The 72,089-nt window shown below is 42.0% G+C and overlaps 2 protein-coding genes across 8 annotated transcripts in view; one reads left to right on the forward strand and one right to left on the reverse strand.

Annotated features, from left to right (window-relative positions):
• Positions 1-17,164: 17,164 nt before the first annotated feature.
• On the reverse strand, positions 17,165-59,096 carry BRD1 (bromodomain containing 1). Of its 5 annotated transcripts, none has more exons than XM_053404516.1 (13): positions 58,702-59,094; positions 50,195-51,572; positions 46,976-47,132; positions 46,555-46,686; positions 45,194-45,322; positions 44,067-44,379; positions 41,493-41,750; positions 38,444-38,932; positions 28,458-28,593; positions 28,009-28,076; positions 24,246-24,355; positions 21,228-21,382; positions 17,165-19,011 (listed from the first exon to the last, which is right to left on the reverse strand). In XM_053404516.1, exons 2-13 carry the CDS (start codon positions 51,556-51,558, stop codon positions 18,828-18,830), a joined length of 3,495 nt encoding a protein of 1,164 aa, XP_053260491.1. In that variant the 5' UTR covers positions 51,559-51,572; positions 58,702-59,094; the 3' UTR covers positions 17,165-18,827. The 5 variants fall into 5 exon arrangements, with proteins under 5 accessions (XP_053260491.1, XP_053260490.1, XP_053260493.1 ...); XM_053404515.1 differs by having other exon boundaries at positions 27,949-28,076; positions 58,702-59,093; XM_053404518.1 differs by having other exon boundaries at positions 27,949-28,076; positions 38,444-38,548; positions 58,702-59,092.
• Positions 59,097-65,159: 6,063 nt separating this feature from the next.
• ZBED4 (zinc finger BED-type containing 4) overlaps positions 65,160-72,089 on the forward strand; it is an 18,971-nt gene continuing 12,041 nt past the window's right edge. The window contains exons 1-2 of one of the 3 annotated variants that reach the window (XM_053405155.1): positions 65,160-65,319; positions 70,826-70,877. The gene's annotated coding sequence lies outside the window, so the exon portion shown is untranslated. Of the gene's footprint in view, positions 65,320-69,278; positions 69,379-70,825; positions 70,878-72,089 lie in introns of those variants that run through there. The other 2 variants (XM_053405153.1, XM_053405154.1) reach the window with 2 other exon arrangements.

Here is a 72,089-nt window from a genome sequence, read left to right on the forward strand (position 1 = left end):
CCTTGGGCCACTCACACTTCTCTGAAGTCTCTCAGCCCCACTCACCTCACAGAGTGTTTGTTGTGGGGGAGGAAGGGAAAGGAGAATGTTAGCTGCTTTGAGATTCCTTCGGGTAGTGATAAAGCAGGATATCAAATCCAAACTCTTCTACTTCTTCTTCTTTCATATGCCTCCTTTGGTGTCCATTAGTTTGATTTCTCTGCTAATTTTGGGAGGTTGGTCAACTTTGGACCGAGACAGCTGATCTCATTCAGAATCTGAATTCTGAAGCCAGTGGTTCCCAACCTTTTTTGGCCCTGCCCCACCTAAAAGGTAAAGGTAAAGGTACCCCTGGCCATACGGGCCAGTCTTGACAGACTCTAGGGTTGTGCGCTCATCTCACTCTATAGGCCGGGAGCCAGTGCTGTCCGCAGACACTTCCGGGTCACGTGGCCAGCGTGACAAGCTGCATCTGGCGAGCCAGCGCAGCACACGGAACACCGTTTACCTTCCCGCTGGTAAGCGGTCCCTATTTATCTACTTGCACCCAGGGGTGCTTTCAAACTGCTAGGTTGGCAGGCGCTGGGACCGAATGACGGGAGCGCACCCCGACACGGGGATTCGAACCGCCGACCATGCGATCGGCAAGTCCTAGGCGCTGAGGTTTTACCCACAGCACCACCCGCGTCCCTATGCCCCACCTAAGCATCTCTAAAATCTTGATCCACCCCCCCCCCCCGCCCGGTGAAATAAAATTCTTATCATTCAAAAAGTGAACTCCTATTCATGTGGAGGAAGCCTAAAAGGCCATTAACTGTTAATAACTCATTCTTGAATTGCCCCCCTTAAAAATCAAATTGCCCCTCTGTGGGGCGTGTGCCCCACCTTGGGAACCACGGCCGTAAGCGGTCTACATGAAGCTAAATTGCTTAAGCAGTGTCCATATAGACACCTCAGTCTTTTGATCCAAACAGGGAACACTCGGTTTCCTGCTTGCATGGGTGATAGAAACACTGTTAAAAGGTAAAGGGACCCCTGACCATTAAGTCCAGTGCGGATGACTCTGGGGTTGTGGCGCTCATCTAGCTTTACTGGCTGAGGGAGCCGGCATTTGTCCGCAGACAGCTTTCTGGGTCACGTGGCCAGCATGACTAAGCCACTTCTGGCGAACCAGAGCAGCGCACAGAAACGTTGTTTACCTTCCCGCTAGAGCGGTACCTATTTATCTACTTGCACTTTGACGTGCTTTCAAACTGCTAGGTGGGCAGGAGCTGGGACCAAGCAATGGGAGCTTGCTTGGATTCAACCCACTGACCTTCTGATCAGCAAGCCCTAGGCTCAGTGGTTTACACCACAGTGCCACCTGCCTCCCTTAAGGCTAGAAGTTAAGTAACATATAATTCACCCTTATGAAGATGAGGATTCCCTAGATAAAGCTGGGGATCTTTTCCAAATGGATGTCTGTGTTGGTATTTTACAGCAAAACCAACACAGAGAGTTTTGCTGGCACCTTAACGGATCGCAAATGAATGATGGCACGAACTGACAGCAAAAACTATGTATGAATATGTGTCTGAGTGTGAGCTCCAAGATTTCATTTCTTTTAATGAGGAAGCACTTGAGATTTAAATTGTCTTCATAATATTTGCATTCTGGAGGCAGCCACACTCTTTGAATAGGTAGCACTGTCTCTAATCCTGCACCAGGCACCAGGAGATTGGCTCAAGGATGCTTCAAGTTCACAGCTCTTCCTACCTCTTTCGAAATTCTTTTTTCTTCTAGTTTTCATATTAATTTTTCCGCTTTGAGGCTTCTATATTGAGTTTTGGTTTTTGAACATTTCAGTATGCAAACGGTGTTCCAAAATGGATTACGTTTGAAAACCAAGGTTCTGCTGTAAAACATTAAACTTTTTAAAAAACACAAAAACTTCCTTATACAGTGGTACCTCAGGTTACATACACTTCAGGTTACATACGCTTCAGGTTACAGACTCCACTAACCCAGAAATAGTGCTTCAGGTTGAGAACAGAAATTGTGCGGCGGCAGCGGGAGGCCCCATTAGCTAAAGTGGTGCTTCAGGTTAAGAACAGTTTCAGGTTAAGAACAGACCTCCGGAATGAATTAAATACTTAACCCGAGGTACCATTGTACAAGATTGCCTTTAGACAGCTCGGGGGTTGGATAGCTCCATACCCTCTGACATTTCTCCAATTAAATCAGGGACATCCTAAGGAAAAGTGGGACATTCCAGGATCAAGTCAGAAACAGGGACGGCTTCTGAAAACCAGGGAGTGTCCCTGGGGGAAAAGGGACACTTAAAGGGTTCACATTATATGTTTCCATCATGCCTGAAACTAGTGACAACCTCATATTTATTCACCATCCTTGCAGGAGGTGATGCTCAGTGTATGGGTTGAAAGCTCAGAAGACCAGCACTTTGCTGAAGTTAAGAAGGTCCAGATCTGGTAGGTGCTTGGATGGGAGACCCCCTCACGTATGCCATCTTGAGTTCCATGATGGAAGGAAAGTGGGATATAAATGCAAGGAAATTAATAAAATTATTAATAAAATTAATAAAGATGTCCTTAGAGGAACGGAAAGAAGGTCCAAGCTGAGAGAGATTCTTTGTTGTTGTTGTTGTTTAGTCGTGTCCGACTCTTCGTGACCCCATGGACCAGAATATGCCAGGCACTCCTGTCTTCCACTGCCTCCCACAGTTTGGTCAAACTCATGCTGGTAGCTTTCAGAACACTGTCCAACCATCTCATTCTCTGTCGCCCCCTTCTCCTTGTGCCCTCCATCTTTCCCAACATCAGGGTCTTTTCCAGGGAGTCTTCTCTTCTCATGAGGTGGCCATTGGAGCCTCAGCTACAGGATCTGTCCTTCCAGTGAGCACTCAGGGCTTATTTCCTTCAGAATGGATAGGTTTGATCTTCTTGCAGTCCATGGGACTCTCAAGAGTCTCCTCCAGCACCACAATTCAAAAGTATCAATTCTTCGGCGATCAGCCTTCTTTATGGTCCAGCTCTCACTTCCATACATCACTACTGGGAAAACGATAGCTTTAACTATACAGACCTTTGTAGAGAGATTCTACTGATATATAAATTCTAGTAAATCTTCTGTTTCACAATTTAAAATATTCATTTTACATCCTTAAGATATCAGTGACTTCCCTTCTTCTCTTTCCATGGTTCATTTTACATATCATAAATCCCTGGCATATTTTACAAAAACTATACCATTTTGTATTCCGTTATTGCAGCCATCAAAATTTGTTTACACTGTTGAATCTATCTTAATGCTTCCAGCATTTTCAGCTGTATACAATTATTTCCCATATATTCAATAAACGTTTTCCAATAAACATATGTTCTTCTTGTTCTCTTATTCTATATGTTAAGTGTGCAAGTTGTGCAAATTCTGTCAACTTCAGTTGCCATTCTTCTTTGGTTGGGACCTCACTCGTTTTCCATTTTGGGACTAACAAAACACGGGCCGCTGTAGTGGCATACATAAATAACCTTTTTTTGACATCTGGGAATTTCATTCTGAATTATCCCCAACAGAAAGGACTCTGGTTTGGGGGGGGGGAGTACACTGAAAGAGATTCTATCCCAAAAACTGAGATTGTGCTTGCTACAATCTAAAGTCAAATATCTGACAAATTTCAAATATCTGACAAATTTCAGTATCCACATAAACAGCCATCAGACGTCTCAAATAAATGGACTGCTGTGTTCTGTCAATCTGATGCTGCCATCTAGTGGACATTCTTCATGCCATTCGTGAAATGATTTTATTCCTATGGCTTGGTGATAAAGAGACAAATCCTATACTACACTTTGTGTGTTGCGCTTGATTCAATTTAGGAATACGGGAGGCAGACTCACTTCCTTAATGAAGCCTTCAGAAAGGTGTAAGGATGCTGGGAACTCCCCAAACATCAGAGAAATCATAATACTTTACACCTTAAGCCCCCACCCCACCCCAAAATTAATAAAGCCTCTAATAAATATTTTACAGCTGCGATCATTCCCAGTCACAAGGAGCATTTTTATAGTTTAATTCAATTTAATGGTTTGTAAATTTGCACATAAAAATTTAATTAAATCTTTTCAGTATGAACTTGATTGGAGAAAGGGGGTGCTGTCTCAATAGACAACAACCCACTAATGCAGAGCAATAATTCTGGGGTGCTCCCCCCCATAGTAATGTACAGTTATTTGAAAGGCTGTAATGTGTTTTATTTTACGAAGAAGTTTATTTGGAAATCAAGTTAATGGGGATCGCCCGCAAGGAAGTTCTCCTCTGCAAGCCCCCATTGAAACCCTCTATGGGTAAGACGCCCCTGCCATTACCTTCAGTAGCTTAGGGCCTCATCAAACCTAAATCTGGCCCTGCTCATATATCTGAGTTTCTAAGACAGTGGGAATCCCTTTGCTGGCCAGATGTTTCGGACGGCATCTCCCATCGGCTGTGCTTGCTGGGGCAAATGGGAGCCATGGCATCTATAGGGTACCAGGCTGGCAAAGGCCTTCATTAGCATGGCACCTACGCAACCTCGCCTTCCTCCCTTTGCCACGGCGTTTCAAAAACTGCTCTGAAAGCTTCTCCTTCCTTTGGTCTGATCTCTGGGGCTTGGCTCCCTTCTCAGGCAATCAGATCTTCACCAGAGAAGGGCACATCTGGAGGATGCAGGTTCATTATGCAGACAGCTGCCTGAGCCGTACTCCCCGCTCTGTCATCAACTATCAAGAAGTCTATTTTATCTGCAAGATAAAAAGCCAGGAGTATTGTTTCATGTTTCCTCAGCCTGGGCAGCTCCTTCCTTGTACAATTAAGAACACAGCTTTCGAAGGAGACCTTGAGGATCACAAAGCACTCGAAGAAAGGGACCCTTAATCGCTATCGACATTATTAGCGCAGGTTACAGGAAAGGGGACACAAACATCACGGTTTGAAAGCTCTTCCACCCTGAAAGGCGCCAGATCTGTGAGCAAAACAACAGCTGTCCCACAGTACAAAAGAGCATCTTCTGCACCAAACAGGATGCGGTAACCTGGAAGAATAAGGCACCAGAATGCAAAGAGAAGGGAGGTGGGGTTGTATTTCTTCTTTGTGGCCATCAACAGAAATGAATGGAGAATTTTTAGGATGAACCCTCTGCCTACACAGACTTAGGCACTGTTGCATCATACATTTTTTATTTTTTATTTGTAAATTTTTTTTTATTTTTTTACCAACAACCAAAACATAAACCTCCCAGTCAACTGATACATTGGATGTACATAACCAATACAGTGGTACCTCGGGTTACATACGCTTCAGGTTACAGACTCCAATAACCCAGAAATAGTGCTTCAGGTTAAGAACTTTGCTTCAGGATGAGAAGAGAAATCGGACTCCGGCAGCACGGCAGCAGCAGGAGGCCCCATTAGCTAAAGTGGTGCTTCAGGTTAAGAACTGTTTCAGGTTAAGTACGGATCTCCGGAATGAATTAAGTACTTAACCTGAGGTACCACTGTAATAACATATTCAAATCAACCATATGTACAATTCTATACAAATTAAGACTCCTCCCTCCACAAGGTTTATTTAACTTTTAACATTTTAATTGCCTCAAATTGTTCAAAACTACCCAAATAATTCAATATCTTCTCAAACCAATCCTCCTCTTTCTCACTGACTGTTGCATCATACATTTAAAGCATATTTTGTCCTCCCTCAGGGTGCCATATTGCCCTGAGTCAGCTTGCTGCAGACCCTCCAAGTGTCCCTATTTTCCAGGGACAGTCCCAGATTTACAGAAGCTGCCCCGGTTTCTGAGTTGATCCCACAATGTCCTGCTTTTCATTAGAACATCCCTGAGAAATGTTGGAGGGTCTGGAGTTATGCAACCCCCAAGCCAAGGAGATAAGTAACTAGAGAACATTTAGAAGACATCTGAAGGCAGCCGTTTATAGGGAAGTTTTTAAATGTTTAATGTTTTATGATGTTTTTATATATGTTGGAAGCCACCCAGAGTGGCTGGCACAATCCAGTCAGACAGGCAGGATATCATCATCATCATCCCTATTTTTATTGGAGCAATGTTGGAGGGTATGGCACTGGTGACTCAATTCACACATCTAGCGTGACAAAAATAATTTGCCTCATCTTAATCTTCAAACAATAGCATGGAACATATTGAAATGTAAGTCAGCAGTTTCACACTACATTTCCTTTCTTCAGGCATGGCCATTTTAAGGTCACTTACAGAGTATCCTGGGTAGTTGAAGAGTTTTCCCACTCGTCTTTAGATATAGCCATTTCCAATGTTAGATTTGTGTCTATTTATTATTTTTCACGGAAACGGGCCATTTGCTGCCTGCGACATTCCTAAGGCAACATTCATGAGTTCATATCAATCCTCATTTCTTTCCTAGAATGCTATCTGTTTGTTTGTTTGCTTGCTTGCTTGCTTGCTTGCTTGTTTGTTTGCTTGTTTCTCACAGTTGTCATTGCCAATTGACAACTTGCTGCCGCCATCTTTCATTTCCTCATTCAGTCATGCATTCATTATAGAGAGCCATTGGTGTACAGGGAACTTTAGATAACAACCTAAGCAAAATAAGAAATAAAAAAATGACAGGTTCCTGTCCTCAGGAATGTGTTAGGGAAATGACAGGTAATTTCTCTAGAAAGACTTAGAGAAGGTTGGATGAGATCATAGAATCATAGAATCATAGAGTTGGAAGAGACCACAAGGGCCATCGAGTCCAACCCCCTGCCAAGCAGGAAACACCATCAGAGCACTCCTGACATATGGTTGTCAAGCCTCTGCTTAAAGACCTCCAAAGAAGGAGACTCCACCACACTCCTTGGCAGCAAATTCCACTGTCGAACAGCTCTTACTGTCAGGAAGTTCTTCCTAATGTTTAGGTGGAATCTTCTTTCCTGCAGTTTGGATCCATTGCTCCGTGTCCGCTTCTCTGGAGCAGCAGAAAACAACCTTTCTCCCTCCTCTATGTGACATCCTTTTATATATTTGAACATGGCTATCATATCACCCCTTAACCTCCTCTTCTCCAGGCTAAACATGCCCAGCTCCCTTAGCTGTTCCTCATAAGGCATCATTTCCAGACCTTTGACCATTTTGGTTGCCCTCCTCTGGACACGTTCCAGTTTCTCAGTGTCCTTCTTGAACTGTGGTGCCCAGAACTGGACACAGTACTCCAGGTGAGGTCTGACCAGAGCAGAATACAGTGGCACTATTACTTCCCTTGATCTAGATGCTATACTCCTATTGATGCAGCCCAGAATTGCATTGGCTTTTTTAGCTGCCGCGTCACACTGTTGGCTCATGTCAAGTTTGTGGTCAACCAAGACTCCTAGATCCTTTTCACATGTACTGCTCTCAAGCCAGGTGTCACCCATCTTGTATTTGTGCCTCTCATTTTTTTTTGCCCAAGTGCAATACTTTACATTTCTCCCTGTTAAAATTCATCTTGTTTGTTTTGGCCCAGTTCTCCAATCTGTCAAGGTCGTTTTGAAGTGTGATCCTGTCCTCTGGGGTGTTAGCCACCCCTCCCAGTTTGGTGTCATCTGCAAATTTGATCAGGATGCCCTTGAGTCCATCATCCAAGTCATTGATAAAGATGTTGAATAAGACCGGGCCCAAGACAGAACCCTGTGGCACCCCACTAGTCACTCTTCTCCAGGATGAAGAGGAACCATTGATGAGCACCCTTTGGGTTCGGTCAGTCAGCCAGTTACAAATCCACTGAGTGGTAGCAAAGTCAAGACCGCATTTTACCAGCTTCTTTACAAGAATATCATGGGGCACCTTGTCAAATGCCTTGCTGAAATCAAGGTAGGCTACATCCACTGCGTTCCCTTCATCTATGACTCGTCCTCATTTGCCCTCCTCCAGCCAACAAATATAGAAAATCCAGTTTGGGGCTATAAGGTTTTACGCCCTTTACCAAGAAAAATCAGAGTGACCTGAATCCATTGCTAAGGTATTGAAATAATTTAGAGAGAGCATCACTAAAAAGATGCAAAGCCCGTAAAAATGCAAGGTGGAAAACTTTATTATTTAGATTTCGCCTTGTTGATACATTACTTGGTATCTTCTGATCCTGTCTTGAAAATTCCTGAAGAAAGTCAATCTTGACTGACTGTGTTAAGTTGTGGGTGAACAGATCAGACGACACAGCGATTCTTCAAATAGCTCTTGTTTATTCACAGGCCAGAACAGAACTGAACTGAAGGGCTCAGCCAGCCTACTTATACAGAGCTCCAGTACAACGTAACTGTAACAACTTTCTGTAACTATCCAATCACTGAACGTCACTTTCGATCCCTTATTTGCATATGTGGACCTGAGTAAAAACTATCTACAGTATCCCCCTGCTGTCCCAGGGTGAGAACTTCAGTACATAACAGACTGGCAGAAAGCTCCAAGTAGTTTGTCACCAAAAGTTTGTCATTTGCTTATTTGTCTGTGTCCTGAATTCCAGTTTGGACCCACAGTAAGCCGAGTAGTTTGAAACCTGCACCTAGGCTGGGCAAAGTGTACGCAGGGGCAGATACCATACCCTCCAACATTTCTCCGATGAAAATAAGGAAGTTCCTGTTCCAAAATTGATAATTTTACTACTTATACCCCACAAATCTTACTGGGTTGTCCCAGCCACTCTGGGCAGCTTCCAACATGCATAAAAACATAATAAAATATTAAACATTTAAAAAACTTCCCTATGCAGTGGTACCTCTGGTTGCGAACAGGATCCGTTCACAACATGAAAAGAGCGCAACCCGCAGCGGCACATCTGCACACGCACGGGTTGTGATTTGCCGCTTCTGCACATGCACATGGCGACATTCTGCATGTCTGCGCATGCGCGAGCGGCAAAACCCGGAAGTAACCCTTTCCAGTACTTCCAGGTCACCGCGGGACGTATCCTGAAAGAACGTAACATGAAGCGGACATAACATGAGGTATGACTGTACAGGATTCCCTTTAGACGCCTCGGGGATTGGATAACTCCATACCCTCCAACATTTCTCTAATGAAAATAGAGACATCCTAAGGAAAAGTGGGACATTCTGGAATCAAATCAGAAACCAGGATGAGTTCTCTAAATCAGGGACGTCTCTGGAAAATAGGGACACTTGGAGGGTCTGCACTACTGCCTCTGCCCCAATATTTTGTGAGGGTGCCACATTTAAAACGTCTCCCCGTTGTTGTTTTTTACACTGCTAAACTTCAAAAACACAGATAAAATTCAGCTTGTTCATTCACTCCTGTCCTAGCCTCCCCCCTCACCTGCCGGAGGTGCACACGCAATAAATTCCACAATACCTGCCAAGTCCATAGTCATTTCTACGGGCAATGCTAAATGGGCAGTTTTTGTTTTGGCACTGCATGCTGTTTGTTAAAATAAATCTAAAAAGACATGAAGATCACACAGACCTAGTCCCGCAAGTGCGCTTAGACATATGCATAGCCAGGTGGTTAATGTTGCCTCCTGGCCAAAAACAAGACCTCAAGGATTTTCTCTTTAACTCCAGACAGGTGGCCCTGCTCATTGTTGAGATCCATAGTGTCTGTTTACCAAAAATACTGACATGCATTTCAGATGAAATGATGGACTTTTTGGCATGCAAGGTAACCAGTCTCGGACTGAAGGCAGTCTCATTTGCGTTTTAAAAAATGAAGGAGTGTGTAATAAGAATCTGGATGGAAGGTCCTGAGGACTAAAAAAAACTCATTTGGTTCCATAATATCTCCCACAAGAAATTCCGGTGGTGGTGGGATCTACACACGTATAGAAAACGCTGCGAAAATGATTTCTAAAAAACATTTTTAAAAACACATTGGATTTGGCGTGGCTCACTCTCGCTATCTAGTGTCCCCTGTGTACATTGCATTAAAAAAGTTTTATTTGCAGCTGTATAACTTGAGTTCCCTGTATGCTTTTACCACAGTGATGTGTGTATTACCAAAATGCTTGTTTATAAAGCTATTGTACTGCCAACCTTATTGTACGCTTGTGAAACATGGGCCACTTATAAACACCATCTCCAACTCCTTGAATGATTCCATCAACAGTGTCTTCAAAAAAATTTACACGTCACTTGGGAAGACAGGTGAACTAATGCCAGGGTACTGGAAGAAGCAAAGATCACCAGTGTCAAAGCAATGATTCTTCAACGTCAACTTTGTTGGACTGGTCATGTTGTGCGGATGCCTGATGACCATCTTCCAAAGCTACTACTCTATTCCGAACTTAAAAAAGGAAAGCGTCATGCTGGTGGTCAACAAGAGGTTTAAAGACTCTCTCAAGGCAAATCTTTTAAAAAATGTAGCATAAACACCGACAACTGGGAAACACTGGCCTGCGAGCGCTCCAATTGGAGAACAGCCTTTACCAAAGGTGTCATGGGCTTTGAAGACACTCAAACTCAGGACGAAAGGGAGAAAGGTGCTAAGAGGAAGGCACGCTTGGCAAACCCTCATCGTGATCAACTCCCGCCCGGAAACCTATGTCCCCACTGTGGAAGGACGTGTGGATCAGAACTGGCCTCCACATTTGCTTATGGACACGTCGTTAAGACCATATTCATGGAAGACAATCTTACTCGGCAACAAGTTTGCCAATGAAGAATATGCTTTCACCACAATGATATGTGTGCTTTTGTGTGTAGAGATTGGTGGGTGATACCTGACTAAGTCATACACAGAGTACACCCATTGAAAGCAATGGACTTATGTGACTGGAGCCTGAACTCACTCTGTATTCCAGGGATGGCCAACCCTGTAGGGGTTGTTGGACTACGGAATCAATTATGCCTGTCCATGGACCATGCCGCCTGGGGCTGATGGGAGTTGTAGTCCGATGATATCCTAAGGGTGATACATTGACTACCCCTGCAGCATTTGATGTGTGGTCAGTCCATATCTCAGAGAGGAGTGGAGGTTCAAGGGACAGCTCTTACTCAGGTGTGGTTCCCTCAGGAAGGAAACAAAACTGGGAACTGCCCTTTGTTATGGGTTCTGAGAATTGCTGGAAGACTCCTATTCCCCTCACAAAGCTACAATTCCCAGCCATTCCCACTTCCCAGTGACTCCTAACAACTCTTAGCTCATCTCTATTTTATGGCCATGGGGGCCAGCATTTGTTCACAGACAGCTTTCTGGGTCATCTGGCCAGCATGACGAAACCACTTCTGGAGCAATGGGCCATCGTGATAGAAACCAGAGCGCACGGAAACACTGTTTACCTTCCCGCCACAACGGTACCTATTTATCTACTTGAACTGGTGTGCTTTCTAACTGCTAGGTTGGCAGGAGTTGGGACAGAGCCACGGGAGCTCACCCCATCGTGGGGATTCAAACCGCCAATCTTCTGATCGGCAAGCCAAAGAGGCTCAGCGGTTTAGACCACAGTGGCACCCCTGCTCTCTCAGCCCTGCCCTGCACAGTAGATGAGGAGGCAGATAACTGTACCAGCGTAGAGTTGGCGTGATCAGGCCCGATGCTGTCAAATGACAGCAACTGGGCCAGCTGAAGATCCAATGGATCTTGGGACCAGCTCAATCCCACCCCTGGACAGAACCAGTTCTCCTCCTCCCTGCCCCCAATTGAGTAGCTATAAGGAAGAGCTTCACACCTGTTGTATGATCTCTCATGCTGCTGGAGAGAGATGTCTGTCCAATTCGACTGGCAGTCCATCACAGAAGGGGCTTGGATTGCTCTCTTAAAGGTAAAGGTAGCCCTGACCATTAGGTCCAGTCGTGGCCGACTCTGGGGTTGCAGCGCTCATCTCGCTTTATTGGCCGAGGGAGCTGGCGTACAGCTTCCGGGTCATGTGGCCAGCATGACTAAGCCACTTCTGGCAAACCAGAGCAGTGCACGGAAACGCCGTTTACTTTCCCTATTTATCTACTTGCACTTTGATGTGCTTTCGAACTGCTAGGTTGGCAGGAGCAGGGACCAAGCAATGGGAGCTCACCCCGGCGCAGGGATTCGAACCGCCGACCTTCTGATCGGCAAGTCCTAGGCTCTGTGGTTTAACCCACAGCACCACCCTCTGGATTGCTCTCTTGACATGCTTTAATTACTACTTTGGCAGCAGGAAGAAGAAAACACTTTTTAAAAAAGCTATTATTCACGGTAGGCAGGCAGAACATATCAGATCTACTCACGGCGGTTAAATGAACTGCCTATTTTGAAGAAAACCAGTTTGAAAAGCTGATGGCAAAATCACATTGCCGGCACAACTGACAGAAACGATGGCTTTTACTATCCTATCCAGATATTGTCTCATGTCTATGAACCATTTATAAGAAATATTTTCAACGTGTTAATAGAAAAATAACAGAAAAAGCCATCATTGATAAGTGGGGAAATGATTTTAAACTTCTGTGCCCCAGTCCTCAAGGGGCAGCTGAACCCTGGTGCTAAGCACAAAAAGTGGAAAGAGATTAAATTTTAGTAAAAATTGATGGGAAAGCTGCCATTGTAAATGGAAATTCCGACTCTCTCCTGTAGGGATTTTTAAATAATAATAATAATAATAATAATAATAATAATAATAATAATAATAATAATAATTTATTTATTCATTCATTCATTCCCCAGCCACTCTGGGCAGCTTCCAAAAAAAAAATTAAAAAACTGTAATACATCAAACATTAAAAGCTTCCCTAAACAGGGCTGCCTTCAGATGTCTTCTAAAAGTCTGGTAGTTGTTGTTCTCTTTGACATCTGGTGGGAGGGTGTTCCACTGCGGGTGCCACTACAGAGAAGGCCCTCTGCCTGGTTCCCTTCAACTTGGCTTCTCGCGAGGGAACCGCCAGAAGGCCCTCGGTGCTGGACCTCAGTGTCCGGGTAGAACGATGGGGGTGGAGACGCTTATTATTATTATTATTATTATTATTATTATTATTATTTGTCTTAGCATCCAAGTTGGTCTTTTCCTGTGCGCAGAATGTGTATGTTTATTGCGTTAAAAGTTCACTAAGCAGACTGTAAAAATGATCCACTGCCAAACCCCTTGTTTCATCATGTTAAAAAGTAGTAACGCTCTCTTATTTCCCCCCAACCATTTTTTTCTTTTTCATTTTTGAGCTTCTGCTGTTTTAGACCAAGGGATTAATCAAGCGACAGCATTAAATTAGCATAATGGTCTTTAAGGGGTTTTAGCACTTCACATTGATGGATTACGTGTTCATTTAGTGCAAATACCCAGATGCCTAAGGAGAATTATGACAGGTTTATTTTCTTGCAGGGGGGGGAAAACTTCCCCTTTTTAACAGGAGCTCAACTGTCCAGTGCAAATTGTGTTGTTGGCTTTTTTTTAAAAAAAGGATATCCAACGTTAAGAACTACCTTTTACTGTGGCAGAATGACATTAAATGGATGTAAAACCTTGAAGTTAAAAGGCTTAGATTTACTTTGGAAGCATTACAGTAGGTGAATATATTGCTTTAGAAAGTAGAATTCCTGGGAGACCCCAGTTCTGTAGTGCTAGCCTTCCTTTCAGTGGGGAGAAAGGAGGGCAAGTCCCAGCTACAAGATAATAGCTAGGGACTGAGAATCGTGTAGGATTGTCTGCATCCCCACTTAACTTTCAAATCCATTGTCTGAGCGCATCTCTGATCTTTTGCCTTATGTCGTAAAGCAGATTGTGTGTGTCTGGGTGTGTACGCACATGTACAAAACATACAGGTGTTAAAATTTTCAAGCTGCTAGATCTCAGCAAGTAGGATGTTCCTTACACTTCTAGTCTACCCCCCTCGCTCCCTGTTTTATCAAGCATGGAATTCTCACCCCTATCAAATTAAAAAACAAGCAATGTTTGGGTAGCCTGTTTCCTTTTTAAAAAAATAGTTTTTATTAAATTTTCTATTTTACCATTTAGAGTATTCATTTATACAACCTTAAAATATCAATGTCTTACTTTCTTCTCTTTCCATAGTTCTTTTTACATAGCGTAAATCCCTGCATATTTTATATAAACTAAACCATTCAGTAATTGATTATTGCTTCCATCAAAACTTAGACATGTTGGATTTATCTTAATGCTGCCCACGTTTTCAAGTGTACACAATTTCCCCCCATATATTCAATAAACATTTTCCAATCTTCTTTAAACGAATGTTCTTCTTGTTCTCTTATTCTATACGTTAGATCCGCAAGCTATGCATATTCCATCAGTTTAAGCTGCCATTCTTCTTTAGTTGGGACCTCGCTCGTTTTCCATTTTTGGGCTAACAAAACACAGGCCGCCGTAGTGGCATACATAAATAACCTTTTTTGACACCTGGGAATTTCCATCTGAATTGTTCCCAGCTAAAAGGACTCTGGGTTTTTTTGGGGAAAGGTGCTTTTAAACATTTTTTCCAATTCATTATACATTATTTCCCAATACAGTGGTACCTCGGGTTACATACGCTTCAGGTTACATACGCTTCAGGTTACATACTCCGCTAACCCAGAAATATTACCTCAGGTTAAGAACTTTGCTTCAGGATGAGAACAGAAATCGTGCTTCGGCGGCGTGGCAGCAGCGGGAGGCCTGATTAGCTAAAGTGGTGCTTCAGGTTAAGAACAGTTTCAGGTTAATAACGGACCTCCGGAACGAATTAAGTACTTAACCCGAGGTACCACTTTACTCTTTTACCCTTTTTCAGGTCCACCACATATGAAAGAACATATCCTTGACCTCATTGCATCTCCAGCACTTCTCTGATTCAGTCTTAGTAGTATAAGTTTCAATGGGTAGCTTGTTCTCACTGAGGCAATGGAGTCTTGTACTTCTAGTTGTGGACACGATCCATTCCGGGGTGCCGTTCGCACCCTGAAAAGTCTGCAACTAGAGTGGTGCTTCTGAGCAAGAGAGCGCTTCTGCGCATGCACGAAGCATGCAGAATGCTTCTGCGCATGCGACGCAACCCGGAAGTATACACTTCCGGGTTTGCCATGTCCACAACCGGAAAAGCCTCAACGTGAAGCAAATGCAACAAGAGGTATGACTGTATTCTCTCAGCTATGGTCCCAAAATTTCCATCTGTATGACCCTTCAGATCAGGCATCCCCAAACTCAGCCCTCCATGTGTTTTGGGACTACAATTCCCATCACCCCTGACCACTGGACCTGTTAGCTAGGGATGATGGGAGTTGTAGTCCCAAAACATCTGGAGGGCTGAGTTTGGGGGTGCCTGCTTCAGGTGGTTCTTGGACTCCAGCTTCCCTCAATCCCAGCCAATCTGCCTAATGGAGTTGAAGTCCTCACCTAGAATTGCAACCCTATTTTCACCCCGACACTGTGGCCACCCTCAGCTGCATGGCCTTTCAACTAATCCTCTCCATACTGATGTGCTCGCAGATGCATAATTATGAGATATCTCAAGGTTTGGTGCCACGTTGGGAGCCTCAAAGAGGTTCCCTCCTTTAGACAAACACCCTCCAATGAGTGGAGAGCAGAACTACTGTGCTCCTCCCTGCCTGTGAGCCCTCTTCAGGTACTTGAGGATCTCCTTAGTTTCTTGAGATTTTTATGAACCAAGACAAGGTGCATCTCATATGAAGCCTTTGCGCTGCATTTATACCAGGGGTCAGCAAACTTTTTCAGCAGGGGGCTGGTCCACTGTCCCTCAGACCTTGTGTGGGGCCAGACTATATTTTTTGGGGGAGAAATGAACGGATTCCTATGCATCTGGGAAGCATTCTTGGATGAGTCATGTGACCCGAGCCTTGCTTTCGCCCAGGAAAAAGCACTTTTTTGGGTGGGGGGGCCAACAGCATTAGAGATCACAGCACCCAAAATGGCCGCCAAGGTCCCACGTGAAAAAGCGGGGCGTCGCTTTTTACCCCAAGGAACTTGGAAGGCATGTTACTAGTGGCAAGGGCTTGAGGTGGAAAAAGAGGGTCTGAAAGTTAGAGAGGGTCTAGTGCAGGGGTCAGCAACCTTTTTCAGCCATGGGCCAGTCCACCATCCCTTAGACCATTTGGTGGGCCGGACTACTTTTTGGGGGGAAAATATGAACCAATTCCTGTGCCCCACAAAAAAACCCAGAGATGCATTTTAAATAAAAGCACGCATTCTAGTCATGTAAAAACACCAGGCAGGCCCCACAAATAACCCAGAGATGCATTCTAAATAAAAGGACACATCCTAATCATGTAAAAACATGCTGATTCCCGGACCGTCCATGGGCCAGATTGAGAAGACGATTGGGCCGGATCTGGCCCCCAGGCCTTAGTTTGCAACCCCATGATTTATACCCTGCCTTTTTCCAATGGAGCTTACAGGGCTCATGTCCACTGGACTTCCCAGTAAGCCTTAACCTTACTGCAAGACCACCACATATGATAAAAGGAACCTTCCTTCTCTTTACATTTCCAACACTTATTTGATTTGGATTTATACATTTCTGCCAGTTTACTCGGTGTCAAGAGAAAAGCACCCTAACTTTCTAGGAGGTCTTGTAGTCTCTTTGCTGACAGGTCAAAGGGATCAACTCTCACCTTTGTGACCCACGTTTCTGTTGCTTAAGCCACATTCCATTATCTCCAGCACTTTCAACAAACTCTCGAATGTTCCAATCTTATTGGAACTCCTGCAAATGGCAACACAAAAATTATACAAGGTTCTTACAGATCTTGAAGATGCACAATGAAGGAACTATTGGTGTGAAGATACATTTCCAGTGCAGACCTCTTTTGGTTATGTGACCTGCCCTATGCCCTACTGCCATTTATAGCATGCCTAGTGAAAAATCAACTGGGCAAAAGCACAGGGGCTATTTTTTCAATCAGCCCCATATGCACATCCTTTCGTCCAGCGGTGACATCAGAGTTTACGTAGTTTTGCAGTCCTCACATTTAAGCTACCGCAACTTCAATTTTCTTTGGGCTGCTCAGACATTATGTTAAGTGCCCCTGCAGAGTTCTTCTTGTAACGCAAACACAGAGAAGCTAATCTTTCGAGATCCTAGAAGTGTTCCTTAGCGATCACAAATATTGCTGCATATGAGATCTGTGAGCGGTTAGGTGGCTCAAAATGCAGCTCGGTGCAAAACCGAATCCTTTGTATAGCATTTGTAGTGATCTCCGTTATGAGAAAGTGGTTAGGCGATTCTGGCTCTCATGTAGACATTCTAAGGGGCCAAATGCATGACAAAAGTATCACTTGAGAAAGGAAGTTTATTTCAAGCTTCTAAGGGGGTATTACAAACCATAGATAATAAAAAACATTAGAAACTATTCCAAAATTGGTTGTAGCTTTAAAATAAAAATCCAAGCAGGTTTTACAATGAAGAACGCTATTCAATGAAATTGTTTAAAAAGACTTTAAAAGTATTGGCTTTGCCATCTTTGCTAACCCATTTTAAAAAAAAGAAGCTGGGCATAAATATTTCGTGCATTCATATGCATTATTTGGTGTTGCATATTATATATCTCGGTACAGCATTTAAGTTATCACTGAAGAGTCCACCGCAGTGCACTTATAAATAGTGTAATCATTATAAATCACATTGAAAACATACTTGCCATTTCCATTGTTACAAATTCAGTATTCCAGTGAACATAGAAATAAAGTAGCTACAACAATCAATAGTTTTACTTTATTTTTTTAATATAAAAGTTATTACTCGAAACCCACCCTATCATTTTCCTTCCCTAAATGTAATGCTTTAATTCTTCGAAATAAAAATAAAGTACTAATTCTATATACATCACATGTACCATACAAAAATGTATCCAAAGTTTCTATTGCTACCAAAGTGTTCTAAAATTAAAAGTTACATAAATCCCCTTTGAAAGAAAGATTACAAGTTACAAAAAAAGGTCAAATGACACACAGCCCATCAAGTTATTTTGTACAACCATTTCCAAGACAACTTTTTCTCCCAAAGCAAATTGTCTTATGTGCCTATATAAAAATGTATATCAATATACTTTCTCATTTATTTCTCTTTATAAAGCAAAGTAATACATTTTCTACAATAAATATAACACAGGGAGGCACATAAAATCCAGGGGAGATAGATGAGATATGGTTTGCAAGAAATAATGTACTCACAGGCTTTAAGCCGGTTGTGTGTAAAACACAAATAATTTCTAAAGTGATATTTTGGGCAACAATGGAGTGTTTTTGGTGATTTTTCAAGTGATGTACATAGCATAATTTTTTTTTACTTCTGTTGTCTTTCTCACAAAGTACCCTCCAAAATAATGTAATTTCTTCTCTTAAAATACACATTTGCTGTTGTAAATTTACATCTTAACTATGTGGTACTTTGTGCAAAGATTAATTGATTTATGCAAAATCAAACATTCAGAGGTCTTGTTAAAAAGCTACAGATCACATACAAGTTTCATAAGCAGCACCATAATATATGATTTAGCCAAATCTATCTGATGTTATTTACTTCAAGAAACACCTAGCACCTTAAGCTGGAAGGTGGTGCTGAAGTTTTGTTTTTTTAATTAAAAAAAATGCGGAAAGAAATGGAAATGACAATCTATCCCTTTCCCAGCCAAAATAAAAGAAATAAAAAGGTACATCTAAAATCAGAATAAGTTAAGAGTTGAATATACATATATGTACACTTTATGAACACTATGAACAAGATATTTTAGTGGAAAAATCCTCCAAACAGCAACACAATGATAAAAAAAATCTTTAAATCAATATGGCAATGGTGATTCAGAGGATCTGCTGCAGAACCCTGCCACTGGATCAATGATTACGAAGTTGTGTCTTCAATACATTCTTGTAGACGAAGAAGTTAATTTGTAGATCTCTATACAGGGTGGTTTTTTGTGTGCCTTGGCTGCACCTATGTTAGTCAATATCACTGAAGTCACTGACTGGTTCTCCGTGGACTCTACTGAGATGGTTCATAGCACGATCAAAAGCAACCCTTACGGCTTTGCGAATACTTGAGTTCCGACCTTCCATCATTTTTAACTTGTCTATTGTTTCATCAATCCCAAGCGGAATCATTTTGGATTTTGGAAGCCATTGCCTGGAAGAGGATAAGTCAACATCTCAGATACTTATCACCATTTTGGAAAATCAAAAAATACCCTGGTTCTCATGCAAATTTTGTTTTGTTTTAAGTCCTCCTTTCCGCTCGAAACCAATGCTCACAGCAGTTTACAACAGACAATTAAAACCAACTTCCATTGCAAGGATTAAAAATTTCAAGGATAACTTTTGGAAATAGAAGAAACCTACATTTACAGATTAATCGGAATAATGAAAAGCTAAAAAGGCATGGTGGAATAAAAATGTTTGAGTCCAATGTTTAAAACCATACATTACCACCAGCCCCAAGTGGTCTTCAAACAGGGAAGTAAACCAAAATTTCATACAAATCTCATAATGGACAAATTCTCTAAGGAAGCGATTTTAAAACTGTGGTCCATGGAAAAGATGTGCAGCAGTCAAGAACATCGGTATTATTCCTGCACTTTATTTTTCAGACAACCAAGGCCATTTCAATGAGGACCATATTATCAAGCAGGCTAACAAGATTACTTCTTAAAAACGCGGCACTGGTATGAGATGGCACTTTCATCATTTCTCAGCCGAAGGTCTAAATACACAATCAGGATGGATACTGAACAGGATCAGAGGCTAACAATGACAAACATTACACCAGAGTCTGCAAAGGATAAATTCATATGCAACGCTAAGCCAAGTTATGGCTACACGTGAATGATAAGAGGCAGATTTGCTCCTGCCACATTGCCACATGGTTGTTGTTGTAATAATAATAATTTATACCTCACCCATCTGGCTGGGTTTCCCCAGCCACTCTGGGCGGCTCCCAACAGGATATTAAAAACACGATGAAACATCAAACATTAAGAACTTCCCTAAACAGGGCTGCCTTCAGATGTCTTCTAAAAGTCAGTTGTTTATTTCCTTGACATCTGGTGGAAGGGAAGCGCCACTACCGAGAAGGTTCCCTGTAACCTCACTTCTCACAGTGAGGGAACCACCAGAAAGCCCTCGGAGCTGGACCTCAGTGTCCAGGCTGAACGATGGGGGTGGAGACGCTCCTTCAGGTATACTGGACCAAGGCTGTTTAGGGCTTTAAAGGTCAGCACCAACACTTTGAATTGTGCTCAGAAACGTACTGGGAGCCAATATAGAACTTTCAAGACCGGTGTTATACGGTCTTGGCGGCCACTCCCAGTCACCAGTCTAGCTGCCGCATTCTGGATTAGTTGTAGTTTCCAGGTCACCTTCAAAGGTAGCTCCACGTAGAGCGCATTGCAGTAGTCCAAGTGGGAGATGACTAGAGCATGCACCACTCTGGCAAGACAGTTTGTGGGCAGGTAGGGTCTCAGCTTGTGTGAGACCCTACAGCAGATGTAGTGTTAACACTACACCAGATGTAGTGTTAAAGCTGAACCCGAGCTTGTGGTTTATCTGCCCCAGATATGCCATGACTGGTAAAGCAATGAAATGATCCTTGGCCACAGGACATGCTTTGCTCAGAGGGACAAAAGCCCAGATAATGCTAAGTCAAACTATGGCTTTAACTCACAGCAGGACCAGAGCAAAACGGTTGCAATTTTCACTCCATGCACTCAGTGCGTACTTGTTCAAACATGGCTTGGCTTTGTGGTATGTGCAAATAAGGCCTTTGATTATGACTGGACGTCACAATAAAACATAGTTCATCATGGCAGGAACGTGCCTGCACAAATCTTGTGCTTGCATGCTCCAAATTTTCCACTGGTGCTGCTATTGAGAAGTTCTGAAGCTTTCAATTAAGTTTCTGGTTCACTGTAGCTGATCATTACATCTGAACCTGAAAAAACCATGGTTTCTCTTAAGTATGGTTTAAAACAAGCCAACTTCAAACCATGAATCATGAAGGTGGCTCGTTTCAAATAAAGTTCAAGTTAAGCTTCACTTTTGCGCTGGAAGAGAGAAAGGGGAAGCCTTTAAGCCCAAGGCTAGCACAGCCTTATTCCTTTCAAAATAAACTATGGTTTATCATGATGTCTAAACACAGTTGCTATAGGAGGGATCAGGTTTTTCAGAAGCTAGAGCTTTTATGCTTCCTAAAATAATTTGGATCACACAAGTAACGTTTTTCTCTCCTTCTGCAAAATTCCATTTCTGAGCAAATAAGGAGCTGTGGAACCCAATTTATCACATTTTCAGCTGCCCTTACAGTTAAAATATACAGGACTTTTTCATTTGAGAAAGAAGTTTACATACCAGCTCCTTTTATTGTCAAAAAATAAAACCAAGAAAAGCTTCTCATCTGATTTGGTCTGCATTTGTTCTCCAATTTTCAACACATCAAGGGGTGGCACTGGTATTGTAACACCATTGTGATGACCAGCAACACGAGGCATTTTAGGGTCAATTATCTATAAAATGGAGGGGAAAGGAAAATAATTTAGTAACTGTTCTTAAAGATTTTATTGTATATTAGGCAGCTATCTACTAACATAAATCTCAAACCAATGTACACAACATTAAACTCAATTCACAGGAGACATGCTCTTAATAATGTGGTAACTTCCCATTCGGTTCCCACATGATCAAGCCCCAGGCTGCTACAGCAAGGATAACTAACTTGTGGTCCTCCAGAGGTTGCTGAATTCCAACTCCTGTCAATTCCAACCAGCCTAATCAACAATCATGGATGATGCGAGTTTGAATCCAGATATCTCTGAAGGACCACAGGCGAGCCAGCCCTGTGCTACAGTAACCTCTTTGAAATATCCAACTATTTACCCATTAAGTACACTTTGGTATCCAATGCTTAAGACTTTAATCTGTTAAGATATTGTGGTTATTATGGTTATTTATTAAATTCATATACCACCCATTAACCGAATATCACAGGCCGGTTCATAGCACAACACTACAGAATGCAAACACAAAATACATACAACAACCACCATCACCAACAACTCCCTCTCATAAATACAACTGAAAGTCCAGATTGTTTAATTAGTCAAAGGCCTGGTTATAGAGGAACATTTTTGCCTGGAGCATAAAGATATGTAGCGAAGGCACCAGGAGAGCATTCCACAGAGAGCCATGGCAGAAAAGGTCCATTTTCGTGTTGCCACCCTCTAGACCTCTTGTGGAAGAAGCACATGAAGAAGGACCTTGGATGATGATTTGAAGGCCTGGCTCAGACCTTCAGGTAAAAGATAAAAAGGTAAAGGACCCCTGGTCCAGTCAAAGGCGACTATGGGTTTGCGGCACTCATCTTGCTTTTCAGGCCGAGGGAGCAGGCGTTTGTCCACAGACAGCTTTCCGGGTCACATGGCCAGCATGACTAAGCCGCTTCTGGAGCAATAGAACACCGTGACAGAAACCAGAGTGCACGGAAATGCCGTTTATCTTCCCGCTGTAGCGGTACCTATTTATCTACTTGCACTGGTGTGCTTTCGAACTGCTAGGTTGGCAGGAGCCTGGAGAGAGCAATGGGAGCTCACCCTGTCAGGGGGATTCACACCGCCAACCTTCTGATTGGCAAGCCCAAGAGGCCCAGTGGTTTGGACCACAGAGCAGTACTGAGCCATTTAAGGCTTTATAGGTCCAAACCAGCACTTTGAATTGGGCCTGGCAACTAACTGAGCAATGTGGCCGCCAATTGCTACACCAGCTGAAGTTTCCAAATCACCTTCAGAAGCAGCCACATGTACAATGCATTGTAGTAATCTACACTGGAGATTGCCAAAGCACAGGCAACAGAAGCGAAGCTATCCCTGTCCAGATAGGGGCACAGCTGGGCCACCAGTCAAAGCTGAGGGAAGGAACTCTGCACCAACGAGGCCACCTGAGCCTCAAGTGAAAGCAATGGATCCAGGAGTACCCCCAAGCTATGTACCCACTCCTTCAGAGGGAATGTGATCCCGTCAAGAACAGGCAACTTCCCATTCATTCGCTCTAGGGAACCACTCATTAACAGTGGCTTAGTCTTATCTGGATTGAGTTCCAGTTTGCTGGCTCTCATCCAGTCCCATCACCAGGCAAGGCACTGGTTCAGCACTTCAACTGCCTCACCTGCAGATGCAAAGGAGAAGTAGAGCTGTGTGTCATCAGCATATTGCTGACAACATAGTCCCAAATTGTGGATAGCCCAACTTGGTGGTTTCATGTCGATACTAAACAGCATGGGGGATAAAACTTAACCCACACTGACGACTCTACAGAGCTGAAGAGCACTCCCCAAGCATCACTCTCTTGGAAACGGCTAAGGAAGACCAAGCAGTGCTGCCCACCCCTGACTCGGACAGCTGCTCCAGAAGGAAAGCGTGATCGATGGTATCAAAAGCCGCTGAGAAGTCAAGGAGAAGTAACTGGAACGCATTTCCCCACTCTCCCGACAGAGGTCATCATAATGGGAGACCACAACCATTTCTGTACCAAAACCAGGCATAAACTGTTATTGAGATGGATCTATTAATATTTCCATTATCAATTTATTCCAACTTGGTACAGAAAACCAGGTTTGCTTGTTGTTGTTGTTTTTTAAAAATGTATTGGAGAGTCGACATGGATACGAAGGGACATATATACATAAACATATATATATATATATGTATGTGTGTATATATATGTCCCTTCATATCCATGTTTGGAGACGTCGACTCTCCAATATGTTTTAAAAAAACAACAACAACAAGCAAACCTGGTTTTCTGTACCAAGTTGGAATAAATTGATATTGGGAAACTAATTAATGGGTATGCTTCCAAAATTGGGCTAACATGACACTTACATGGAAACTGACTCTGAAAGAGTCAGAATATGACAACTACCACTTGCCATTTCATGAACTGAGATGCACCCATAATAAATTGTGCAACTGGAATAAAAAAAAGGTACCATATTTTTTTGCTCTATAAGACTCACTTTTTCCCTCCTAAATAGTAAGGGGAAATGTGTGTGCGTCTTATGGAGCGAATGCAGGCTGTGCAGCTATCACAGAAGCCAGAACAGCAAGAGGGATTGCTGCTTTCACTGTGCAGCGATCCCTCTTGATGTTCTGGCTTCTGAGATTCAGATTATTATTTTTTATTATAATTTATTATTATATTATATATTATTATATTATATATTATATATATATTTTTATTTTTATTTTTATTATTATTTCTTGTTTTCCTCCTCTAGGTGGACTAGGTGCGTCTTGTGGTCTGGTGTGTCTTATAGAGCGAAAAATACGGCATGTTACTTCTAGTCACCTCTAATATAAATGACAAATAACTCACCAGTGCTGGATAGGAAGGATACCCACTGCATTTGGCCCACACAACTTTTAGAGGCTCAAGGACAGAATTGGAAGCATCTGTTGAAATCCACATGCTGCTGTGCCCAACTTCTAAAGGGGAAAAAAGAGAGAGTAAATCAATAACGGCTACAGTTGATGCAATGGTTGACACACTGAAAAGGTAAACTTTGTGTGTGCCCTTTGAGTAGGGCATTAGCATGAAGCAGCTCCTAAGTTGTTTGGGCAATTTTAACCAGCTGTTAATCTTTGCTCTTCTACTTGCTCAAGTCTTTGGTGTGGTGAAAACCAGTCCATACCACATAGGTTTCGGAACAAAACATTCCATGCAGAAAAGCGGCTACATCAAGGTTGGAGGTGGCTCAATATATTGCTACACATAGTTCATTGGCTGACTGGGAGAACAGAGTAACATATTGACCAGTTTAACCAGTTAATATTATGCATGCAAGAACCACAGATACGTTGAGCTAAGAGAATTTGTTGGCTGTGGCCTTTTAAGACTCTTGAGTGATCATTTCCACAAATTGAAACTGGCAGTCCTGTGATTCTGTTCTCCTGTTGTTTAGTGTAGATGTGAAGAAGAAAAATCTTTTAGTCACAGTAGACCCACTGAAATTAAGTTTGAGCCATGAACTTCAGTGGGTCGACTTTGAGTAAAAGTTAGTTGAATAATGATGATGCTTATGACTAGGAAACTCCTATAGCCTGTTCACAAGAATCAGCATTCCTGCAAAGGATAGTAATTAGTTTTACATGGCATGGAAACAAGTAGGACTGAAATAATTGATCACATTAGTTATTAAGGCCACAGTCATGATCCCACGTTAAGCCGGTTGACTCACATTCTGGAACTATAATAAGGAATCTGGAAGTGGGGATGCAAGTTCTATGGCTTGATTTGGAACTTGACAGGGTAGAAGAGTTAGGTCCATACTGAATTTGAGGTCGAAATGCTATAAAATGACTTGTTTTGAATGAGAAAAATGTTTGATGAGCGACTAGCACTTTTAAACCATTTTTTTTCCCTTCCCAAAGACATTGATGGTTTGGTTTTATTTATGTACGGCATTTATTCCCCAACCCTTTTGCCAAAAAGACTCTTAAGAGCAGCTTACAAAAAATCATAATTAGATGGTCCTTGCCCTCAGACTTGCAATTAAGAAAAAGGAGAGTGGGAGTGGGTGGACTTTTTGGAAAGGTTTTTGTTTTTACTGCATCTTTTGCAAAACATTTTATTGCAATAGATCAAGGGGAATGTCTAACTCGTGCCATTACCCAGGAGTTGCCTTTTTTTAAAAAAGCATTTTCTGGTCCAAAGTTTGCCTAAGCTCCCATGAATGAGGAAATTTATGCACGTGCTCAGTATGAACCGGCGTTGCCCAGCAACAGTTTGAAAGGCAGCCCATTTTACGAGTCAGAGAAGTTTGCAAGTAAGAAAGGTTCTTCCACCACCCTGCCATTCTGTGCACACAGCAAACCCAATGTTCAAGAGAAAATCAATACGAAGTGCGAGTGAAATTTAGTCAAATTATACCCTACCTCAGTTACATTCTGTATGCCAGATTCCACATTGACACAACACATGGTTTTAATTTTCCAAAAGAATAGTTTATAAAGTGAACCAATGTAGGGTAAGGGTTAGTTTGGTGGATAAGGAATCCTCATCAGCCATGAGGGCTAAGGTACCACAGGGTTTTTGCGAGGATGAAATGGAAGAGGCAGAACTATGTACACTACCTCGAGCTCCTTGGAGGAAAGGAAGCATAGAAAATTATTTCAGGTTTATACGATGGAACCTTGGTTCTCGAACGCCTTGCTGCTTGAACATTTCGGCTCCCAAACGCCAAAAATCCAGAAGTAAGTGTTCCAGTTTTAAAATGTTTTTTTGGAAGCCAAACGTCCGATGCGGCTTTCAGCTATTGTTTCTGGGGTGCCAGTGCCATTCAGAAGCCGTGCCTTGGCTTTCGAACATTTCGGAAGTCGAAAGGACTTCCAGAACAGATTATGTTCAAGAACCAAGGTACCACTGTAATTTTAAATTACCAATACACAGTTCCGCTTCCCACTGCTATAACTAGAAATGGACGCAGATGTGTGTTGTGTTTTAATCGTATCAAATCACTAGACTTCTCGACAACTCAGTTTTCCACAGGCTCTTCAGGAGCATCTCAGCTACGTCTAACAGACTTGAGGCACGTACAGACTGAACTCCAGAAAAGCTGAAATATGGTTCAGGTATAATGATGGTATAAGTTTATGCCCAGGATCTCGTTCCACACAGTGTTGTCAATTATACATACAGTTTCTGAGCAGGTAATTTATTAAGAGGCCCCAGCACTCAAATACAGTACCATACCTATAAACAGAAGTGTAATGGTGAAAGGCAAACCCTGGTTGTGTGTGTCTGTGTGCGTGTCAACTCCTCCCCCTCCCCTCTTAAACAGTCCCTTCCAACTCTTATCATTTGTGCCAGTTGTGTAGTTGCAACATGGAAGGGTAACTTCAGTTGCATGTTAGCTTCAGCTGCATAGACCCCACATGTCTATTCCAGTGAACAGACAAATCCGGGAATAAGGCTGATCCCTCTGCAACGGAAAGCCTTTGAAGAGAGAGGTTATTACCCCTCAAATGCTATCTATACCAGGTCGCTCAACCTTTGCTACTGTGTCCTTTCTTCTAGCAGATCAAGATAATCGGGCAACAGCAAAAACTGCAGAAAATTTAGCAGGGGCAATTAGAATAAGATCTATTATTTGATCATTGATGTAAACCTCCAGAATGTATTTTGTAGAGTTAAGTTTTTACCTCTATCTTCAGTACACTGTATTTTATTTTATTGCTACGGCTAGTGGCTGGTGCAAATAAAGGTTCTTCTGATTCTGAACTGCAAGCCATTCTGCTCCAAGGTGGCGGCGAAGCTTGAACTAACCACAGCATGGATCCCGTACCATACTGCCTCAATAATGTGTCTTGTTCTCAGCTGCGATTTCCTGGCATTTTGGAGCAGAGTCAACATGGAAAGCCCTGAACACAACATGCAAACTAAGAGTTCTTTGTTAATTGAAATTTATTTGTTTAGTGACACCAGTGTGTTAAGGCAATATATAGAACAGGGAAAATATAGTGCTCAAAGGGCTTACAGTTTATATTAGATGGACAAAAGAAGTAACGAGGGCGTGAACAAGAGACAACAGATGAGGTGAAGCAAGGGTGGTGCAGGAAAGGCAATGCTAACAAGGCCTCCAGGTGGAGATGTGCTAAAGGGAATGGTTAAATAGTCATAAGGGACCAACTGCTGTAATCACAAAGAGCAGAACGCAAGACAAGGAAAGAGGAGTTTAAAGGTGTAACGGGTGTTCAAAGCAGATCAATCTTAACGCTGAGTTTAGAAAAGGGTGCATAGGAGGGAAATATGGGTGGGAGAAGGTTTGTGTTTGTTATGTTCAACCTCAAAATGTCTGAGGCAGAGGAAATAAGAGATCGATTAGAAGGAGGCACATCGGGGGCAAGTTGGAAAACCTAACGGGTATCTTCAAGAGGTAGACACAAATAGGCAAAGTCTCACATTCATCTGGCCACAGAGTAAGATGTCCTGGGAAGGCCTCACCCTTCATTTCTAGAGAGCAGGCAGGAAGAAACGCCAGATACTTTTTATAAATACATAGCGTAAATATATCAGTTACCAGCCGCAATTCTTGCTGCTTTTGCGTAGTTTCCATTTTCAATGCATGATATCAACTCACTTCGGTCTTCTAACGTGTGTCTTCGTATAAGCGCTGGTTTGCCTTTCCCACATTTTGGCAGGCTAAAACTAGAAACATTTGAAGTGTCAGAAAACATAACAACAACGATAACAATAGCTTGCAGAAACACGTGAATTGTTATACTTCTTTACAAGGTTTCATGGACATGGCCATTTATATGCCAGAAGTCTCTCACCCCAGTAATTAATATTACTGTTGGGCTGCCCACTTCTGAAATCCAGTGAAGATTCTTGCTTGAGGAAGGGAAATGGGGATTTTTACCACTCCCCTCACTTTTCCAGAGGGTCTTGCAACCCTCCAGAGAATATTTTCAAGAGGCACAGGGCAAATGACAAACTGGAGTACCTCTGCTTATGGGAAGTCTAGATTCAAATAATTATATTTTGAACATACTTTAACTTTGGGCTAATAACACCACATTTTTTTACCTTGAATTACACAACAGGCTGTTACTTGAGGATATACTAGACTCTGATGCACAACGGCGACGAGGTTCAACTTTTCTCCCTGGAGTATCATTTAACTCCGACTCTTTACTGCCATCTCCAAAACCATTCGAAAGACCTGGCAGGTTAACAAAAGAAAAATACACATAATGTCGAAGTGGATTGTATTTTCATACATGTTTCAATATATACTTATGTGCATGTTTTAGTACCTCTGTTAATAGAGCTGTAACATGTGCAAGAAGAATGAGATTAAACGTTAAATAGTTAAGTGAAACATGCAGAAAGTGTAGACATCAGTGAAGATAGAGGAGGTAAAATCAAGGGACTGATACTTGTTGCAAGATATATCAAACTGTGCCGCTCCTAAAGCAATGCATGCAGAACGAAGTCTAGGCAAACATACAAAAGACAGGTCTACATTTTCATTAAATATCTAAAATTAAAAAGACTGTGAGTTAATACAGTACTTAAAGCATCTGAGTTGCAAGTGACAGCAAACTCATTCTATTTCTCAAATCGTCAGAAGAAAATGGAGAATGGCTGTCTCCAATCTCCCAGCAGTGTAAGGACCAGTCTGGTATCAAATAGGCGACTGCTAACTTTCAACAGAGCTCTAGAAAATGCTAACACTGTCTGCACATATTCAGTTTAGGATTCAGAACCTATGTACAGAAGCCTAATACAGCACTAGTCTAAAAGTCCACAACCCAAACAGCTTATCTGCCAACTTTGAAATTTGATCTCTTATTTTAGAAACAGGAATGGTAGTGTCTCATATCGTAATAATAAATAAAACTGAAAGATGCTTCAATTGACCATGAATGAAAATTGCACGTAAGATTCAACAGGTGCATAAAATACGTTGAGGACACGCAGGTGACTCACAACTTACGTACATTTTTACACTGCTGAAAACTGATTGGTTGAAATCCCATAAATTAAGAGCATGGAAGGCAGAGAGCTTTTTGTGCAGGGTTTTCACAGGGCAAAAAGAGCTTTTAAGCTCTCTGCCTGGCTCTGGGAGCCTCTTGCGAGATCTCAGAAGACGCCTGTGAGCCCAGTAAGCAAGTCTGAGAGCTTAAAAGCTCTCTGCCTCGCTTGGGGGGGGGGTAAGATCTGCTTGGCACACCAGCTGCAGAAGGTAAGATGGCTTATATGGAGGCATGGTTCCGCCAGTATACAAACACTTGCGGTGAACACAGCAACGCTAAAATTATGTTTCCTTAGAGTGTTTTAAATAACATGTTTCCAATCTTTCATTTTTCAAAAAGAAAAAAAGATAAAAAGAAACCTGCTTTAAGAAATAACTTTTCCTAAAACTGGTACCGTGTGATGAACAAGTCAGACACTAGTTCACAAGATATGAGCCTGTGGCAATACAAGCTGAAGACAACCAACTACAATACAGAATGCAGGCAAATTGACATTACAATTTCCCTATACCCCCATACGCTCCTTCTTGTCGTTCAGTTAGTCACTCTGCATTTTTACACCAGAATATACCGGGTACAGAGAAATCAAAATGAGAAGCAGTCAACAATAGCTTGTGTTGTATCAGCTTTGAAGGTTTCATGAAGCTTCCTTGTTTCATATTTGTTTTATATTCTCATTTTACAAGGTGGTGGTGCATAGGCAAAGATTACTGCATTACTGACATTGTGCACAAATCTTACTGAAAAACTACTGTTAGAAAGAGCAGTTATAGGGCTGAAGCCCCACGCAGGTAAGATCTTCATCCTCTTCCAAAACAGGACAACATGAATTGGGGGGAGGAATGCTAAATATAAGCTAAATGTAAATGCAATAATATTTGCAAAGTGAACATTTTCAAGTAGTATGTACACACAGCAGGGCTTGAAAGGGCCAGCATCATTATTTCTAAGAGACCAGAGGATCAAATGCTTAGAATTGAAACCAGTGTAATACTGCGTGCTGATCTGTTTTGTGAGCCAAACAGCAAAATATTTCAGGCAAACTGGAAAGACAATTTAAAACTTTTGTACACAGACTTCTATATGAGCAGTTCAAGCACAGAAGTTCAAATACCATATCCAACCGAAGTCCGCTCCTTACATCCCCAAACTATTCCACAACTAGTGCTAATAAATTGCAGAAATATGTGTAAAACATACAGGGCTGGTTCAAGAATGACACAAAAATGTAGTTTAGCATTACAAAAATGAGCTGCAGCATGTCTTGCAGATGTAAGCTAAACTATAGTTAATATTATTATTTTTTTAAAGAGCTTCCAGACTTCTCTTAGCCACTCTAGTAGAGAAAGGCAAGGGGGAAGCACTCCAAGGTCTGTTTGTGTAATGCTGAACCATAATTCACCATTAAATCCAAACACAGCCATAGAAGTATACAAAAACATAAATGATAATTTAGCAATAACAGGGTGGAATCTACACGTATATAAAAATGCTGTGAAAATGCTTTTCTTTAAAAAAAAGTTTTTGAAAAATATATTGAATTTGCCATATCTCACCATTGTCATCCAGTGCCACATTTGTATATTTCACTTTACAACACACACCAAACGTTTTATTTGCAGCAGTATAGCTGAGTCCCAGGTGTTGCCAGAAACAGATACAGTCGCATAAAACATTTTGGCTTGGCCTAACACAAGTAACCAAAAATAGAGAGTAACGAGGAAGAAGCACTTGGTAGCCGGATACTATCAATATCTCAAGCAATTTTAGAGACTCTGTTGGAGCAATGGTAAAATAGCTGAATCTGTTTTCATTTTCTTCTGCATTTGAGATGCTCTGTCAGATCCACACTGAAGTTTTCTGGAACCATTAGTACTCCATGGGAAGTTAACAGACCTTTACAATGATCTTTCTGTGTTTCTAAGTTTTCATTAGTTGTCCAAGCAACATTTCCCTAAGAACACACCATTCTTTGCTACAGCTATTTTGAGTACATTCAGAAGAAAAGCCATGTTAGTCTGTTTCAACAGGGAAGAGTGTGGCATTCTAGATGTTAACCACCTATGAAATGTCATTGTTCATAGTCCATTTCAGATCCTTTGCGCTTCTGATGAACAAGCTCTTGCCTACTCCAGCTCATACTGCAAGAAGCTAGTTAAGGGACAACAGAACACTTTCTAAGTAGTAAAGAACTATTTGACTACTATTAATGAAGATATTCTATGTAACAACATGTACTTAAGATTTTCATACTGTGGAAAGAAAACCTTCCTTGCAAAAAATATTATTTGTAATAGGTGAAGAGAGAGCGAGCCTAGGGCTTGCCGATCAGAAGGTCGGCGGTTCGAATCTCCGCGACGGGGTGAGCTCCCGTTGCTCAGTCCCAGCTCCTGCCCACCTAGCAGTTCGAAAGCACGCAGTGCAAGTAAATGGGTACCGCTCCAGCGGGAAGGTAAACAGTGTTTCCGTGCGCTGCTCTGGTTCGACAAAAGCAGCTTAGTCATGCTGGCCACATGACCTGGAAGTTGTACTCCAGCTCCCTCGGCCAGTAAAGCGAGATGAGCGCCGCAACCCCAGAGTCGGTCACGACTGGACCTAACGGTCAGAGGTCCCTTTACCTTTACCTTGAGTGTAAGTTGAAGCAGATATGCAACTGTCACAGTAGAAGCTACAACTAAAACTACTCCTTGCTGTAACACAACTAATCATTTCATGGAAACACAGGATACACAAAACAATTTTAAAAATCTATTTCAATATTTTGGAACTGAAGTTATACCCAATCTGTAAATATGGAGTCGAACTTATTGTGTCAAGAGTGTTTAAAATTTATGTAAAAAAGAAGCAGACCTGCGTCTACCAGATAAGAATTCTCGACTAGACTCTGAAAACAATCAATGCAGTAGAAAGCAATCAGTTATGAAGAAATAGAAGAAAAAGGGAAGGATTTTTTTAAAAAAAATGAGGAATACTAAAAGTTTGGAAGTAAACATAAGATACTGCATTTAGGAATTCAAAATCCCTCTGGCTTAGGAAGTTAGAAAACCCTTGCCTAAATCCCTCTCTGTATAACGCAGGATTGGGTTTTCTGAACTAGGCAGTAATTGAGGGTGTCGGCTGGCAAGTATTTTCAATAATCAATGAATGGCACCACTATATAGACCCTTTTTGCTGCCCAGTGCTAGTGCAAAATCATGTTCAATTCCTATAGAGCCCTGCATTTTCTGAAACAAAATAAAGATGGAGAGAAATGTAGTTATTATATTTGGTGAATGTATTATGGAGTCTATATCCTGGCCAAGGGAAGATTAGATTGGCTTGCAGAGGAATGGCGATGGAAAGGAACATTCTTAACCAATCAACCCACAAGGAGCACGTTTGAGGTAAGACTTCTGGGGATTGGTAAAACTGCGACCAATTTATGTCACATAAGATTGCAACATACAACTTCATAACTTACGGAGATGGGGAAATATACTGAATGAAGAGCATAGGTTCATATATATCAAAGACTTCCTCCAACAGGGTTCAAGATATTGATTTTGTTTTAAGGATGGCTGGTGTCTCCAACATGATCCAAAATAATTACTTGAAATGTAATTGTCTTTCTGCGTTCCAAAATGATCATTACATTGAATTCCAGTCCGTGTTCAGGATAATAGAAAATAATTAGGATCCAAATAGATAAATACTCAGCATATTAGTTAATATGAGAACCTGGAAGACAGTGAAAAAGCCATTTAGTCTCACTGAAAGGGAAAAGAGCTTTAATTAAATAAGCCCTCCTCCCAGCAGTATTCAGAGCAAGATTAGCAAAAACTATGCAAACTATCAATGTCTTCTACTAGTCATATTTAATGTAATATCTGAAAGTGGAAGACTGAAATATTCTCCACTTTGAATCAACAGCTCATTACTGAGAGATGTAGCAGCAGAGAGCTTAGGGGCATTTTTCATAAGAGATACCATGAACAGGGACTGCATTTTTGCAGAAATTCATTCCAATGAAAGAAGATGACAGATTAATTTATCCACCTATTTCTATATTTGGCGCATCAGTACCTCTAAAGATGCTTCAGCAGTACAGTAAGACATTAGCAGACAAAGCCCAAGGAAGTATCTTGCACATGTGAATTTAGAAGGTGTATTGTGAGTTAGCAGAAGCATGTGCTAAGGGTCACAAGATGCTACTGAACTGGTTTTCAGCACACAGAATTTTTTAAAAAGGAAATCGTAGGCTTAGGGTGAAGGAACTACTAAATTGTTTATTCCAAATTTTGCTTTTACCATGTACAATAGTTAAGTAGTTCAAAGAAAACAATATACGCTGCAGTTAATTGCTGGATCCTAAGATTTCTATGCAGCGCTTTAGAAATGTTTCCAGCTACTGTCAATTGCTCCACAAATAAGAAAACAGACTAGAGGGCATCAAGTTCCACAATTTCAGAAGTAAACTGAGCTTATTCTTTCCAAAACACTCTCACAGTATTTCCTTAATAATTACATAACACACACAATTAAAGAAAGAATTTTACTTTTCCACATTAGAGATATAGCTATAGAATTGTCCTGCTTACATTTTCAGTAAAGTACTGGAAACATTATCATTTCAATATTTCTAACAAAAACCGGGTAAGATACTCTAGTATAGTTGATAGTCTATTAGTTTTTTCCTGCCAATTTTATACTTAAGTTAAACTTGTGTTTTGATCAACAGTCATGAGAAGACTTAGAAAGAGCTTTTTTTCTGCTAAGAGATATCAAAGATTGCATGAACACTAGGGATCTAGAAAGACAGCTTTATGGAAGTTTTCTTAATAAGGCCAGCAGCAAGTCATTTGCATCCACATTATACATTAGAAGAGTCTTGTAAGATGATTATTTGAAATAGTGTTGACACTCTGAAACAGCTTTATTTGACAAAAAAATACTGCACTATGCCATCCTTCTACTCAAAGCACAACAGTATTTACAAAAGGTCTATTTAAGTGCAAAGAAGAAACATCTGCCAATTAACTAATACTGCCTGAATATTTTATGGGTTTATGAAGCTGGTTTAAAAAGAAGTTCTATATAAGAGAGATGGGACGGAAACACACACAAATAAAAAAAAGCTTTACAGCATTTTCTTCTTTTTTCCCTCAGAAGGGAATATTCAGTTGATACCATCAGGGAAAAACTTATTTCTGTGTTAGGATTATAAACTCACCCTGCTTTCTAGATTTTGTAGCTATTTAAAATAGGTGATATAAAACATTTGCCACATTTACCTATACAGTGGTACCTCAAGTTACATACGCTTCAGGTTACACACTCCAGAAATAGTACCTTGGGTTAAGAACTTTGCTTCAGGATGAGAACAGAAATCGTGTTCCAGTGGCGCGGCGGCAGTGGGAGGCCCCATTAGCTAAAGTGGTGCTTCAGGTTAAGAACAGTTTCAGGTTAAGAACAGACCTCCGGAACGAATTAAGTACTTAACCCGAGGTACCACTGTACAGTCATACCTCAGGTTACAGATGCTTTGAGTTGTGTGATTTCGGGTTGCGCACCGCACCGAACCCAGAAGTACCGGAATGGGTTACTTCTGGGTTACGGCACTTGCGCAGCAACGCCAAATCGCAACCCACGCGTGTGCAAACGCGGCACTGCGGGTTGCAAACGTGCTTCCCACACGGCTCACGTTTGCAACCTGAGCGTCCACTGTACATTTTTTTAATTAAAAAAAATCAACAGTAAAAATTGGAGTTCTGAAAAAAGGGGGACACCAACACTTCTCTCCCCTGCTGCTTCTCAACTTTCGGGGCACTTTTGCTCTTTCATGTGTAGTAGTGAGGTGGGCCGCGGGGAGGAGAAAAAAGACTACGTGTCGTCACGTGTTCATTGTGAAACCGGAACGGCACAATTGGAACTTCTCAGGAAAGTGTGAGGAGGTTGGGCCGAGAAGAGGAAGGAAGAGAGAAACACACCGTTCCAATGGTAGGAAGGAAAGTGCATGATTCCTTGGATGTTGTCCTCGCAACCCAAGTTCCAGGCAACTGATCAAAAAGGGATCAAAAGGGATCAACAAGGCCACTCACCAGCAAGTGGCAAGAGACTCTAGAGAACAGGACACTGATCGCTACTCTCAAGTCTAATTTCCATTGCAGTTTTTGAGCAGGTAAGAAACAGCAGAAGTTCCTACCAAGCAAATGGTGACACTTCCACTATTTCTTACTGCCGGATCCCTTACCTCCACACAAATGCCTACCCTCCCAGGTATTCTGTGAATGCCAGATGATGCAGGAGAGGCGATTGGTAGCAATTACATATGATAGCCGGCAAGTAAGCCAAGGAACGTTTGTGAACCACTGACGGTCTTGTGCACTTCTGGACCTTTGCTATAACCTCAGCAAAAAAGAGAAAACGTGTTCAGTAGGAAGATTCTGACAAATATGGAGAAAGTGTGGGGGGGGGCTCTGCTATTAGTTCATAATGAGCTGCAAGAAACAAACTAGCAAGTGGCATACTCTTGCATTAGAGGTTCCGTAGGCGTGTAGAGGCATACTTAAACACAAAGGCACAGGTAAACTTTGTTCAGATGGCATTCTAGACACAAGGAAAAATGAGTTCCACTTGTAAAATATTGACTTTAAAGCTAAATCAAGCAGCTACTAGATCAGGCTTCCTCAACCTCGGCCCTCCAGATGTTTTTGGACTACAACTCCCATGATCCCTAGCTAGCAGGACCAGTGGTCAGGGATGCTGGGAATTGTAGTCTCAAAAATATCTGGAGGGCCGAGGTTGAGGAAGCCTGTACTAGATGCTACTATTTGCTAAAACTTGTCAGGTTAATAACATGCTTCTGATGGATATTCAGGTAAATGGGGTTTGTATCTATGTATATGTGTGTGTATATATAAATGAAAAAATGACTAAGTAAATAAACACACATGGAAACGTACAGAGGCACCAACTACAAATGACATTTCTCTCTCTGCACCAAATGCTAGTCAATACTGTTTGATTTGGCATTTCTAGAAATTGCAATGAGAAATGGTGGGGGTGGAAACTCAAAAAGAGACTTTGTGGGTAAAAACAGTGCATTCTATAGTGTGTGATAGTTGGGGCAGCCCATTAAACAGTTGTTCCTGTGACACATTCCCCATCGAGATGCAGAACAGAACTGTATGCATCCAGAACTAGTTAGCTGCACGTAAGTTGCACCGAGTTCAATGGGATCTAAGTTCCATTTCCTTCAACAGGACCCAAGTAAGACTAACTTGCTCTGGATTTAAACCCGTATTTGATACCTGAAGTATTCTCCAAACAATTAATACTTGAAAACGTATGCCAACCGCAGCCTCTTCAACTGAACTCCTGGCCACAGAAAAGAAAAACATGAAAGCAGAACACTAGAGAGGAAAGCAATCTTGTTAGCTAATTTAAAGAGATAATTAGCTGGAGTCAACAAGTTTACTGAATATGCATCTTGAAGGGTAACATCCTGAAAATCTGGTTTGCTACTGTTACTGGTTTGCTCAATTACTGGTTTGTTCAACAGAACAGCTCTTTGCTGTGAATCAGGTCTGATGGCTTGAACCACTAAAACGAACACCGTTTGCCAAGCTACTTTCTGCTTTTGCCGTTTCACACAAAAGTAAAAGTGTAAATCACCACTATTTTCTACATTGCAAACAAATAAACCTGCTTAACACAACAAGTATACGAAAGATGAATGTCAGACCATTATGCTTAAAACAAGCTGCTCAAGTGCTTGAAAAGCTGACATTAACAGCAGCACGTCATCATCAAGCGTGTGCATTTTGTATCGCCAAACTGATCCTTTAAAAATGATACACGTTTTCAATGACACAATGCAGATATAACATTCCCTCTGGTCTGACCACGGTTAAGAGACCGGCTGTGTGTTACAGACTCAAAATCTCCTTTCCTGCTCCCACGCAATCTTCGTCACAGGAAGAAAGGAGATGGACAGGAAAACCTTATGGTTTGTTACGCCAGGCTGGCACAGCAAACAGGTCCAGATCCGCAACTTACCACCAGCAAGGCTACCTTTTTAATTCAGTTAACCCTTTGCTGGTTCAGCTCCACCTCTGCCTTCCCAGACACCCCTTGGGGGGGGGGCTTTATACTAGATACCACCAGCAACAGCTTCCATATAACCACCGTTCAGGCAGGTGAATAAAGGAGAGCTCCACAAGGGCTCCGCTTCCTGCTAGCAAAGCCCAGGCACAGTTGAATAGGGGGGACACCACTTCTTCATCCAAGCCCTGGCCAGAGTGGCAGAGTAGGGATTTGGTTTGCTTTGTAAGAGCCTATCACTAAAAAAAAATAATTAAAAATTCATAACACTAATAAAACTTCTTTTCCAGATAAATCTCATTCATAACTTTGAAGATTTTCTTTGAAAACACACACACACACACACACACACACAAACAAAGTGTAATATAGGATTGGATCCAAAGGGGCACTCCGTGCTAGAGCACTAAGGAAAACTGTGTGACGCTTAATCCCGGCAAGCAACGTTCACAGCTGCTTGGATCCAACGCATAAAACTTTGGGGAAACTACATTTTATACTCAACAGAGGGTTGCTTCTGGGAATGGCACAACAGAACTGGTCCAAACCTTTTTGGGTTTGAATGTAAATCCTAAAGTTGACCTTTAACAGAATCCATGTATATTATTCTCATGATTAGACACAAAGATAGCCCATATAAAAGATAGCTAACTAGGCTGCAAGCATTCAGATTCATTAGTGGAGAAGGTTTGAAGAAAGGTTTAACATTCAATTTAATTTAAAAGAAGAGCAGATCACAGCAGCAAAGAAAAAAGAAAAAACAACCATCCCTGAGTATGAAGTTAGACAACATGGATAAAACAAATTAATCAGATGTCAGAAGATATCAGGCTTCTACAAATATAAAGTTCTACATTTATATTGTCAATTTAATGTGGGCTTTTTAAAAAACGGATTCAATAACTATTTATCCATGTTATCTTTAAAAAGAATATGGAAGCAAATGTTTACCTGTATCCAAACGCTTTACAGGGGACTCATCATCCACCTCAGAATCTCCACAAGCACTCCTTGATCTTTTCCTGGGCTGCAGTAGTGTCTCCAACCTTGGAAGGACTACAGACAAAAAGGTTTTGGTCCCTAGCTGTGGAGAAGTTGGCTGGGTTTCAGTGTTCTTTGCAGACTTTGGGGGGCTTACACTTTTCGATTTGCAGAAGAGAACAGAAGTACGTCTGTTTACATCAGTTGATGACTCAGCTACAGCAGAAACGGTCGACTCACTGAGATTACTGTCAAGTAAGTGTTCTGGAGTGTGTCCATTTATTTCTTTCTGAATGGAAGTACTATACAATTCATTGTCAAATTTTACTCTTTTGTAAAGTTTATTCTGCTCTGGATTGAGTTCTACAGGTTTGAGGGTTGGTGGCTCTGAATTAGTCTCCGAGTTTGAAGGAAGAGGTAATGCATCTGATGGTTCAAGTTTAGGGGGAGATTTATCTCCTGAAAAAATTAATAAAGTTGGGTTTTTGAAAACTGATAGTTATAAGAGCTACTACATAAAACTTAGTATCAAATATGTAGCCCGCAATAATTATTGTTGTTTGATACAAAGTATAACACATAAACTTTAAACCAACTGTCCTAGTTAGTGCCTGGGTTTAGGGGAATATGGTAAGTGTGGAAAAGATTGGCTCTAATCTTCAATGTATTTATTTCATAGCGAGTCCCACTGGAACCAAAGAACTCACTCTTGCATTGTGGATTGAATCTTAAGAGTTCCAATTTGTGCCAAAGTTTTAAGCCTCTAAAATACTATTAGCTTTCAAATTGCATAGCGTTTCATGACGTAAGCTGTTTATAAAAGTACTTAAAATACAGTAAGCTGAGTAATATATCCACCTTACCTGTTTAAACTTTTTCAGTTAGTTTTTTTTTTTAACACTTTTGGAGCCTGAAACTGTTGAGAATTAATAGGGGGCTTTGAAAGCGTTGCTAAATTAATATATTATTGAGAATTGCAAAACAGCTTAGAGTTACGGTTACCAGTTTCAATTCAGTAAAACTTACACTTCGATCTTAATGGCAAAAACCCGACAGGAAATATCATAGCTTGGCTGCAGACTTAAGTCATGCTTGCAATGAACCCAACCCTAAGGATGACATTCTGTAGTGTACCTGACTGATCAGTGGACTGCTTACATGACATTGAATTTCACCCACTATTTGGAGTATGTATGTATATGTGTGTGTGTGTGTGTGTGTGTGTGTGTACACACACACACACACACACACACACACACACACCATTCCTTCTACCAATTCATCTTTCCCCCCACTATTTAGTTAAGCATCATTCTGACATTCTTTACAGGAATTATTTACCTGGGAGAATGCCTGCTATTTGGGTCAATAAAGTCTACCACCTTTGTTTTCAAGCACAAGAGCTTCTCTCACTTAACAATCCATACATATTATCTACAAACTCCATGCAGAATGAAAGAGAACATAGAAAAAACAGCTATTTCTACCGAAATATTTTGTCAGTATCTTACACCAACAGTACTGAGGGGGTGCTTTTGTGACTTTGAGGATACTTAACGCTTCCCACAGGTTTCTCCTCTCGTGCAATTTGCTTCTACACACAATGAAAATACTAAGCAGCTCCCCATTTACCGTATTTTTCGCCCTATAGGGCGCACCGCCCCATAGGAGGCACCTAGGTTTTTTTTGGGGGGGGGGAATAAAGAAAAAAATTTTATTTCCCCCCCAGGCGCGGGGGAAGCCCGAGCTTCCCCCAATCCCAGCCCCGAGAACAGCCTGCTATCCGCAAGCCTAGGGAGGCCAGCGGTAAGTCGCACAGGTCTCCCCAGGCTTCGGAATGCAGGCAGCTCTGCGCAGCCATCGGGAGGCGGGCACGACTTCGCCCCCCGCTCCGGATGGCTGTGCAGAGCTGCACTCGCCCCGGGACAGCAGGCAGCTCTGCGCAGCCATCGGGAGGCGGGCGCGAAGTGGCGCCGGTCTCCCGAGGGTTGCGCAGAGCTTCCTGAAGCCTGGAGAGCGAGAGGGGTCGGTGCGCACCGACCCCTCTCGCTCTCCAGGCTTCAGCGAAAGCCTGCACTCGCCCCATAGGATGCACACACATTTCCCCTTCATTTTTGGAGGGGAAAAAGTGTGTCCTATAGGGCGAAAAATACGGTAAACTTGCTTTGGATTTTAACCTTTTCCATATTTTTGAATTAAAAAAGGATTCAGCATACATTCTTTATTCACATCTCAACCTTTTTATTTTTTCCCTTTTTTCCCTTCTTCTTTTTTGCAGTTCACCTATAAAACTTGCATGGCCACGACTGTGAAGACAGTAGACATAGCAAACATGTGCACCTGAGATATAAACAACTGCCTTATCGGGTGTATCGGGAGCAATTTCCAATGCGACAGCAGGGAAAGAAACTAGCCGCTAATGAAAATATGAAGGCCCACTGCAACAAATGCAACTTTCTATGTAATGTAAAAACTGGATAATCACTTGGAAACAGATAGGTGCAACAGTAAGCTTCTTTAGGCACATTAGATTATTCTCACCTCTTCAATCTACTCTTAAATTTTTCCCATTCCTACATGCTCCCTTTTAATCTGGATTATAGCGATTTCTAGCTTATCTGGAAAACAACTTATTTTACTGCTGCAAGAAACTGAGCAAGGATGCACAAATATGGATTTTCTGACATCTCTTAATCCCTGTGCAATCCTGCCAGCATCACTCTTGATATTATACATGTTTACTCAGAAGCAATTATTTGTAATTCATTCATTGTAGGATTAAGGTACTCTTGGAATCTGGGCAGGGAACATAAGAGAATAAAACATTTTTTAAAAATACCCACCTCTGATTATATACTAAACAAATTAGATTCCTAAATTTGTATTTAGAACCTACAAAAGTGTACAGAAGTGCAGGGGTTTTGATAACACTAAGTAATTTCTTATCCCCTTCCACTCTTGGATTGTGGCAATTTCTATCAACTTTTTATTAATACTTGCTTAAATTAACAGATCTTACCTTCTTCGCCTTCTTGTTCTAATACTGCATTTTCTTCTTCAAAACTTCCAATACCTGATTCAATCTGAGAGGGCTGATGCTGTTGCTGGCTTATCTTGAGGCGAATCAAGTTAATTTCTTTCTTTAAAAGCTTTGCTCGCTTACTCCTAGAACCACTGGATTTCATTGCACAGGTGAGATCAAGTTTTTCTAGTAACTCTTTCAGCTGTTCTTCCAAAGACATGTGCACTCGGTTAGCAGGATTCAGTAACCTATCCACTGAAGTTAAAAACATAGGCATTTGAACAATGTTTTTCACCCTATAGCATTAAGAGCACAGCTAAAACACGGGTGCAGCAGAAACACTTGATAAATTGTAGGATTCTGTTCTCCCACTGCAGCTGGTATTGTCCCAACAGCAGTTTTCACTAAAATCATTAAAACATACCTAGGAAATCTCTAGGATTTCAGACAGCGGTCTCTTGTGCAGTGGACGTTCCTCATGCAAAGCAGATGTTCCAAAGTACAGTTGAGCCTTGGTTCTTGAACAGATTCTGGAAGTCCGTTCAACTTCGAAAACCAAGGGGCGGCTTCCGATTGAGCTGCAGGAGCTTCCTGCACTCAATTGGAAGCCGCAGAAGCAGCAGTCGGATGTTCGGGTTCCAAAGAACGTTCGCAAACCGGAACACTCACTTCCTGGTTTGCGACGTTCGGGTGCCAAAACGTACGAGTACCAAGGCGTTCAACAACCAAGGAGCGACAGTACTAACTTTGTATGCCAAAGCACCCACTCACTGGCATCTCCACTTGAAAGGACCCTCAATAGCAGGGCTGGGCAAAACCAATGCCGGAAATCCGAGAGCTACATCTAATCACAATGAACAATACTGAGCAAAATGAGCCAATGGTATGATTCAAGATGGCAGTGTCAAATATTCAATGCTAAGACTGTCCTGGCAGCTCCACAAGCTCTATCGATGATCTCATTCACTTTCCACATCCAGCCCCTCTGCAACATGAACTGAACATGAATTTTATGTTCCAAAGGGCACAAAAATGCCTTTATGAGTTATTGTATCAAACCTACTAATGTAGGTTTGGCCATCCAATCTGAAACAAATTCTATGTGTAAGCCTGGATGCAGAATTTCCCTCCCTGTGAATTTCTCCACAGATTTAGCGACTCAAATTTACCTTGCACAGGTCATGAAACAGCACTGATACATTTGCTTTCTGCTATTCTTCCACTCTACATTCCAGGGACTTCTGCACTGGGAGTATGTGTTTTTGAATTGCTATAAAAACTCCTTTGCCATTCCCGAAATCTCATATGAATGTATGAGAAGTGCTTTTTCTCAAATCTCACGGCATAATAACAAATGGATTACTATTGCACTGCTGCTAGTTTACATGCATGCTTTTGAAGGAAGAAAGCCCACCACAGGTTTAATTAACTCTCTCGACATATACATTAAAAATTGCTTCTGTATATGCAGAAGCTGAAATCAAGATTCCTTTCTTTTCCTAGGAGGCCAGAAAGATAATTATGATACAGGCAGGAATATAAATCACATCGGGGTAAGAGTGAGTAGATGGGGAAATTATGCAAATAAATGGTAGAAACAGGAAGCTGTGGCAAAAGCAAATAGTACATGTTCTAGAAATTCACTATAAACTGGAAGACAAACATAACAGGCACTGTCAGTTAATTTGTGGAAGGAATCCAGAATGAAATGAGGAAAGTCCATTCACCCCTAGTTTAACCTCCCATGTTAAAATATCTTGCCATCTTTCTAAAAAAAAGTGATTTTTTATTTTGCTTTATTATGTTCTTATAAGTTTTTTTTTTACTGTCCAACACTTTTTTCCTATTGCAACACCTACATTCCAGAAGCAGAGTCCACAAAACATGCAAATAAACAATAGGATTTCAGTATTTACTTTCCTAAGAGCAGTCTTCCTGCTTCATATCACAAAATGATCTTTAATCTCAGAGATACAAAAAATTTGTGGTAAGGCTTTCTACATTACAGCAGTCCCCACGATGCCACAAGTGCAGGAAACCCTTGCCATATCCCTAAAGCGCCACACTTTGGTACCAACTGCATATACTGCTAAGCCATGAATCTTCATTTTTCAAACCACACTGCATACGCTGCCTAACTTCACTCCTTTGTTCCTGGGAATGAAGCGGCTAACCAAATCACAAAGGTCCTAGCTTTTGTGTTTTGAACTTGAGATCATGTTTGGGTTTTTTTTAAATGGCTAAGCCAACAACCATCATTTAAAGCTGGCTATAAATTGTGGCTTGTACTTAACATTACATGCTGGGTTTGGATATAACATTAAACTTTCCACTTCATAGTTTCTTTCCACTTGTGAAAGAAGAGGAGTGACATAGGAATGCTTGGGTTGCACACAGCTCATGCACAGTAGATTTTAATAAACCACGTTTCACGGCTTAGTGCTATAGGCAAAGATGAGCTTTGTGTGAGAAACACACCTTGTTTAAAAGGCTTCAAGAATTCTGAACAAGAATTGACCCACTCAATAACCTGAAAATATTATATCAACACTCATTCTGATGCGTCCTTACCATCTTCCCAGGTAAAAGGTGGAGGAGATTCAAGTTTAGGCCGTTCAGGTAAGTGCATTCCAGTTTCGTTATTATACCCAATTGCCTCCGCATCTCTTCTAGCTTGTCGCAGAACAATACCTCCTTGATCTCTTAACCGCACAGCAGCTCTATAGAATATTGTATCTTTTGCATTGTATTTCATACAGTTTTCAATGATAAGGTTAAAATCTTCTTCAAACTCGTTGAGATTTTTATAAGCTTGGGCATCCAACTGTTTTCTCATAGTAGAAAAATCCATGGGATGTTTAATATGATCCAAATAATCTGGAACCTGCAAGTACATTTTTTAAAAAAAATATTTTTAATTCTTTGCTCTTTGATTGAAGCAGAAATATAAATATACTATACACTATACCACATTAACAAAAGGCAAAAATTACTTAGTTTCTTCCTACAAATATTGAATCAATGAGATACATAGAAATGTATAAATGTGTATGTTTGTGACCTTGATAATTTGAAGCTTTGCACTTTCCAAACCTCTGTTCCCTTAATCTACTTTTAAAGGCAACCTTTATTTTAAAGTGACCTGGGCACAGACAAATTAATTTTAATAGTTAAGCTAGAAAATAATCTAGAGTACTCTTCTGAGATTTGTATGATTAAATGCTATCATCTGGTTGAAGAATCAAATATTAGGGCTGGATTGAACTAAACAGTTGCACTAGCAGGAGCAGAAATCCTTGCACGAACAGATATTGGATTCCTCCTTTAATGTTTAATTTTAACAAAATAATTATTTTTATATTTATGCTTTCACAAAGTCTAGAAAATGAAGGTATTAACATTTTAATGTTTGCAAATTAAAGCATTTTATCCTTCATGTGCAAGTCTGGTGATGCCAATTCTTTTTTTACCAGGTTCCACATCCTGCAGTGTATTTCCATGCTGTTGGCAGAGGGGGACTTTCCTCCTCTGGCAACTCCCTCAATCTCTATGCTGAGTGCAGATGAGGAATGGAGTGATCTGTCCATCCTCAGCCAAGTTACTCACTCACCTGCATGAAATTCCATGACACCTATGGCTACCAAGCTAGCGCTTCAATACAAAACTGATCAACTGTATCAGAAATATTAAAGTTTCACCTCTTTAAGATTCACTGGTTGAGCAAATATGCGAGCAGAATCCTTTTCCTGTAGTTGGTCTAGAACTGACCGCAGTAGTACAGTAAATGGAGTTAGCTGAAGTTCCATGGCAACCTGTTCCACTTTGATCTATGCAATGGAAGACAAACAGAGCCCATTTCATTCATGGATACGATTGCAGACTGTAAGTATGAAAAATTGAATTTATCAATCCTAAGCAACTGTATTCAGAAATAAATTCCAACAAGTTTAATGGTGCTTACTCACAAAGTAAGTGTACACAGGACTGCAGCTTAAATGTTATATGTGATGTATGTTCAATGTGCAATAACACAGGAAAAAATTGATTTGCCTGTATCTGGCAATGTTTACAGCTTAATTACAAAACCCCGTGTGCTTTTGGCAATACAACTAACATAGAGCCATGGGTAACATTAAAGAGTATACCAATGAAAACACGACAGATAATCATGGTGCTCTTTCAAAGTCTGGAGCCTTCCCAGTTACCCCACGCTACCAAGGTGCTCTAAGGCTGTTCCATGTTGCCCTGAAACATGCGCAAAGAACACCTACAGAGAAAGTAAGGGATCTTGAGACTAAGTCCTATTAGGAAAGGTTGAAGGAGCTGGGTATATTTAGCTTGGAGAAGAGACTTTAAAAAAATGACACGATAGCCGTAGTCAAATATTTGAAGATGGCCATCACATAAGTAACAGCAAATTTCTCTTTTGTTGCTCTAGAAGGCAGGACCCAAAAACAATGGGTTCAAATTACAAAGCGGGGACAGGGGGGGACAGAATTAATCTAAACATTAGGAAACAACTTTCTGACAATGCAAACTGCTTGACAGTAGAACAAAGAGTCTTGGCAGGTAAACTCTCATTCATTAAAGTGTTTTAACGCTGGATGGCCAGCCATCTGGGATGCAGCGCTAGGTTTGCTAGGCAATCTTTGGGGTACCTTCCAATTCTATGACCAAGCACAGTACAAATGCATGAGATCTCTGATCCCCAAAGCTCTAAGATTGGGAAGAGGGTAGGATTCATGCACATTCACTTTGTGGGCGTCCAAAGTGTTTCAGAAATGGAGCATGACACATGCTTAAAAAACCCCTGGAGATTAGAATTTGAGAAAGGGGTTCTTCTGACATTTCACTGTGCTTCGGAGATGTCCTCCACATAGTGTGATGTCAGATACACCCCTCCCTCATTATGAGAAGAGCAGGTTTCTGGTAACCATAAATTCTGGCGGCTACCAAGGCCACCCAAGATTTGTGGGTCCCCGAGTGTGTATCCTTTGAATCAATCCTGACTCGGCAACGTTTCCCTTCAAAATCCTAATAAATGAAATTACTCATATACCTGTTCTCTTTTTAACTTTTCTCGTTTTCGTATAAGTTCTATCAGCAGCCGTGCTCTCTCCAGATCATGACGGAGCCTTTGCCAGTACTTCAACTTCTCCTTTAAGGCTTGTGTTTCTTCATCATCTTCCCTCTTACGAAAGAAAAGTAGTAGTTTCTATGTTATTCTGCTCTTAACTCTACAGCTAACAGTAGCTTCTAGCAAGCATTTCAAGAATAATTTTGAGTCCAGCTAGCCTGTGAAGTTACTTACAATTCCAGGTATACTATTTTTCTCTGATAGAACAAAGATAGGAATTAAAATCTCATCTTCATTTTCACTTAATACACAATTATACTGTTCCTAGCTACCTATGCCATATATTATCAACTCAAATCACATGAGCAGTTTAATTATGCTGGAAATTACGGAAGATACATACCTGTTGTGTGTTTCTTTGTGACTGCAAACTAGACTGCAGTCTTCTCAATAAAGGGACACCATTTCTGGACAACCTTTTAAGTAACCAGTAACTATGTACTCTTTCAACAAATTGCTTCTTTCGCTGAATAGCCACCTGATTCATAATTTTATTTAATCTAAAGCATAGGGGGGGGAAACAAACATATTAATTTTTGTAACTCAGCGCTGCATATTTTAATTAAGAAAGAAAATGGAATACTTCTGAATCGGAAATGTTGTTTTGAAATGATACCAACATTTACATGGGCTGGTGTAAAAAGAACTTCAGGAAAGCCAAGTGTCCCCCCCCCCTTATTTTGGATGACACACCTATGTTACATCGCAAACTTGTTTTGGAATTCCCCTTGATTTCAAAAGTTTTACCATGTACTGGGGGTAAGGGACTGCTCTCCAAGAAACACTAACCGAAAATTCTTTTAGGTACTTGGGAGCTAGTCACACTTTTAGAACCAGGGTATTATAAACAGTTACATAAATCTTACAAACCTGATATAGCTAGAATGTTATTTTCACCTGTTATTTCCTTGTGGAATGTTTCACAATAAAGACCAAAAAAGAAAAGAAAGAGCCTGAACTACATACATACCCTAAGAAATTTGACAAATCAATACATATTCATTGAATTCCTTTCTTTGATTAAATTATTTAACAGTTTTGCTACTGAAGTTATGTAGTGAAGCCTGGGAAGCAAGTTTACAAGACCTATAGTATCACATGTCCAAACACATACCTGTTAAGTCACATTTGACTGTGTAATACTAAAAAAAGAATCAACTCTCTTTCAATTAACCTGGTTGCCTAGAGATAATTCTCAACTGATATAAGATCCAGGCAAGTTGCCATTTACAAGTTTGATGTATCAGACTGCTATATTTCTATTACTATGCCAGCTGTGTTTGCTTCATCTAAGTACCAACAGGTGCATCTTATTTCCACTAGTTTTTTCTTCTTCATGGCATGCCAATCTGGATAATAGGGGATTGCATTAGAAATGTTGAGACAGAAATAACCTTCTAGTAATTAGCCAAAATATTTTTGGGGGAAAACAAATTTACAGATGAGTGCTAAAACTGTTATTAGAAACAATTCTCCTTACACTTCTGCATGTAACTTCACTAATTTTATTCAAGGGATATATGAAGGTATTAGAAACGCATATAGCATCCAAAGCACTGCACATGCACATATCCAAGGGATTTTTTTGGCCACTCATCCTAATGTAGCCCTCACTCACTCTCTCCAAGCGCCTATTCCACTGCTCCTGAAGGTTGGGAACCATCAAGAGTAAATTTAAATTCAGAATTAGGAGCTATAAATCAAAAGCAAGATTGGCAACCCTACCAACCTCCCTGAGTACAATCAGACTTAGATCTGGGCCATAGGTCTGTATGTGTAATTATTTCATAGGCAGTAGTACACTATTAAAAGCACAGGGGAAAGGGAAATATTTAACACTTCCTAATATCAGATAAAAGGGACGCGGGTGGCGCTGTGGGTAAAACCTCAGCGCCTAGGACTTGCCGATCACATGGTCGGCGGTTCGAATCCCCGCGGCGGGGTGCGCTCCCGTCGTTCGGTCCCAGCGCCTGCCAACCTAGCAGTTCGAAAACACCTCCGGGTGCAAGTAGATAAATAGGGACCGCTTACCAGCGGGAAGGTAAACGGCGTTCCATGTGCTGCGCTGGCTCGCCAGATGCAGCTTGTCACGCTGGCCACGTGACCCGGAAGTGTCTGCGGACAGCACTGGCTCCCGGCCTATAGAGTGAGATGAGCGCACAACCCTAGAGTCTGTCAAGACTGGCCCGTACGGGCAGGGGTACCTTTACCTTTTAATATCAGATAAAATACCGAGATTAGACCAAATAGTCTGCCCAGTAGTTTTCTGGGTTGAGGCAAATATGTCCCAAGATATTACACCTGTTAGGGTTGCCTTTAAGAATCAATTTCTCAAAATAAACAAAGTCAGTATATGAAATAGTAGAGGTATGCAGCACCCAACCTTCCATTTCCAGTGTGGGTATCACATCACACACAGTAAGTACCCTGGGCTCCTCTGGGGACGAAGGCAGGATATAATTTTAAAATATAAAGAAGCAATATGTAGCCAATATGGTTACTTTCTAAAATTAATGAATTCCATGAATTTTTTTAAATATATACATGATGTTTTGTGTTTAACCCCTCTGAATGTTTAGAGGTTGACACCATCATACAACAGGAAGTCACTCTTGAATAGCCCCCCGATTCACAAACCCAACTCCACTAACACAGCATAGCTGGAAAGAATCAGGGAACCCCAGAAAATAAAATAAATTCTAACTGCTAATTGAGGATGTAGGACAGGAGTAGGCAACCCCTTTTTCAGGGCTGGATTTCAGTGGAGGACAGAAACAGAGACGATGATGGGTAGAACTAGAAACATTGACTAGATCAATGTGAGAATCAAGACCATTCTGTGCAAGTCTAATCAGAAAAAAGTCTCATGGGACTGTGACAGGGTTGCTCTCAAAGAAGCATACAGGGGATTTTTTTGTTTTTTTAGAACAACAGAATAATAGCTGTTGTTTTGGAAAGCAAGTAAAAGTAATTCTTTCGATGGGTTCACACAAACAGCAAAAGCCTATCCATTTGTTCTCAGACATCCATTTCCTCAAGCCATACAAGCAGGGGAATTTATTTTCTTTAGAGAAACAAACATAAATTTAAATTAAACAAAATACTGCCACTTCCAGTTGCTCTGAAGCTACATAAGGAGGGGAAGGACAGCAAAGAAGAGTAAGTAGGAAATGTACAAGCAGAGAAGAAATGTTGTTGAGATGGGGAAAGGTGGCAGCTTCAAGAAACACTGAAGGCTGAATGGAATGAAGACAAGGGCTACAGACTGTCCACCTGTGATCTAGGCAAATAATTTAAAGGTTTCCTGTTCAATTTAACTGAACTCAAACCACAGCGATAACGACTCTGAAAGCTATCCTTGCTCTTCTACAGAAATATTAAGTTACTGAGTAAGAAGATTAAAAAAATTCTATTAACTTGTTTGTCAAATAGTGCCATAAAGCATTGCAGGTTTCATTCCCTATCAATAAGCTGACAACTAAAAGAAAATTAAAATAAAGCAAATTTATCTTTAACGTACCATTAAGGTAAATAAAGCATTGACTTTTAATGTTTTTCTTACCTCTGAGGAGGGATACATGGAGCAGATACTGCAGGCATAACTGTACAGGGTTCAGCCGGTGTCTTCTTTGACTTTTTAGCCTTTTTTCTGACTTTTGATGTGGACCTTGTTTTGGCAGAGCCCTCTTTTCTATAGAGGCCATTTTTCATTTCAGCTTCTCCATAAATGTTCAGAGGTCTCCGAATGGAACCTGGTGGTGTATGTACATCACAATATGCAGTCTTTTTTACTGAGAATGTCGTGCCACTACCAGTTAATTCTTTCACTGGTTCCATTTTCATATACAAACCAGCTTTTTGAGCACATGTAACATGGAATGCTGTGTAGCAGTTTGCTTTGTGGCACTGAATACAGGCACCAACACCTTTCTGTTTACAGAGGTAGCATGTTAACTTCCATCGGGCAGGGGGAATGTTCTTAACTCCATCTATTGGCTCAATAAAAACTGTATTGGCAAATCCAACTTCCGGAATCCAAAGAGCACAAACAACATGTCCCCATCGATCATCATCTGTCTTTTTAAAGGCACCTCCTTTGTTTGGACACAGTACACAGTCTACAGGCCGTGAACGGGACTGTAGACACTGTCTGCAGAGCCACTGGCCCTCAGGTATATATGGCACCCCATAACACTCCTGATGCACTGCTAAGTTACACACATCACAAAAAAGAATTACATTGCTGTTCTGACACTCTCCATCCATGCAAATACAACAAACTGCATCTTCATCAATTAAAGACTGATGCTCACCCTGTTTTTGAGTCTCACAATAAGATTCTTTCTCAAAACGGTCCATAAGAAATTCAAACATGTTTTGCGATACAACCGAGAATCCATCACTCTTTCGCTTTTCATTGATTATTTCTAGCCACGCATAATCTTCTTCATCCATATCATACTCCACTTCATTATCAAGTTCTTCCGAAGACTTTTCAATAAATTTATAGTACGATGGAGGCCTCCGGGGTGCAGAAGGTGGACTGTACTCAACAATATGCACTTTGGGTTCTGGAAGAGTACTTGCTGTAGACGGGATGCCATGTGCACTCGGAGACGTTTCATTTTTCTTTTTAACTTTGTTGTTTCTATGCCTCTTTGTTCTCAGAAAGATTGGTGGCCTTTCACTATTTTCTTTATTGCTGTTGCATTCACTTAATTCTTGGGCTGTAAGATCATCTTCTAATATAATTTCCAGGGGTTCAAAGATACTGATCCTGTGCAATCGCCCTTCAATTTCTATTTCTACCATCCTTTGAGCCTGGGCATAGGTCAAAGTTTCTCTAGTAGGGGAGTGTTTAATACTGCATGGAGAAGAAGAGTGCCTTGCTGAAGATACTCGATGACATCTTCCTTTCCTCCTCATTTGGTACTGATTACCTAAAATTAGAAGCATGATTGTAAGATGAAACTGTATATTTTAATATGAAAACAGGAAAGACAAAAGAAGAAACATTTTTTTACCTACTAGGTGGTTTCTATGATAAAAATTAAATGTAGTATCTCGAAGGCATTTAAAAACTATGAAACATAATACTTTCATAAGACCACAGTAAGAACTCCACACATTTTTGTAATTTAAGAAAACTCTTAACAATTCATTTTATAAAACATCCCTGCAGTTAAACAGATGTGTGTACTGTCAATAAGTCAGCCTTCCCCAACCTTAGCTACCCAGATGTTGTTGTACTACAGCTCCCATCAGCCCTACCTACTGGCCACAATGGCTAGAAGTGATGAAGATTATAGTTTAACAGTATCTGAAGAAACAGAGGTATAGCGTGATCTAGTAGCATGATATATTTACTGGTTTGCTGGTTACTGGAATTCAAAATGAGTTGGATCCAGAGAACTGTCAGAGAAAATCTGCTTGTACAATAGGGCTTTCCTGACTACAACCACCCCGAAGCTGCTCCTGAGGGTTGAGAGCCCTCGTCTAATGGCTTGGGATGAGAAACAGGGAGTTGCAGCAGGGCAGGTATATTCAGAATAATTCAGCAAGGTTTCAGAAGCATTTTTCTACTCACACAAGACACAAACAAGCCCATTTCTTAACAATAAATAGTAGTTCTTCCACTTATTATTATTCCATTTATGTGTTGCATTTTTTGCCTCGGGCAGGAAGTCATTTTTTAAAAACACATAAAACGTTAAAACCAGAAATGAAAAGAAAAACGTTAAAATATCCCATCCCCTCTAAAAGGCTATATACTGTTAAAAGTCAAAGGCCTGGTTGAAGAGGAATGTTTTCACCTCAAACCTGAAGCTATTTAGTGATGGCAACATAAGAGCCTCCCTGGTGACAGCATTGCTTAAATCCTATGCACGCTTACTTGGGAGTAAGGGACATTGAAGTCGATGTAAATATTGCGCTGATAAAAATGCATCCATAACACATTTTGCCTGATATTAAATAAAAGGGGAAAAAGACTAACAGCATGTAATATGCAGTACATTCATTAGTAACTTGAACAGATGATCGGTGAGCCTGTCTACAATCCAGTTCACATGTCATTTTAAAACATAGTTTAAAATAAACTATGGTATAAAGCAAGCAAGTCCAACAGGTAGATCATGATCTACTGGTAGATCACTGAATGTCTGTGGTAGATCACAGGTAGATCACTGTCTCCCCCCAAAGAAACTCAATAAGTTTGACTGCCCTAAAAAAGCTCATCATTTTCGCCCTGCTCCCCCCAAAAAACGGGCCTTCCCCCTTCCTAAAAAAAAAAGCTCATAAACTTTGACCTGAACCCCTCAAAAAGGGGTAGATCACTGCCAGTTTTTAACTCTGTGAGTAGATCGCAGTCTCTTGGGAGTTGGCCTGGTATAAAGTGATCAAACAGTGTGTTGGAGCACGTTGATTGAAATACAGTGGTACCTCGCAAGACGAATGCCTCGCAAGACGGAAAACTCGCAAGAAGAAAGAGTTTTCCGTTTTCCGAGGTGCTTCGCCAGACGAATTTCCCTATGGGCTTGCTTCGCAAGATGAAAGCCCATAGGGAAATCTCCGGGGACAGCGGGGAAGCGGAGCGTCTTCCCCACTGTCCCCGGACCTCTTCCGAAGGCTGGCGGTGGGGCGGAGAGACCTCCTCCCCCCGCCAGCCTTCCAAAGGCTGCTCCGAAGGCTGGCGGTGGGGCGGAGAGACCTCCTCCCCCCGCCAGCCTTCGGAAGGCTGCTCCGAAGGCTGGCGGTGGGGGGGAGAGACCTCCTCCGCCCGCCAGCCTTCAGAAGGCTGCTCCGAAGGCTGGCGGTGGGGCGGAGAGACCTCCTCCCTGCGCCAGCCTTCGGAAGGCTGCTCCGAAGGCTGGCGGTGGGGCGGAGAGACCTCCTCCCTGCGCCAGCCTTCGGAAGGCTGTTCCGAAGGCTGGCGGTGGGGCGGAGAGACCACCTCCCTGCGCCAGCCTTCGGAAGGCTGTTCTGAAGGCTGGCGGTGGACCGCCAGCCTTCAGAACAGGTCCGGGGACAGAGGAGAAGTGCAGCACACCTTCCCCTCTGTTCCCGGACCTGTCCTGAAGACTTGCGGAAAGAAAGAAAATAAAAATCCATCACCTTGTTTCTAATACAGGATGTCTTGAAATATTTTTAAAATGGCTCAAAGAAATGTGAAGCGAGAATCAGATGCTGATTTCTATGAAGGATTTGTTATAGCGACTAACTGACAGATGTCAACAACTACTTAAAACTTTTTTATTCTCCTTAGCTCCACAGTATTGAGGATTGCATTCTACTCTTCTATCAAGCAAAATGGGCCTCTAATTATGAAAAATGACTTGCACAAGGTCTTTCATGCAGTGGTTCCTCACCGACTCCTTCAGACTGCAACCCACAGAGCTCTCCAAAGTCAAGTAACATGGGATTGCACATGGAGGGCTACAGTGAGAAAGGGATCTCTCCCCACACCAACTGCGAGGAACAGATTTTAGGGGTAAAGAAACAACTCTGTTGCACAAGTAGCCTATTTTTTCTCATGGTCTCAATCTAAGCCATCACGTGAAATCCACAGAATAAAATCCAAGGTAGAATTTGTAGATATTTTTGTTCAACTACAATATATACATAATTCATGTTTGTGACCTACCGGTATATTACTATCAACAAAGATTGCTTTCCTAAGGTTCTTATTTTTCTTATGTAGAATAGGAACCATTTTACCTGATGTTATAGGATTTCACTTGTGTTTATGGTTGTGTAGCTTTTAATACATACTGTCTGGAAATTATACAGAGGATGGTATATTCTGTGTATGTATCTCTTTTACTTGCCTCTGAGAAAAAACAGTTTTCAGGTTCTGAGTTAAAGCAGACACTGACACAATTTGTAGTTATGAACCAACAAATGTTGTGATGCAGTGTAAATGAGCCCATAAAAAAATCATTTGGAGAAAACTTGGGGGGAACATAATTATGACTGATATGCTTGGGAAGAAGTGGGACATTGGTTCCTTCCCCTTTAGTGTATTGCTTGACTTGCTCATCAGTAGAAAAATGATATTTGAATGGCTCTGTCTTGTAATAGGGTCAGAAATTTGCTGGAAAATGCTGATGTTTGATACAGTACAGTACACAAATGCAAGTACGAGGCAGCACCTGTGAGGGATCCAATGTGCATCTAATGGGGAACAGGGCAAGAGAGAAAAAGAAGAGTTATGTTGTGAAAATTCACATGCCAAAATGTGAAAGAAAGGAAATACAGTGAGTTGATCTCAAAAACGAAAGGAACAAAATCACACCTTGGCCATTTCTCTAAACTGTCCTGTTTACAAACAGTGTAGGCAAATTTTATTGTTCTGTTTACAGCAATTATTTTTCATTCAATAAATAAATTCTGTCAAACTATCTGTTGAACAAGTATTCACTTAAGGCAGATTTTCCAGATGTTTTGATTACAACTCCCATCAGACCCAGCCAGCATGGCCAATGGTCCAAACTATCTGGAGGACAAAAGGTTGGAGAAGACTGTCTCACAGCATCAGATTCTCTCCCCAAGGCCACACTCTCCTTCACGGCCACAGGATCAATTTTACTCTTTCTATCAGGAACAAAACAAGACTATGACTACTAGACAATAAAACAAAGTATTATCTGGATAACCTCAGTGCTATTTTCCAGACTAAACTACAGCACAATCAACAATGAATTAGCTTCTTTGAACATGGACCACAATAAGTGGTCAACTTGTTTTAATCAGTAAAAAACTGTGGCTAGCCTTGATCATTTTGAGCCATACAACCATTCAACGTTACTAAGGAAAGCTTTGCTCCCCGAGGATTAGAATAATTTCATGCAGTTAGTAAAAGCGTATTAAATTAAATATAATTTTTTAAACCATTATCTAAGTTCACTCAATTCCTCTGGGAGGTTTGATAAAAAGCTAATTATTTCATTTCAGTAAGTGCACAAGAGGGTGTGCATCAAGTGCACTGAAGGGCCTATGCCACCTACACAAGATCACATATGCCTACTCCAGACTGTATTTAATTTTAAGTGCCCACATCACCGATAGCTCATGTGCATTCACGTATTCACCTTAAAAAGCACAGGAAGTAAAAATCCTTTGTATGTACACGTACACAGAATCCCCCAAATGAACAGGGCAATGGTCCTGTATTTCCATGTCCTCCAGCTCAGTATATGAACACTCAGTGAACTAGGCTGTTATAGGAAATATTGGTCTGTGTACAACTCTCATATCCACAATATAGTCAAGGAAAATGAGTTCGTGGTTTGGGAAGCACTCATCTGCGAGTGGGGTGTAGCAGGACAGAAATACTATGGGTATCCCTTGCCTTTGCGGATGCTACAACCACAACAGGAAGGTCCACGCACCCAGATGACAAGTATGCCAATGGAGTTAAAGTTGTAAAGGGTTACTAGTATTTGGTAATCTTGAGCAAAGCTCCCTATCTCCCTTCCTCCCACTGTTCCCCATGGACTACAAAGCTAGAACAGACACTTAAAGGAATGAATGCCTAAAAAAAACTTGCTCAAACATTTTATGGACACAGGCCCCAAGTCCTGCACGCCTTCACATGCAGAATGATTCTTAGGTCACAATCTTTTTTGTGTTATTACCCAATAACTGGTTGTGTTTGTGGTTTATTTGAGCTTAGACTGTCGTAATTTCTAAAGCTTCTTATACAGCCTTATAAAAAGAACTGAAGCACAAAACAAAATAGTATTTATAAAGTTATCACTGCAAAACTTAGCTTTGATATATTACTTTAGAAAACTGTGCAGACTGCAAAACATGTATCAGAAAGCAATTCAACAGGCAACAGCTGCTTTTTTAAAAAAGTAGTAATAGAAGACTACTGGATAGTAATCATCATTTTCTCTTCCAGTAACCGCAGCTGTTAGTAAGAAAAGAATAGGGTAGCTGTGCAATGATATCTGAAGACATAAAACAAGCAACACTCAACAAATGTCTGCACTGGGGAAAACATTTTACACATATTCATGGATAATGCATGGCACCAACTCTATTTGAAACATTTGTGTCAATGCCCTCCCTTCAAATGACAGTTCTCCCACTTCCCCATGTTAGAGGATGAATATTCCTTATTTTCAAATTGTGTTGACATTTCCCCCACAATAAGTACTTTTGGGAAGTGCAAATATTCCCACTAAATCTTTAATCACAAATACTGAGGGGTAAGAAAGAGGAGCAGAAGCCACATGAACTTTGTGAAATTGCAGTGTTTTAATAGCTAGTTCATCAAGTGAACACCCAAATGCAAGAGGCATCTATACAAACCTTCATCAAAATTGGCACTCTTATGAAACAGCCACTCAGACCTGTTCTGGTAGCTTGCAACTCATCTCCCACCTCCCCCTCTTTTTTTTTACTGGTTGCAGACTGAACTGCATCAAATCCAATGTCACATTTCAATTTTTGTAACAGAAAGAGGGCTATGTTTGTGTGTGTACACAATGGGGAGCATTTCTAAGCTTTTTATAGAGAGCTATTGCGACATAATCCTATGGCTTTCCATTTCAATGGGATTTACCCATTACATTGAATCAGAATGAATCCTTGGAGAGCCAACTGACTTAACAACCTTGTGAGGTAGGCCACTACTTCTCTCATTTTATAATTGGTGAACTGATGAGAAAGACAGAAATGGATCTCGCATCCAGACATTTTTAGATCCAAGCAAACTTTTAAAATACCCAAGCTGTGTTTACAGTACTATTTGACAGCCATAATTCATTTCAAAATCTCAGACATCATATAAATGAAAACTGAACTAAAACTGGAAGAAATTATCGTGCTAAACTACAAACTGTTTCCCCATGGATTTTAAAAAGAAGGAAAACCATGGGAAAAGGAAGAACCATGCAAGTTATTCTGAGAGCGTATTCCTCTATCATAAACTAGATAAAATCTAGTTCAGAGAGAATGAATTCTGCGTCTAGAAGAATGACAGAAAGAAATGCTTACCGTATGTGCAAACAACTATCTCAATGCAGCCCTGTTTAGAGAAGTTTTAAATGTTTGATATTTTACTGTGTTTTTAATATTCTGTTGGGAGCTGCCCAGAGTGGCTGGGGAAACCCAGATAGATGGGCGGGGTATAAATCATCATCAACAACAACAATTCTCGAAGTTCAGCAACAGCCAAAGCGTCTTAAAAGTGACATTTTATCACCAGACCACACAGCCAAAATAAAGCCTTCCTCAAGAAGCATACCGTTTGCGAGGCTTCTACCATAGTACTATAGTCAGGGTTTACCCTATCTGCAGTTCCCTTGGGAACGCAAAATAATAAATCACACGTCCATTTGCGGAGCGTCTTACATCATCTCTTGTTACAGAAAGGAAGATGAAAGCCTCTTCCAACTGCATGCCGACGAGTTAAAAGGCCCTGGTCCCTGGGAGGTAACGCTCCTCTTGCAAACTGCGGAACCCGGTGCACTGAATCCGGCCGGGCCAGCTCCCAGCTGGGAGTTACAACAGAAAGGCGAGGGGGGTGGGGAAAGTCGCGCTTCGCCCCGAAAACGAAAGCGAACTCCCCAGGAAGTAACCCTTTCCTCCCCGACGGGAACGAGGCGAAACAGGAAGACTCGATAGGTTTTGCGGTAGGCGCGGGCCACCCTCCCTCTTCCCAATCCAACCCCCCCTCTCGGTTTCGCGGAATGGTTGCGCCCTGCACGAGATTCCCGTACAACCCCCGCCGCCGCCCACCCCCTTCCCCGAACGTCGCCTTCCCCCCGCCCGCCCGCCCGCCCGCGACATCAACAACAGCGGGCGCCCCTCCCGCTGGCGCGCCGATGGTTCCTTCCCCTCCCCCACCGCCCCTCCCCTCTCGCCGAGTGGTTCCTCCCACGCCAGGCCCGGCGCCTTATCCTTTGCGAGGCCCTACCTCTCCCCGCAGGGCCCGCCTCGCTTTTCCTCCCCCCACCCGGGACAATGCTCGGGCCGCAAACATGGCGCCCGCCCGCCCGTGAGGTGGGTGGTGGCGCGCGGGGGTGGGGAGCCGCCGTTTGACGGGCCGCGGGCGCTCACCTGAGGGAGCTGGCCGACCCCTCCCTTGGCTGCGAGACTCCGGGGCTAATGGCGGCTCCCTCAGCTTGCTAACGCCGAGCGGCTGTGAGGAGACTGAGGGAGGGGCCTCGTCGTCCGCGCTGTCCCGGCCGCCTTGGGGCTCCCGGTGGCGGCGGCGGCGGCGGTTGCTGTCTCCGGCTGCCGCGACGCATTCGGGGGCGGAGGGCCGGCTGCGGGTTGGTCGCTGAGGCTCCCGTGGCCGAGAACCTTCCCCTCCTCCTCCTCCTCCCCCCTTCGGCACAAACAATGCGGCGGCTTCACCACAGCGCTCGCGCCGGCGGGGGAGGGGAGGGAGGGAGGCGGGGGAGGAGCAGCAGCAGCAGCGGGACGCGAGGGCGCCAGGCACCTCCCAGCCCCGCGGACGACGACGACGCGCGTTCTGGGGGCGGGGCCACAGAGGCCCCGCCCATCGCCGCCTTCGTCATCCGCCCGCCGCCAACCAATCCTCGCGAGGTGGGCGGGGCCGAGAGCGCATCGGGTTTGTTAAGACCGCAGGCTGCTGCCGGGTTCAGGGATGGACGAGGCGGATGGGAAGGGAGCACGAGGCCCTTTCTTGGGCAATCTTCCGCGGCGTGGCGTTTTCTCCTTGCGGAGCCAGGTGCGAGGAGAAGCTTTCGTAGGATCGGCTGGGGAGTCCTGACGCGTCAGGTTCTTTGCCACTCCAGATCCCACTGTATTTGGGAAGATTAAACGGATCCAGCCCCTTAGATCTTCATCTTCTTTGATGCAGAGGGCTTTAAAGCCTGGATCCGGTCCCCAACTTGGAGCCCGCCTTCACTGACATACTTTTGGCACTCCCGTGAAAGCTCACCTTTCCAAGTTTTCATGGATGAAATAATGGAATACTGAATGGTATAGGGCAGGCATGTCCAACTCCCAAGAGACTGTGATCTACTCCTAGTATTAAAAAACTGGCAGTGATCTACCCATTGTCATTTGAGGGAGGAGGAGCGAGCCTGGGATGGATGGCTTGCCCAGAATTTCTTTAGGAGGGAAGTGCCCAGAGTTGTTGACCTTTTTTTGGGGGGGGGAATTGCACAGTTTTTTAGCTTCCCCCCATAACTTTTTGTACATGATAAGGACCCAGCGATCTACCAGGATCAGCTGGGGATCTACTGGTAGATCGTGATCTACTGCTTGGACATCCCTGGTATAGGTTTTTTTATATATATAAAATATGCAGGGATTTGTGATACGTGAAATGAACCATAGAAAGAGAAGAAGGGAAGTCATTGATATCTTAAGGACATAACTCTCTGACTTTTAGAAGACATCTGAAGGCATTCCTGTAGCTTGTAGATCATAGTGAAAGTACATGAAACTATTATATTTCATTGGATGGTAAAAAATGCTTTTAATTATATGAATAATAATAATGATAGACTATTTATAGTCTACCCATCTGGCTGGGTTTCCCCAGCCACTCTGGGCGGCTTCCAACAGAATATTAAAAGGTTAAGTAAAAAAAATAGTTTACTATATTTAGTCTGTCAGTGGAGGGGGAACATTTTTAATGGTATGCATTGCCACATGTTCTGTTAGTAACATAAACATTTGTATTCTTTATGTTACTGAGGATATTTTCTGTTTCCACAGGCAACATCTCTATAGTATTAGGATTTAATACTGAAACATTGTTATTGGAATGTTGCCCTTTGGCTCCTGAGAAGTTGGACTCCCAATTTCCATCAGTCTCGGCCAATATTGTCAAGGATGGTTAGAGCTGTAGTGCAATAATACTCTGCAGGGCTCAAGGTTCCCTTATCCCTATACTGCAAGCTTTATGGCAATAGTATGTGAGCACCCCTGTTTATCTGCCATGTGACAAGTATCTGCATGGAACCAGGTCTCAAACTGAATTAAGTAATGCTCAGGACTGTCACACAATAAAAGAATAAAAGTGTGAGAAGTAAAACTTTAGAACCCACAGTAAGATGCAATTCCAACATGTGATGTAAACACCCATATCAATCAACAATCTTAAATAAGAGTTTGGAAACAAATGGCCTGAAGTTAGTTTGTAGCAAAGATGCCCAACATATTCATATGGCGATAATACAAATAAAAAAGAAGCTGAATTCTGTCTATGTTATGTTAATTTTAGGGAATGGCCAGCTGTCCTTGTTCTCAAGGGATTCTTGCAAAAATACTAAACTATTTCATTCCCTTATCTGTAATTACAGCATTCTAGTACTTTCAGTTATACTTTTAAAGAATTACTTTCTGTATAAAGGGTAACATTCATTGAAAGATAACCAAGTATTCAAAATACAGCTCACACTACATATTTCAGGCCTACATGACATAATGCATTACAACAGCCTTTAATTACAAGCCTTTTTTTATAAGTCCTCAGCTAGTGATAAAATTATTTAAGTTAAATGATTCAAATCTGTCATCCCCATTTTTTAATCTTCCTCTGACCTTCTCAAGTTCCTCCATATCACTGCATTTTAAGCCAGTTTCCTTCTGCTGGGGAACTAAAAACAAAGCGTTCCTATTATCAGCTTTATTAGCAACTTAAAGCTGCATCCACACACTTCTTTACTATGAGCCAAGTATGTTGCTGAATGCCGTACTTAACAATCAACTCTCCTTTTATTTTTTCATTGAAAGGGTTAGATATAACTTCATTTAGATACAGCAGGGGGAAATGGAGTGTAGGACCAGTGCTCCCCTCCCCAGGGCATACTCAAGGGTACTCAGTATGGCACCTTTTTGTTGTTAAAAATGTGCTACCTACTGTAACAACTTCGTTGTGAGTACTGGCACCTATTTTTCTAGAAAAAGCACTGCGCAGAACTAAAACGTAAAGGTAAAATCTAAAGCAAACAGCAGGGTCTTCAATAAGGCCAGCTACCATGTAACAAAATAGTGAGCACATTTTATAAGAACTGTTAATTTAAGACACACACACAGAGAGAGAAGATGAAAAAAAAAAGATACAGGGCATTACAAAAGCCCCAATGTTTCATATCCCAAACTATGTTTTTTCTTGATTCAGGTAGGTAGCCGCGTTGGTCTGACACAGTTGAAATATATTAAAAAATAAAAGAAATTGTCCAGCAGCAGCTTAGAGACCAACTAAGTTTGTTCTTGGTATAAACTTTCGTGTGCATGCACACTTAAGATACCTGAAGAAGTGCGCATGCACATGAAAGCTTATACCACACAAAAGCTTATACCAAGAAAAAACTTAGTTGGTCTCTAGGTTGCTAATTTATTTTTCCTGTTTTTTCTTCGCACTCCCCATTTTGTGTGTGTTTAATAACTAGCCTGAGCGTTCTAAAAAGGTAAAGGTACCCCTGCCCGTACAGGCCAGTCTTGACAGACTCTAGGGTTGTGCGCCCATCTCACTTAAGAGGCCAGGGGCCAGCGCTGTCCGGAGACACTTCCGGGTCACGTGGCCAGCGTGACAAAGCTGCATCTGGCGAGCCAGCGCAGCACACGGAAACGCCGTTTACCTTCCCGCCAGTAAGCGGTCCCTATTTATCTACTTGCACCCGGGGGTGCTTTCGAACTGCTAGGTTGGCAGGCGCTGGGACCGAGCAACGGGAGCGCACCCCGCCGCGGGGATTCGAACCGCCGACCTTTCGATCGGCAAGTCCTAGGCACTGAGGCTTTTACCCACAGCGCCACCCGTTCTAGTTCTAGTTTTGCCTTATTTATCCTTTGGGAGAGAAAGGGAATTTTTTTGCCTCCCTTGACACAGAAAGGCTTACTATTAACAGTTTGAAAAACTCTGCAATACAAATGATGGAAAATAGAGTAGAGCCTAGCCATTTCGTAATGTGCTTGTTTAATTTGTTAGTTCAGGTGGTGGGCCTGTACCTAGTTAAAGAAAATCACTGTAAAACCAAATTGAGTATATATACAGAAGCTGTTGTACGAGTCATCTTGCCTAGTGTTCCCATCACAGCTTTATCTCCCTAATTTACAAAAGTTTATTACAATTTCATTCAGAAACAACACCCAATTTCCACAGACTATCTGGACCTAATTAATCAACATCTTTTAAGACTTGAGACAGACAAAACTGCACCACACATACAGCTCTGTATCCTAAAGAGATCTTTCTCACACAAAAGAGCTGTGTGATGTTTTCTCTTGGTGCAGGTCCAAAGTCATACAACTGGTCTAGCAACTAAGGTAAATTTCTGTTATGTAAGATTTTAAAAGTACAGCAGCAGGGGAAAGTTTGGACTGAGAGTGGTGGTACTGGTAAACCTCTTACAAAATCATTTGCATGCTAAACAGACAAATGTTGAGTCAACAAAACCCATAATCTGGTAATTGCATGGGTGAATCCAGTCTGATGGTGTGTGTATTTAGCCAGCATACAAATTTCTCTTCAGGATGCTAAATATAAACAGGTATTGGTTAGTGTCAGAACATGTGGTCTTGCCTGCGAGACAAAGTCTCAGATTTAACTGGTATCTCTAGCTAAAAGTTTTCAGCTATTAAAACTAGAAAAAAACCACTCTGCTGAAAAGCTGCTGTCTGTCAATAAGTGCTATGCTAAATGGATCAATCTAATTTGCTTTAAGGGTACACTCCCTCCCCCCCACCACCACCGACAGTTTAATTATCAAAATTAAACTCATCCCCTTACACAAAGAAAACAATGCTGTAAGGGTACTCTTATGCTCATACAATAAATTCTGGAACAATACCAGTCTTTGTGTAAATCTTAACAAATTCTACTGTACATCACGTCTCCACACATTCACAGGCTGAAGTCACACCTGCAGACTAATATCCAGGAGTAAGCAAGTACAGGCATACATGTGCATAGGACTGTAGTCTTATATGGAAGATCTATGTAAGTGAATCACCTTTATATGATTAATTGCAATATTTAAGATCGAAAGAGTTTCATTTCATTCTGGGTGGAAAGTATAAATTATGTATTAAACTTGCTATACTTCCATGTCAGCTCACAGAACAAGCATTGTCAAGGAGAGGGCACACCTAATATTTATGGTGCTCAGATGCGCCTTTAATAATTGGATAGCAGCAAGAGTTTGGGCAGATGTAGGCTGCAAGGTTATAGCACCACAGGGCTTGAAATATCTGCGTCTGCAAGAACATCTTTCCATGAATTCAAGATGCCCCACCTTCTATTGCATCCAGTCCTCCTTCACCACTTCTGCCTTATACAGCTCTTACAGTGCCATAACACCTCAACTTACAGTGCAATTATATGAATGTCTACTCAAAAGTGAACCCAGCAAACAGCCTTTACAGAGTTTTATTTAGTTCCTTCCAGGAAAGTGTGCACAGGGCTGAAAGTGTTCACAACATGCACCAAGTGACCAAGAAGCACAACCTACAGCTTTTCAGCCCCACAACTGCCATTCAGCTGTCATGAGTCACAGACTCTGAATAAAAGCGAGAAAAGAAATCAAGCCGAGGGATTCCCTCAGGAAATTTCCCTTTTCTGGAGTTAACAACTTTAGCGTAACAAGTTAACCTAAACGGCTGTAGGAAGGGCTCGGCTGACGACTTCGGGGGGGGGGGGGGGACCTGTTCCAAAAGAAGAAATCCTGGTGCTCATGTACCTTCCAAGACTCCGATATCTACGCAGCTGTCAAGGCTGCAATTGTATGCAAAAATTACTCGGGCAGCGAGATCCACGGTGCTGGTAGAAAGTTTCAAGTTATAAAATAAAATAAACCCCACCCTTCCGCCTTCGTACATAAAAGAGCTTAATGCGTTGGGAGCTTCTCGCAACACAGGAGATCCGAATTACCACTGGGGAAAGCGAGCGACAGAGGCCAGCCGCGAAGCGTGAGGAAACCTAGCCAGATGTGCAGGGTATAAAAAATATTATTATTAATATTACAATTATTATATACCCTCTGAGTCGAGCGGCATTTCCTCCTGGGTGAAAACATGCCTATCGGGAGCCCTGGCCGCCGCCGAAGCCGCCCTTTTCCGCCTCACCCCGTCTGTCTCTCTCAGGCGGGAGAGCGCAGAACTCGCACTCAGGCCCCTTCGGTTGGCCTCCTCACCCTCACGGCAGAGAGACAGAGAGGAAAACAACCACCACCACCCCAGGCAACATCTACAACTGGGCCAGGATACATTAGTCTATCATCATCATTATTATTATTATTACTACCCCACTCTGGACGGCTTCCCACAGAATATTAAAAACACGATAAAGCATCAAACATTAAAAACTTCCGATCTCACTGTTTCCCCCCCCCCAACATCCACCGTTGGCGGCCATTTTATCCGCCTTGGCCAGGCGCGCGTCGCTCTCCCGATGACGCGCCACGTCGCGCGCGACTACGACGCTCCCCTCCGTCTTCGCCCTACCTCCCCTTTCCCTCCCCCCACCGGCCGCGCGCCGCGCGTGGCACATGCGCAGTGCGCGGCGTGGTCGGCCGAGCCGGGTGTATGTGTGTGTGTGTGTGTGGAGGGAGGGAAGGAAGGAGGGGAGTCGGCGTCGTTCGGCGTCGCGGCGGCAGCGGGCGAGGCGAGACAAAGCGGCCGGGGAGGCGGGCCCGCGTCGAGTCGCACCGCGCGGGAGAAAGACGAGGTGAGCGAAGGGAAGGGTCCGGCGCTCCGTAGGTAGACATAGATATATGTGTGTGTGTGTGTGTGTGTGAGGGAAAGCGAAGCGCCTGTCTCCTCAGCCTCCCCACCCCCAACCCCGCGCGGACTCCTTTCGGCCGGCGAGGGACGCCTCCTGGCCCGTCGGAATCCTTCCGCTGGGACCAGGCCCACCACCTCAGGAGAGAGACACGGCGCGAGGAGGGGGGGCGCCTTTCAGAGGCCGACACCCCCTCTCCCAAATAAGCGTGCGCCGGCCTTATTGTCTGTGAGGAGAGCCTGAGGGGAAGAGAGATAGAAACTCCATTCACACACTTAATTCATTCGTGGGCCTTGAGGAACAACCCCCCTCCCAACAGCAACGCCTTATGTCCTCCCGCTCTCTCCCCCCCCTCCAGTGCCGGATGAGGAAGGGCTTCTCTCTCCACCCACCCCCCTCCAGAAGGTGCTGGGCCGCCGCGCGTCCCTTCCTGGAGCGTGGCTTTGTCTGCCCCTCGGTTCGGTTCCTCTCTCAAACCTTTCCCTCCCCCCGCCCCAGCAACAACCACCACCCGCTTTGAGTTCTCTTTCCCCTGAGTATGTCACACCCCCCACCCCAAATTTTATCAATTTGATCCATAGGGGTCTTCGGCCTCCATACGATAAAATATTTCAGACAGACAGACACACACACCCAAGTTGATGGGCACTGCCATTCAAATTGATCCATAGGGGTCTTCTGTTTCCTCACAAGAAAATCCTTCAGACGCACACCCAAGTTGATGGGCATTGCCATTCAAATGCCATTCAGATTGATCCATGGAATCAATTCATTTTTTAATGCTTTTCAGGTTTACACATTTCCCTAATTTTACCGTCATTTTAACATTTCTAAGCTTGGCTTCCCTCCCCCTCTTTCTGCTGTTGCTTAAATTTATTATTAATGGCTTCTGCATATCCAAATGAACTTAATTTGCTCATTTGTTCATCTACTTTAAATATATACTCAGATCCATGGGATCAGTTACTTGAGGTGGGGCTTACCTGGCTGCCCCCTCCCCCAATATTTTATTCAAGTTGGCACACACACACACACACTAAACCAATGCAATAGTCCTCTTTGCTGCTATGTTTTTTCCTTTTGGGGGGGTGTCCCAGACACACACTTCATGGGTGGTCCCAGAGTGCTCTTCCTCCACCCTCCACTTACTGGAAGAGGAGGTAGGTGGGCTGACAACACACCTTTTCTGACAGCAAGCTTTGCTCCCCCCCCTTGCCCACTTTGCAAGCAGTTTCTCTCCCCACCCCCCACCCCAGTGACAAATGAGGGACCCTTGTGCAGAGTCTAACAGCAAAAGGTGCTAAGCTCTATTGGGCTAATCCTCTTAACTTCCCAGGCAGAGGGGGAGGCACTTCCAGGGATTGTTTCTACCATAGGGATGGGAAATTTAAGGCCACTTCCAGCTCTCCAGCAAATATATGTGCATCTGTGCAGTTATCACAGACCTAGAGCATTCAACCTGTGGGGTTGTGGTTTGAGACTGGTTTCTTAAGGTCTAAGCACTTCTTCACAAGTGTTGGTTAAGGGACCCTGTAATTCATTAAATCACCCTGATGCAGAGTAATCAGAGTGTTAATAGCCATTCTGACCTTACAATTCAATCCATGGCATCTCCAGTTACAAGTATCTCAGATATCAGGGGTGGGAGAGACCTCTGCTTGAGACCTTGGAGAGTGGCTGCTTGTCAACATAGGCTGGATCAATGGACTGAATTAGGGATCAATGATCTGGCAGCATTACACAACTTTTTAATGCATGCACATGCACACCAAGGGACAATTCAACCCCCACTTCAGCCCCCACATGGAGGTTGTCATAGACCACTTCCCAATGGCAGCTCCACGGTTTAAACTTTTATTATATGTCATCCCAAATGCGTGAGGTTTCTTCATGCAACATCTTGCATCCCATATAACCAACTAACAATTGCTTGGAGTTGTGTATGTTTCAGCCAGATCATGGACTAGGGAACATTTTAAAAATTTGTTTGCTGTTTGGAGAGTCATAACAAGAAAGTGTTTTTTGCAGCCTTCATGTTTCATTTAAACTTGCCCTAGGAGAAATTTCTTTCTTACTAAAGTTGTTGGTCTTAGGGATTCAGAACAAAAATCTCTAACAATAGCAGTTGTGTTTGGTTTGATTTCAATCTACTGGTAGAGTTTAGCCTCGTAATAAACCTCCCAGACTTGAGTCTATGGTCTAGAAGCCAGGTTCAGCTTGTTTCCTGATCAAGCTGTGGAACTGCTTAATGATTTGGCTTGATAAATAGAGACTAGTATAAACTGTCCCTCAAACTGAATTATTTACTGTGGTGGGAGGACCTTGGTGTTTTGAACTACAAACTATTTTCATAAATTAAAACAAAGGAGGGATAACCTGATTGTTCTCCTTTTCCTTTCTTATATGCCAGATCATTGCACTTTTGCACAGGATGCAAAGTTTGCAAGCTTGATATGCTTTGTATAATGTGTGTGAAGCATTAGTCTCGTTTCTGTCCATCTCATAAGTGATATGTAAATGCCTGTGTTTCTAATGTCTGTATTATGCAGATATCATGCTTTTGAATGCATATCTAATGTGCAAGTATTACAGCTCTTTTAAGTGATTTAGAAAGATGTCCAGTGCTATTTGTTAAGGAAAAAAGTATAATGGCTCATATACTGGGACCTACAGCTGTTGGATTCCAACTCCCATCAATCCCAGCCAGCATCAGTGATTGGCCGGGGAGATGGAAGCTGTAGTCCAACAACATCTGGTGGCTTCTTCCTCTAATATCATAAGCAGAACCATAGAAGTCTGAAAAGCTGTCTTATGTAGGCAAACTAAGGCCCAGGGGCCAGATTTGGCCCAATCGCCTTCTAAATCCGGCCCATAGACCGCCTGGGAATTGGCGTGTTTTTACATGAGTAGAATGTGTGCTTTTATTTAAAACGCATCTCTGGGTTATTTGTGGGGCATAGGAATGTGTTCATTCCCCCCCAATATAATCCGGCCCCCCCCACAAGGTCTGAGGGACAGTCGACCGGCCCCCTGCTGAAAAAGTTTGCTGACCCCTGTAGTAGGAGCTGCAATTGAAATACGGCTTCCTTGTGAGTAGTTTTGGTGAGAAGCCGGAATTCTGTCTGGTGGCTCATCAATGTATATGCATCCTGTGTGAATGCTTTCTTGAATTTTTTAGCTTTTGAAATACATGAAATATAAAAATGCAAGTATTAAAATAATTATTATATTCTTTGCTTCCATTTAAGAGTACGTAGAATTGTAGCCTAAATTTGAAACGTGAAATTAGTTAATTGCAACTAAATCAAGTCCCATTTTTAGCATTCCACCCCCCCCAAAGTAAGTCTCATTTTGTTCAATGGAGCTTCCTTGCAAATAACTGTGAAAAGGATTGCAATCTTAGCTTGACTGGTAGAGCATAAGAGCCCTTAATCTCAGGGTCGTGGGTTCAAGCCCCACATTGTGGGAAAGAGTCCTGCTTTGAAGGGGGATAGACTACATGACCCATTTGCCCCTTCCAGCTCTGCAATTCTATGATTCTGTGACTCCAGCTGGATGGAGTCCATGTTAGCGATTTCAGAATAATTACCACTACTGCCTCAGGTTTTCGATTCGGAATAATCAAAACAGACCCCTTTTCCACCCTGAGTAACAGCATACTAGGGTGTTGAGGAGTAACCACCCAGATTAGCGTTGCATATAGTTAGCAATTTGTTAACATTTTCGAAATAGGAACTTCAGCGGATTATCCATGTACTTAGGTCAGCCTTGTATGTAACAACTTGTCTTGTAGCCCTAGATGACCAGGAATTCAGTGCAAACAAGTTCATATGGGCTGACAGAGGAGGAACGGATCACTTCATCCATCCCCTTTTCATCTTCCTCCTAAACCAACATGGAAATGTAGCTGGCTGGAGAGGACAGCTGGATCATTCTTTTTTCACCAGCTCCCTTGGCAGAAGGCTTTTTTTGCTAATCAGCTAATCGGCTAGTGTTTACCTGTTGGTTGCTGCTTTGTAGCCAGCATAGAAACACAGGTTAGTTATTTAATATTTATTAATTAATTTGCAGGGTATTAGCACAATCCTGTGCATATCTAGTCAGAAATAAGTCACTTTTTGAGTTCTATAGGCCTTACTTCTAGGTAAACTTATATAGGATTGCACCCTAACATTTGTGTACTAATTTGCAAGGCTGACATATGTTGATAGAAAAGGTCACAGTTGTAAATAACTAAAAGCCCCTTCATCTATTGCCTCATGGACTTATACTAAAACCCTGGGTAATGTTATATCTGTGGTGGGCTTAGACACTCTCCTTTAATTTACAGAGACCACAGGCTGAAAAAAATGTTGATTAAAAAATAATAATTTTGCATTGTTATATTTTACACCTATTTTAGCACCATCATCTCATCTACTCAAATTTCATTATTTTAATCTTCCAGTAGTTTCTAGATTTTGCCTGTTAAAAGAAGAATATTTATTTACATCCCTGTAATTTTTGCAGAATGTGATAGTGTAGGCCACTTCTTCTTCTTTGGTGATCACTCACAGCTGAGTAAGATTGTCTTCCATAAACACAGTTTTACCAGTGAGTTCTTAAGTGACTGTAGAGGCCAATTCTGGATCCACACGTCCTTCCACAGTGGGGACATAGGTTTCCGTGTGGGAGTTGGTCATGGTGAGGGTTTGCCAAGCGTGCCTTCCTCTTAGCACATTTCTCCCTTGCATCCTGAGTTTGAGTGTTCTCCAAGTCCACGACACCTTTGGTAAAAGCTGTTCTCCAATTGGAGCGCTCGCAGGCCAGTGTTTCCCAGTTGTCGGTGTTTGTACTACATTTTTTAAGATTTGCTTTGAGAGAGTCTTTGAACCACACCCAAAGTAGTTATATGGGTTGCATTTCAGATAGGCTTTGGATATACTTGTGCTTGAAATTTGGAAGTGCAATATTTGTTGGTAACAAAAGTATCCTGACCAGTTTAGAAACTATGAACTATGGAATGACATATAGCCTCCAGTATATATGCTCTTTTCCTGTCCATCTTTACAATAAATGAATGAATGAATGCTGGAACAGTATCTGGTTTCCAGTTGTGTACCTGTTTCCATTCTGGATATTTGCAGCTTCATGCTTCATTGTGTTAATTTATAAATGATCTTTTAAACATTACATATTGTTACAAAACTGGACAGTTGTTGTGTGCTGTTCTAAGATCTTGCTTGCATACTATATTTGTCTGATATCCAACATTAGTCATATTTGGAGTAAACTCATTTGAATCAATACATTTTAAGTAACTTTACATGGCAGTGGTGAAGGATGCATATTAAAAGTTACAAAAATAAGATGTGAGTATGGTTTGATGCACTAGAAGTGACTATATGCAGAAAAGTGGGTATCTTTTATACACTTAGGTCAAAAACAAAGGACATGGATTTAGGTCTCTCTTCTTTTCTTTCCCCCTCTGTCCTTCCCCTCCAGATCTGGAGATTGTCTCTGAAATGAAGCCAGGGGAAGACAATAGGCCAAATAGGTGAGTCAACCATATTTATTGACTTGCTACATTTTCCACGTGAAATTATTATTATTTTTAAAAAATGTATCCAGCCTTCCCATATGTGCAGCTCTCAAAGCGGATAATGCTGATAAAAACAAGTAATAATACATAGTATCACTAGAAATAAAACTTCTAACAACATCATTCAACTACAAAAGCAGCAAAACCAGAAACAAATCCCAATAAAAGAACCAGTCTGCCTATCACCACAGAGGACAAAGGCATGTGGAAATAAGTGTCTAGTCTGGTTTCTAAAGACAGGGAGGAAGAACAGTGGCTGGATATTCTGAGACGAAGAATTTCATAAACTAGGTGTCATCACTGTGGGTGCTTTTCTTATGTATCCACCTGCTGTTTTTCAAGAAATAGTGGGAAATAGAGCAGGGGCTCTAAAGAATGTGGGTGGGTTCATAGGGGAGAGATGGTCTTAAAATATCCAGTGCCTAATGTATTTTTAAAAATCAAAGCCAGCATTTTAAAACGGACTTGAGCAGATTGACATCAAGTGAAGAATGATGTACTCAAAGCATTGAGTTGCTAGCAGGCTGCTTTAAATCCTTTTGTCAAATTTTCCATGAAAGTTAATTATCTGAATAAGTAGCAATGGAAGTGATGTCCAACTATATTAGGTGGTTTCTAAATGCTTCACCATTTCTGTTGGAGCTTCTTTCTTAACTTGAAGGTAATTAAATTGCTCAGTTTTTGAATTCAAATAATTGCTAATAATCTGAGTGATACATAGTTCAGACGCTGCAATCAACCATGGCTTGTTGTGGGGAGAGTGCATTACAATAGACCTCTGTGTTCCCTTCTTCCTTTACCTATACCAGGGGGATGGGGTATTTTAATACTTCAGGTGCAGTTTGCAAAACAAACCACATTTTCATGTTTTGTTCAATTATGGGAAATTATAATAATAATAATAATAATAATTTATTATTTGTACCCCGCCCATCTGGCTGGGTTTCCCCAGCCACTCTGGGCGGCTTCCATAGAAACCAAAAATACACTAAAATATCACAGATTAAAAACTTCCCTGAACAGGGCTGCCTTAAGATGCCTTCTGAATGTCAGGTAGTTATTTATCGCTTTGACATCTGATGGGAGGGCGTTCCACAGGGCAGGCGCCACTACCGAGAAGGCCCTCTGCCTGGTTCCCTGTAGCTTTGCTTCTCGCAATGAGGGAAC

Source organism: Podarcis raffonei, chromosome 10, assembly GCF_027172205.1.
Source record: "Podarcis raffonei isolate rPodRaf1 chromosome 10, rPodRaf1.pri, whole genome shotgun sequence".
In the NCBI taxonomy this organism is placed as follows: domain Eukaryota; kingdom Metazoa; phylum Chordata; class Lepidosauria; order Squamata; family Lacertidae; genus Podarcis; species Podarcis raffonei.

Bases quoted from the DNA above. Each gene is read 5' to 3' on its own strand.
- BRD1 (XM_053404515.1), bottom strand. From the start codon at position 51,558: ATGAGGAGGAAAGGAAGATGTCATCGAGTATCTTCAGCAAGGCACTCT. The intron at 46,687-46,975 runs GTATGTATCTTC...TTCTTTCGTAAG, and splicing joins CACAAAGAAACACACAACAG to AGGGAAGATGATGAAGAAAC. The intron at 28,077-28,457 runs GTAAAAAAATGT...AAATGTTTCTAG, and splicing joins AGCCTGTTGTGTAATTCAAG to TTTTAGCCTGCCAAAATGTG.